The sequence below is a fragment of the Pimephales promelas genome, chromosome 10 (assembly GCF_988280905.1).
Source record: "Pimephales promelas chromosome 10, fPimPro1.hap1.1, whole genome shotgun sequence".
Taxonomy (NCBI): Eukaryota; Metazoa; Chordata; class Actinopteri; order Cypriniformes; family Leuciscidae; genus Pimephales; species Pimephales promelas.
This window is the reverse complement of record NC_142778.1, coordinates 20,001,195-20,073,283: the sequence shown is the minus strand read 5'-3', so window position 1 is coordinate 20,073,283 and position 72,089 is coordinate 20,001,195.

Below are 72,089 nucleotides of genomic sequence, written 5' to 3'. Positions count from 1 at the left end.
TTTTTTTTCGGGTCAAAATTTTGAATTTCGATATCTCAGCTCTGGAAGAGTCTAGAGCCTCCATTGTTGCACTCAGGTCTAAGTCTCATGGTCCTCTATCAGAATCCAGAGTTTTGAGAAGATTGGGGATACTTAATTTTTCGCCCAAAAAAAAAACGCAAGGGGTAATACTGTCGGGTTTTTTTTCGGGTCTAAATTTTGAGTTTCGATATCTCAGCTCTGGAAGGGTCTAGAGCCTCCATTGTTGCACTCAGGTCTATGTCTCATGGCCCTCTTTCAGAATCCAGAGTTTTGAGAAGATTGGGGATACTTAATTTTTCGCCCCCAAAAAAAAAACGTAAGGTGTAACATTGTCGTTTTTTTTTTTCGTTTCGAAATTTTGATTTTCGATATCTCAGCTCTGGAAGGGTCTAGAGCCTCCATTGTTGCACTCAGGTCTAAGTCTCATGGCCCTCTATCAGAATCCAAAGTTTTGAGAAGATTAGGGATACTTAATTTTTCGCCCAAAAAAAAAAAAAACGTAAGGGGTAACACTGTCGTTTTTTTTTCTGGTCGAAATTTTGAATTTCGATATCTCAGCTCTGGAAGGGTCTAGAGCCTCCATTTTTGCACTCAGGTCTAAGTCTCATGGCCCTCTATCAGAATCCAGAGTTTTGAGAAGATTGGGGATACTTAATTTTTCGCCCAAAAAAAAAAACGTAAGGGATAACACTGTCGTTTTTTTTTTTCTGGTCGAAATTTTGAATTTCGATGTCTCAGCTCTGGAAGGGTCTAGAGCCTCCATTTTTGCACTCAGGTCTAAGTCTCATGGCCCTCTATCAGAATCCAGAGTTTTGAGAAGATTGGGGATACTTAATTTTTCGCCCAAAAAAAAAAAACGAAAGGGGTAACACTGTCGTTTTTTTTTTCTGGTCCAAATTTTGAATTTCGATATCTCAGCTCTGGAAGGGTCTAGAGCCTCCATTGTTGCACTCAGGTCTATGTCTCATGGCCCTCTATCAGAATCCAGAGTTTTGAGAAGATTTGAGAAATTTCATTTTTCGCCCAAAAAAAAAAAAAGGTAAGGGGTAACACTGTCGTTTTTTTTTTTCGGGTCGAAATTTTGAGTTTCGATATCTCAGCTCTGGAAGGGTCTAGAGCCTCCATTGTTGCACTCAGGTCTATGTCTCATGGCCCTCTATAAGAATCCAGAGTTTTGAGAAGATTTGGGATACTTAATTTTTCGCCCAAAAAAAAAACCGTAAGGGGTAACACTGTCGTTTTTTTTCGGGTCGAAATTTTGAGTTTCGATATCTCAGCACTGGAAGGGTCTAGAGCCTCCATTGTTGCACTCAGGTCTATGTCTCATGGACCTGTATCAGAATCCAGAGTTTTGAGAAGATTGGGGATACTTAATTTTTCGCCCAAAAAAAAAAAAACGTAAGGGGTAACACTGTCGTTTTTTTTTTCTGGTCGAAATTTTGAATTTCGATATCTCAGCTCTGGAAGGGTCTAGAGCCTCCATTGTTGCACTCAGGTCTATGTCTCATGGCCCTCTATCAGAATCCAGAGTTTTGAGAAGATTGGGGATACTTAATTTTTCGCCCAAAAAAAAACGAAAGGGGTAACACTGTGGTTTTTTTTTTCTGGTCCAAATTTTGAATTTCGATATCTCAGCTCTGGAAGGGTCTAGAGCCTCCATTGTTGCACTCAGGTCTATGTCTCATGGCCCTCTATCAGAATCCAGAGTTTTGAGAAGATTTGAGAAATTTCATTTTTCGCCCAAAAAAAAAAAAGGTAAGGGGTAACACTGTCGTTTTTTTTTATGGTCGAAATTTTGAATTTCGATATCTCAGCTCTGGAAGGGTCTAGGGCCTCCATTGTTGCACTCAGGTCTATGTCTCATGGCCCTCTATAAGAATCCAGAGTTTTGAGAAGATTGGGGATACTTAATTTTTCGCCCAAAAAAAAAAAACGTAAGGGGTAACACTGTCGTTTTTTTTTCGGGTCGAAATTTTGAGTTTCGATATCTCAGCACTGGAAGGGTTTAGAGCCTCCATTGTTGCACTCAGGTCTATGTCTCATGGCCCTCTATCAGAATCCAGAGTTTTGAGAAGATTGGGGATACTTAATTTTTCGCCAAAAAAAAAAAACGTAAGGGGTAACACTGTCGTTTTTTTTTCGGGTCGAAATTTTGAGTTTCGATATCTCAGCACTGGAAGGGTCTAGAGCCTCCATTGTTGCACTCAGGTCTATGTCTCATGGACCTATATCAGAATCCAGAGTTTTGAGAAGATTGGGGATACTTAATTTTTCGCCCAAAAAAAAAAACGTAAGGGGTAACACTGTCGTTTTTTTTTTTCTGGTCGAAATTTTGAATTTCGATATCTCAGCTCTGGAAGGGTCTAGAGCCTCCATTGTTGCACTCAGGTCTATGTCTCATGGCCCTCTATCAGAATCCAGAGTTTTGAGAAGATTGGGGATACTTAATTTTTCGCCCAAAAAAAAAACGTAAGGGATAACACTGTCGTTTTTTTTTCTGGTCGAAATTTTGAATTTCGATATCTCAGCTCTGGAAGGGTCTAGAGCCTCCATTGTTGCACTCAGGTCTAAGTCTCATGGCCCTCTATCAGAATCCAGAGTTTTGAGAAGATTGGGGATACTTAATTTTTTCGCCCAAAAAAAAAAAACGTAAGGGGTAACACTGTCGTTTTTTTTTTTCGGGTCGAAATTTTGATTTTCGATATCTCAGCTCTGGAAGGGTCTAGAGCCTCCATTGTTGCACTCAGGTCTAAGTCTCATGGCCCTCTATCAGAATCCAGAGTTTTGAGAAGATTAGGGATACTTAATTTTTCGCCCAAAAAAAAAAACGTAAGGGGTAACACGGTCGTTTTTTTCACGGGTCGAAATTTTGATTTTCGATATCTCAGCTCTGGAAGGGTCTAGAGCCTCCATTGTTGCACTCAGGTCTATGTCTCATGGCCCTCTATCAGAATCCAGAGTTTTGAGAAGATTGGGGATACTTAATTTTTCGCCCAAAAAAAAACGAAAGGGGTAACACTGTGGTTTTTTTTTTCTGGTCCAAATTTTGAATTTCGATATCTCAGCTCTGGAAGGGTCTAGAGCCTCCATTGTTGCACTCAGGTCTATGTCTCATGGCCCTCTATCAGAATCCAGAGTTTTGAGAAGATTTGAGAAATTTCATTTTTCGCCCAAAAAAAAAAAGGTAAGGGGTAACACTGTCGTTTTTTTTTATGGTCGAAATTTTGAATTTCGATATCTCAGCTCTGGAAGGGTCTAGGGCCTCCATTGTTGCACTCAGGTCTATGTCTCATGGCCCTCTATAAGAATCCAGAGTTTTGAGAAGATTGGGGATACTTAATTTTTCGCCCAAAAAAAAAAAACGTAAGGGGTAACACTGTCGTTTTTTTTTCGGGTCGAAATTTTGAGTTTCGATATCTCAGCACTGGAAGGGTTTAGAGCCTCCATTGTTGCACTCAGGTCTATGTCTCATGGCCCTCTATCAGAATCCAGAGTTTTGAGAAGATTGGGGATACTTAATTTTTCGCCAAAAAAAAAAAACGTAAGGGGTAACACTGTCGTTTTTTTTTCGGGTCGAAATTTTGAGTTTCGATATCTCAGCACTGGAAGGGTCTAGAGCCTCCATTGTTGCACTCAGGTCTATGTCTCATGGACCTATATCAGAATCCAGAGTTTTGAGAAGATTGGGGATACTTAATTTTTCGCCCAAAAAAAAAAACGTAAGGGGTAACACTGTCGTTTTTTTTTTCTGGTCGAAATTTTGAATTTCGATATCTCAGCTCTGGAAGGGTCTAGAGCCTCCATTGTTGCACTCAGGTCTATGTCTCATGGCCCTCTATCAGAATCCAGAGTTTTGAGAAGATTGGGGATACTTAATTTTTCGCCCAAAAAAAAAACGTAAGGGATAACACTGTCGTTTTTTTTTCTGGTCGAAATTTTGAATTTCGATATCTCAGCTCTGGAAGGGTCTAGAGCCTCCATTGTTGCACTCAGGTCTAAGTCTCATGGCCCTCTATCAGAATCCAGAGTTTTGAGAAGATTGGGGATACTTAATTTTTTCGCCCAAAAAAAAAAAACTTAAGGGGTAACACTGTCGTTTTTTTTTTCGGGTCGAAATTTTGATTTTCGATATCTCAGCTCTGGAAGGGTCTAGAGCCTCCATTGTTGCACTCAGGTCTAAGTCTCATGGCCCTCTATCAGAATCCAGAGTTTTGAGAAGATTAGGGATACTTAATTTTTCGCCCAAAAAAAAAAACGTAAGGGGTAACACGGTCGTTTTTTTCACGGGTCGAAATTTTGATTTTCGATATCTCAGCTCTGGAAGGGTCTAGAGCCTCCATTGTTGCACTCAGGTCTATGTCTCATGGCCCTCTATCAGAATCCAGAGTTTTGAGAAGATTGGGGATACTTAATTTTTCGCCCAAAAAAAAAGTAAGGGATAACACTGTCGTTTTTTTTTTCTGGTCGAAATTTTGAATTTCGATATCTCAGCTCTGGAAGGGTCTAGAGCCTCCATTGTTGCACTCAGGTCTATGTCTCATGGCCCTCTATCAGAATCCAGAGTTTTGAGAAGATTTGAGAAATTTCATTTTTTGCCCGAAAAAAAAACAAAACGTAAGGGGTAACACTGTGGTTTTTTTTTCTGGTCGAAATTTTGAATTTCGATATCTCAGCTCTGGAAGGGTCTAGAGCCTCCATTGTTGCACTCAGGTCTATGTCTCATGGCCCTCTATCAGAATCCAGAGTTTTAAGAAGATTGGGGATACTTAATTTTTCGCCCCAAAAAAAAAAAACGTAAGGGGTAACACTGTCGTTTTTTTTCGGGTCGAAATTTTGATTTTTGATATCTCAGCTCTGGAAGGGTCTAGAGCCTCCATTGTTGCACTCAGGTCTAAGTCTCATGGCCCTCTATCAGAATCCAGAGTTTTGAGAAGATTGGGGATATTAAATTTTTCGCCCCAAAAAAAAAAACGTAAGGGGTAACACTGTCGTTTTTTTTACGGGTCGAAATTTTGATTTTCGATATCTCAGCTCTGGAAGGGTCTAGAGCCTCCATTGTTGCACTCAGGTCTAAGTCTCATAGCCCTCTATCAGAATCCAGAGTTTTGAGAAGATTGGGGATACTTAATTTTTCGCCCCCCAAAAAAAACGTAAGGGGTAACACTGTCGTTTTTTTTACGGGTTGAAATTTTGATTTTCGATATCTCAGCTCTGGAAGGGTCTAGAGCCTCCATTGTTGCACTCAGGTCTATGTCTCATGGCCCTCTATCAGAATCCAGAGTTTTGAGAAGATTTGAGAAATTTCATTTTTCGCCCAAAAAAAAAAGGTAAGGGGTAACACTGTCATTTTTTTTTCTGGTCGAAATTTTGAATTTCGATATCTCAGCTCTGGACGGGTCTAGGGCCTCCATTGTTGCAATCAGGTCTATGTCTCATGGCCCTCTATCAGAATCCAGAGTTTTGAGAAGATTGGGGATACTTAATTTTTCGCCCAAAAAAAAACCGCAAGGGGTAATACTGTCGGGTTTTTTTTCGGGTCGAAATTTTGAGTTTCGATATCTCAGCACTGGAAGGGTTTAGAGCCTCCATTGTTGCACTCAGGTCTATGTCTCATGGCCCTCTATCAGAATCCAGAGTTTTGAGAAGATTGGGGATACTTAATTTTTCGCCAAAAAAAAAAAAAACGTAAGGGGTAACACTGTCGTTTTTTTTCGGGTCGAAATTTTGAGTTTCGATATCTCAGCACTGGAAGGGTCTAGAGCCTCCATTGTTGCACTCAGGTCTATGTCTCATGGCCCTCTATCAGAATCCAGAGTTTTGAGAAGATTGGGGATACTTAATTTTTCGCCAAAAAAAAAAAAAAACGTAAGGGATAACACTGTCGTTTTTTTTTCTGGTCGAAATTTTGAATTCCGATATCTCAGCTCTGGAAGGGTCTAGAGCCTCCATTGTTGCACTCAGGTCTATGTCTCATGGCCCTCTATCAGAATCCAGAGTTTTGAGAAGATTTGAGAAATTTCATTTTTCGCCCGAAAAAAACAAAACAAAACGTAAGGGGTAACACTGTGTTTTTTTTTTCTGGTCGAAATTTTGAATTTCGATATCTCAGCTCTGGAAGGGTCTAGAGCCTCCATTGTTGCACTCAGGTCTATGTCTCATGGCCCTCTATCAGAATCCAGAGTTTTGAGAAGATTGGGGATACTTAATTTTTCGCCCCCAAAAAAAAAACGTAAGGGGTAACACTGTCGTTTTTTTTCGGGTCGAAATTTTGATTTTCGATATCTCAGCTCTGGAAGGGTCTAGAGCCTCCATTGTTGCACTCAGGTCTATGTCTCATGGCCCTCTATCAGAATCCAGAGTTTTGAGAAGATTGGGGATACTTACTTTTTCGCCCAAAAAAAAAACGTAAGGGGTAACACTGTCGTTTTTTTTTTCGGGTCGAAATTTTGATTTTCAATATCTCAGCTCTGGAAGGGTCTAGAGCCTCCATTGTTGCACTCAGGTCTAAGTCTCATGGCCCTCTATCAGAATCCAGAGTTTTGAGAAGATTAGGTATACTTAATTTTTCGCCCTAAAAAAAACCCGTAAGGGGTAATACTGTCGTTTTTTTTACAGGTCGAAATTTCGATTTTCGATATCTCAGCTCTGGAAGGGTCTAGAGCCTCCATTGTTGCACTCAGGTCTAAGTCTCATGGCCCTCTATCAGAATCCAGAGTTTTGAGAAGATTGGGGATATTTAATTTTTCGCCCCAAAAACAAAACGTAAGGGGTAACACTGTGTTTTTTTTTTCTGGTCGAAATTTTGAATTTCGATATCTCAGCTCTGGAAGGGTCTAGAGCCTCCATTGTTGCACTCAGGTCTATGTCTCATAGACCTATATCAGAATCCAGAGTTTTGAGAAGATTGGGGATACTTAATTTTTCGCCCCAAAAAAAAAACGTAAGGGGTAACACTGTCGTTTTTTTTTTCTGGTCGAAATTTTGAATTTCGATATCTCAGCTCTGGAAGGGTCTAGAGTCTCCATTGTTGCACTCAGGTCTATGTCTCATGGCCCTCTATCAGAATCCAGAGTTTTGAGAAGATTGGGGATACTTAATTTTTCGCCCAAAAAAAAAAAACGTAAGGGATAACACTGTCGTTTTTTTTTCTGTTCGAAATTTTGAATTTCGATATCTCAGCTCTGGAAGGGTCTAGAGCCTCCATTGTTGCACTCAGGTCTATGTCTCATGGCCCTCTATCAGAATCCAGAGTTTTGAGAAGATTTGAGAAATTTCATTTTTCGCCCGAAAAAAAAAAAAACGTAAGGGGTAACACTGTGTTTTTTTTTTTTCTGGTTGAAATTTTGAATTTCGATATCTCAGCTCTGGAAGGGTCTAGAGCCTCCATTGTTGCACTCAGGTCTAAGTCTCATGGCCCTCTATCAGAATCCAGAGTTTTGAGAAGATTGGGGATACTTAATTTTTCGCCCAAAAAAAAAACGTAAGGGGTAACACTGTCGTTTTTTTTTTCAGGTCCAAATTTTGAATTTCGATATCTCAGCTCTGGAAGGGTCTAGAGCCTCCATTGTTGCACTCAGGTCTATGTCTCATGGCCCTCTATCAGAATCCAGAGTTTTGAGAAGATTTGAGAAATTTCATTTTTCGCCCAAAAAAAAAAAGGTAAGGGGTAACACTGTCGTTTTTTTTTTCGGGTCGAAATTTTGAGTTTCGATATCTCAGCTCTGGAAGGGTCTAGAGCCTCCATTGTTGCACTCAGGTCTATGTCTCATGGCCCTCTATAAGAATCCAGAGTTTTGAAAAGATTGGGGATACTTAATTTTTCGCCCAAAAAAAAAACCGTAAGGGGTAACACTGTCGTTTTTTTTCGGGTCGAAATTTTGAGTTTCGATATCTCAGCACTGGAAGGGTCTAGAGCCTCCATTGTTGCACTCAGGTCTATGTCTCATGGACCTGTATCAGAATCCAGAGTTTTGAGAAGATTGGGGATACTTAATTTTTCGCCCAAAAAAAAAATGTAAGGGGTAACACTGTCGTTTTTTTTCGGGTCGAAATTTTGATTTTCAATATCTCAGCTCTGGAAGGGTCTAGAGCCTACATTGTTGCACTCAGGTCTATGTCTCATGGCCCTCTATCAGAATCCAGAGTTTTGAGAAGATTGGGGATACTTAATTTTTCGCCCAAAAAAAAAACGTAAGGGGTAACACTGTCGTTTTTTTTTTCAGGTCGAAATTTTGATTTTCGATATCTCAGCTCTGGAAGGGTCTAGAGCCTCCATTGTTGCACTCAGGTCTAAGTCTCATGGCCCTCTATCAGAATCCAGAGTTTTGAGAAGATTAGGGATACTTAATTTTTCGCCCCAAAAAAAAAAAAACCTAAGGGGTAATACTGTCGTTTTTTTTACGGGTCGAAATTTTGATTTTCGATATCTCAGCTCTGGAAGGGTCTAGAGCCTCCATTGTTGCACTCAGGTCTAAGTCTCATGGCCCTCTATCAGAATCCAGAGTTTTGAGAAGATTGGAGATACTTAATTTTTCGCCCCAAAAAAAAAACGTAAGGGGTAACACTGTCGTTTTTTTTACGGGTCGAAATTTTGATTTTCGATATCTCAGCTCTGGAAGGGTCTAGAGCCTCCATTGTTGCACTCAGGTCTAAGTCTCATGGCCCTCTATCAGAATCCAGAGTTTTGAGAAGATTGGGGATACTTAATTTTTCGCCCAAAAAAAAAAACGTAAGGGTAACACTGTCGTTTTTTTTTCTGGTCCAAATTTTGAATTTCGATATCTCAGCTCTGGAAGGGTCTAGAGCCTCCATTGTTGCACTCAGGTCTATGTCTCATGGCCCTCTATCAGAATCCAGAGTTTTGAGAAGATTTGAGAAATTTCATTTTTCGCCCAAAAAAAAAGGTAAGGGGTAACACTGTCGTTTTTTTTTCTGGTCGAAATTTTGAATTTCGATATCTCAGCTCTGGAAGGGTCTAGAGCCTCCATTGTTGCACTCAGGTCTAAGTCTCATGGCCCTCTATCAGAATCCAGAGTTTTGAGAAGATTGGGGATACTTAATTTTTCGCCCAAAAAAAAAACGTAAGGGGTAACACTGTCGTTTTTTTTCTGGTCCAAATTTTGAATTTCAATATCTCAGCTCTGGAAGGGTCTAGAGTCTCCATTGTTGCACTCAGGTCTATGTCTCATGGCCCTCTATCAGAATCCAGAGTTTTGAGAAGATTTGAGAAATTTCATTTTTCGCCCAAAAAAAAAAGGTAAGGGGTAACACTGTCGTTTTTTTTTCTGGTCGAAATTTTGAATTTCGATATCTCAGCTCTGGAAGGGTCTAGAGCCTCCATTGTTGCACTCAGGTCTATGTCTCATGGCACTCTATCAGAATCCAGAGTTTTGAGAAGATTTGAGAAATTTCATTTTTCGCCCCAAAAAAAAAAGGTAAGGGGTAACACTGTCGTTTTTTTTTTCTGGTCGAAATTTTGAATTTCGATATCTCAGCTCTGGAAGGGTCTAGAGCCTCCATTGTTGCACTCAGGTCTATGTCTCATGGCCCTCTATCAGAATCCAGAGTTTTGAGAAGATTGGGGATACTTAATTTTTCGCCCAAAAAAAAAAACGTAAGGGGTAACACTGTCGTTTTTTTTACGGGTCGAAATTTTGATTTTCGATATCTCAGCTCTGGAAGGGTCTAGAGCCTCCATTGTTGCACTCAGGTCTATGTCTCATGGCCCTCTATCAGAATCCAGAGTTTTGAGAAGATTGGGGATACTTAATTTTTTGCCCAAAAAAAAAAAAACGTAAGGGGTAACACTGTCGTTTTTTTTACGGGTCGAAATTTTGATTTTCGATATCTCAGCTCTGGAAGGGTCTAGAGCCTCCATTGTTGCACTCAGGTCTGTCTCACGGCCCTCTATCAGAATCCAGAGTTTTGAGAAGATTGGGGATACTTAATTTTTCGCCCCCCAAAAAAAAACGTAAGGGGTAACACTGTCAATTTTTTTTTTCTGGTAGAAATTTTAATTTTCGATATCTCAGCTCTGGAAGGGTCTAGAGCCTCCATTTTTGCACTCAGGTTTAAGTCTCATGGCCCTCTATCAGAATCCAGAGTTTTGAGAAGATTGGAGAAATTTCATTTTTCGCCCGAAAAAAAAAACGAAAGGGGTACCACTGTCGGGTTTTTTTTTCGGGTCGAAATTTTGATTTTCGATATCTCAGCTCTGGAAGGGTCTAGAGCCTCCATTGTTGCACTCAGGTCTAAGTCTCATGGCCCTCTATCAGAATCCAGAGTTTTGAGAAGATTGGGGATACTTAATTTTTCGCCCCCCCAAAAAAACGTAAGGGATAACACTGTCGTTTTTTATTCTGGTCGAAATTTTGAATTTCGATATCTCAGCTCTGGAAGGGTCTAGAGCCTCCATTGTTGCACTCAGGTCTAAGTCTCATGGCCCTCTATCAGAATCCAGAGTTTTGAGAAGATTGGGGATACTTAATTTTTCGCCCCCAAAAAAAACGTAAGGGGTAACACTGTCGTTTTTTTTACGGGTCAAAATTTTGATTTTCGATATCTCAGCTCTGGAAGGGTCTAGAGCCTCCATTGTTGCACTCAGGTCTAAGTCTCATGGCCATCTATCAGAATCCAGAGTTTTGAGAAGATTGGGGATACTTAATTTTTCGCCCAAAAAAAAAAACGAAAGGGGTAACACTGTCGTTTTTTTTTTCTGGTCCAAATTTTGAATTTCGATATCTCAGCTCTGGAAGGGTCTAGAGCCTCCATTGTTGCACTCAGGTCTATGTCTTATGGCCCTCTATCAGAATCCAGAGTTTTGAGAAGATTTGAGAAATTTTATTTTTCGCCCAAAAAAAAAAAAAAGGTAAGGGGTAACACTGTCGTTTTTTTTTTCTGGTCGAAATTTTGAATTTCGATATCTCAGCTCTGGAAGGGTCTAGGGCCTCCATTGTTGCACTCAGGTCTATGTCTCATGGCCCTCTATAAGAATCCAGAGTTTTGAGAAGATTGGGGATACTTAATTTTTCGCCCAAAAAAAAAAAACGTAAGGGGTAACACTGTCGTTTTTTTTTTCGGGTCAAAATTTTGAGTTTCGATATCTCAGCTCTGGAAGGGTCTAGGGCCTCCATTGTTGCACTCAGGTCTATGTCTCATGGCCCTCTATAAGAATCCAGAGTTTTGAGAAGATTGGGGATACTTAATTTTTCGCCCAAAAAAAAAAAACGTAAGGGGTAACACTGTCGTTTTTTTTTTCTGGTCGAAATTTTGAATTTCGATATCTCAGCTCTGGAAGGGTCTAGGGCCTCCATTGTTGCACTCAGGTCTATGTCTCATGGCCCTCTATAAGAATCCAGAGTTTTGAGAAGATTGGGGATACTTAATTTTTCGCCCAAAAAAAAAAACGTAAGGGGTAACACTGTCGTTTTTTTTTTTCGGGTCAAAATTTTGAGTTTCGATATCTCAGCACTGGAAGGGTTTAGAGCCTCCATTGTTGCACTCAGGTCTATGTCTCATGGACCTGTATCAGAATCCAGAGTTTTGAGAAGATTGGGGATACTTAATTTTTCGCCCCCAAAAAAAACGTAAGGGGTAACACTGTCGTTTTTTTTACGGGTCAAAATTTTGATTTTCGATATCTCAGCTCTGGAAGGGTCTAGAGCCTCCATTGTTGCACTCAGGTCTAAGTCTCATGGCCATCTATCAGAATCCAGAGTTTTGAGAAGATTGGGGATACTTAATTTTTCGCCCAAAAAAAAAAACGAAAGGGGTAACACTGTCGTTTTTTTTTTCTGGTCCAAATTTTGAATTTCGATATCTCAGCTCTGGAAGGGTCTAGAGCCTCCATTGTTGCACTCAGGTCTATGTCTTATGGCCCTCTATCAGAATCCAGAGTTTTGAGAAGATTTGAGAAATTTTATTTTTCGCCCAAAAAAAAAAAAAAGGTAAGGGGTAACACTGTCGTTTTTTTTTTCTGGTCGAAATTTTGAATTTCGATATCTCAGCTCTGGAAGGGTCTAGGGCCTCCATTGTTGCACTCAGGTCTATGTCTCATGGCCCTCTATAAGAATCCAGAGTTTTGAGAAGATTGGGGATACTTAATTTTTCGCCCAAAAAAAAAAAACGTAAGGGGTAACACTGTCGTTTTTTTTTTCGGGTCAAAATTTTGAGTTTCGATATCTCAGCTCTGGAAGGGTCTAGGGCCTCCATTGTTGCACTCAGGTCTATGTCTCATGGCCCTCTATAAGAATCCAGAGTTTTGAGAAGATTGGGGATACTTAATTTTTCGCCCAAAAAAAAAAAACGTAAGGGGTAACACTGTCGTTTTTTTTTTCTGGTCGAAATTTTGAATTTCGATATCTCAGCTCTGGAAGGGTCTAGGGCCTCCATTGTTGCACTCAGGTCTATGTCTCATGGCCCTCTATAAGAATCCAGAGTTTTGAGAAGATTGGGGATACTTAATTTTTCGCCCAAAAAAAAAAACGTAAGGGGTAACACTGTCGTTTTTTTTTTTCGGGTCAAAATTTTGAGTTTCGATATCTCAGCACTGGAAGGGTTTAGAGCCTCCATTGTTGCACTCAGGTCTATGTCTCATGGACCTGTATCAGAATCCAGAGTTTTGAGAAGATTGGGGATACTTAATTTTTCGCCCAAAAAAAAAACGTAAGGGGTAACACTGTCGTTTTTTTTTTCTGGTTGAAATTTTGAATTTCGATATCTCAGCTCTGGAAGGGTCTAGAGCCTCCATTGTTGCACTCAGGTCTATGTCTCATGGCCCTCTATCAGAATCCAGAGTTTTGAGAAGATTGGGGATACTTAATTTTTCGCCCAAAAAAAAAAAACGAAAGGGGTAACACTGTCGTTTTTTTTTTTCTGGTCCAAATTTTGAATTTCGATATCTCAGCTCTGGAAGGGTCTAGAGCCTCCATTGTTGCACTCAGGTCTATGTCTCATGGCCCTCTATCAGAATCCAGAGTTTTGAGAAGATTTGAGAAATTTCATTTTTCGCCCAAAAAAAAAAGGTAAGGGGTAACACTGTCGTTTTTTTTTCTGGTCGAAATTTTGAATTTCGATATCTCAGCTCTGGAAGGGTCTAGGGCCTCCATTGTTGCACTCAGGTCTATGTCTCATGGCCCTCTATAAGAATCCAGAGTTTTGAGAAGATTGGGGATACTTAATTTTTCGCCCAAAAAAAAAAAAAAACGTAAGGGGTAACACTGTCGTTTTTTTTTTTCGGGTCGAAATTTTGAGTTTCGATATCTCAGCACTGGAAGGGTTTAGAGCCTCCATTGTTGCACTCAGGTCTATGTCTCATGGCCCTCTATCAGAATCCAGAGTTTTGAGAAGATTGGGGATACTTAATTTTTCGCCCGAAAAAAAAAAACGTAAGGGGTAACACTGTCGTTTTTTTTTCGGGTCGAAATTTTGAGTTTCGATATCTCAGCACTGGAAGGGTCTAGAGCCTCCATTGTTGCACTCAGGTCTATGTCTCATGGACCTATATCAGAATCCAGAGTTTTGAGAAGATTGGGGATACTTAATTTTTCGCCCAAAAAAAAAAACGTAAGGGGTAACACTGTCGTTTTTTTTTCTGGTCGAAATTTTGAATTTCGATATCTCAGCTCTGGAAGGGTCTAGAGCCTCCATTGTTGCACTCAGGTCTATGTCTCATGGCCCTCTATCAGAATCCAGAGTTTTGAGAAGATTTGAGAAATTTCATTTTTCGCCCAAAAAAAAAAAGGTAAGGGGTAACACTGTCGTTTTTTTTTCGGGTCGAAATTTTGAGTTTCGATATCTCAGCACTGGAAGGGTCTAGAGCCTCCATTGTTGCACTCAGGTCTATGTCTCATGGACCTATATCAGAATCCAGAGTTTTGAGAAGATTGGGGATACTTAATTTTTCGCCCCCAAAAAAAAAACGTAAGGGGTAACACTGTCGTTTTTTTTACGGGTCGAAATTTTGATTTTCGATAGCTCAGCTCTGGAAGGGTCTAGAGCCTCCATTGTTGCACTCAGGTCTAAGTCTCATGGCCCTCTATCAGAATCCAGAGTTTTGAGAAGATTAGGGATACTTAATTTTTCGCCCCAAAAAAAAAAACCTAAGGGGTAATACTGTCGTATTTTTTTTTCGGGTCGAAATTTTGATTTTCGATATCTCAGCTCTGGAAGGGTCTAGAGCCTCCATTGTTGCACTCAGGTCTAAGTCTCATGGCCTTCTATCAGAATCCAGAGTTTTGAGAAGATTGTGGATACTTAATTTTTTTGCCCCCAAAAAAAAAACGTAAGGGGTAACACTGTCGTTTTTTTTACGGGTCGAAATTTTGATTTTCGATATCTCAGCTCTGGAAGGGTCTAGAGCCTCCATTGTTGCACTCAGGTCTAAGTCTCATGGCCCTCTATCAGAATCCAGAGTTTTGAGAAGATTGGGGATACTTAATTTTTCGCCCAAAAAAAAAAAACGTAAGGGGTAACACTGTCGTTTTTTTCTCTGGTCCAAATTTTGAATTTCGATATCTCAGCTCTGGAAGGGTCTAGAGCCTCCATTGTTGCACTCAGGTCTATGTCTCATGGCCCTCTATCAGAATCCAGAGTTTTGAGAAGATTTGAGAAATTTCATTTTTCGCCCCCAAAAAAAAGGTAAGGGGTAACACTGTCGTTTTTTTTTCTGGTCGAAATTTTGAATTTCGATATCTCAGCTCTGGAAGGGTCTAGAGCCTCCATTGTTGCACTCAGGTCTATGTCTCATGGCACTCTATCAGAATCCAGAGTTTTGAGAAGATTTGAGAAATTTCATTTTTCGCCCAAAAAAAAAAAGGTAAGGGGTAACACTGTCGTTTTTTTTTCTGGTCGAAATTTTGAATTTCGATATCTCAGCTCTGGAAGGGTCTAGAGTCTCCATTGTTGCACTCAGGTCTATGTCTCATGGCCCTCTATCAGAATCCAGAGTTTTGAGAAGATTGGGGATACTTAATTTTTCGCCCAAAAAAAAAAACGTAAGGGATAACACTGTCGTTTTTTTTTCTGGTCGAAATTTTGAATTTCGATATCTCAGCTCTGGAAGGGTCTAGAGCCTCCATTGTTGCACTCAGGTCTATGTCTCATGGCCCTCTATCAGAATCCAGAGTTTTGAGAAGATTTGAGAAATTTCATTTTTCGCCCGAAAAAAAAAAACGTAAGGGGTAACACTGTGTTTTTTTTTTCGGGTCGAAATTTTGATTTTCGATATCTCAGCTCTGGAAGGGTCTAGAGCCTCCATTGTTGCACTCAGGTCTAAGTCTCATGGCCCTCTATCAGAATCCAGAGTTTTGAGAAGATTGTGGATACTTAATTTTTTTGCCCCCAAAAAAAAAACGTAAGGGGTAACACTGTCGTTTTTTTTACGGGTCGAAATTTTGATTTTCGATATCTCAGCTCTGGAAGGGTCTAGAGCCTCCATTGTTGCACTCAGGTCTAAGTCTCATGGCCCTCTATCAGAATCCAGAGTTTTGAGAAGATTGGGGATACTTAATTTTTCGCCCAAAAAAAAAAACGTAAGGGGTAACACTGTCGTTTTTTTCTCTGGTCCAAATTTTGAATTTCGATATCTCAGCTCTGGAAGGGTCTAGAGCCTCCATTGTTGCACTCAGGTCTATGTCTCATGGCCCTCTATCAGAATCCAGAGTTTTGAGAAGATTTGAGAAATTTCATTTTTCGCCCCCCAAAAAAAGGTAAGGGGTAACACTGTCGTTTTTTTTTCTGGTCGAAATTTTGAATTTCGATATCTCAGCTCTGGAAGGGTCTAGAGCCTCCATTGTTGCACTCAGGTCTATGTCTCATGGCACTCTATCAGAATCCAGAGTTTTGAGAAGATTTGAGAAATTTCATTTTTCGCCCAAAAAAAAAAGGTAAGGGGTAACACTGTCGTTTTTTTTTCTGGTCGAAATTTTGAATTTCGATATCTCAGCTCTGGAAGGGTCTAGAGTCTCCATTGTTGCACTCAGGTCTATGTCTCATGGCCCTCTATCAGAATCCAGAGTTTTGAGAAGATTGGGGATACTTAATTTTTCGCCCCCAAAAAAAAGGTAAGGGGTAACACTGTCGTTTTTTTCTCTGGTCCAAATTTTGAATTTCGATATCTCAGCTCTGGAAGGGTCTAGAGCCTCCATTGTTGCACTCAGGTCTATGTCTCATGGCCCTCTATCAGAATCCAGAGTTTTGAGAAGATTTGAGAAATTTCATTTTTCGCCCCCCAAAAAAAGGTAAGGGGTAACACTGTCGTTTTTTTTTCTGGTCGAAATTTTGAATTTCGATATCTCAGCTCTGGAAGGGTCTAGAGCCTCCATTGTTGCACTCAGGTCTATGTCTCATGGCACTCTATCAGAATCCAGAGTTTTGAGAAGATTTGAGAAATTTCATTTTTCGCCCAAAAAAAAAAAGGTAAGGGGTAACACTGTCGTTTTTTTTTCTGGTCGAAATTTTGAATTTCGATATCTCAGCTCTGGAAGGGTCTAGAGTCTCCATTGTTGCACTCAGGTCTATGTCTCATGGCCCTCTATCAGAATCCAGAGTTTTGAGAAGATTGGGGATACTTAATTTTTCGCCCCAAAAAAAAAAACGTAAGGGATAACACTGTCGTTTTTTTTTCTGGTCGAAATTTTGAATTTCGATATCTCAGCTCTGGAAGGGTCTAGAGCCTCCATTGTTGCACTCAGGTCTATGTCTCATGGCCCTCTATCAGAATCCAGAGTTTTGAGAAGATTTGAGAAATTTCATTTTTCGCCCGAAAAAAAAAAACGTAAGGGGTAACACTGTGTTTTTTTTTTCTGGTCGAAATTTTGAATTTCGATATCTCAGCTCTGGAAGGGTCTAGAGCCTCCATTGTTGCACTCAGGTCTAAGTCTCATGGCCCTCTATCAGAATCCAGAGTTTTGAGAAGATTGGGGATACTTAATTTTTCGCCCAAAAAAAAAAAACGTAAGGGGTAACACTGTAGTTTTTTTTCGGGTCGAAATTTTGATTTTCGATATCTCAGCTCTGGAAGGGTCTAGAGCCTCCATTGTTGCACTCAGGTCTATGTCTCATGGCCCTCTATCAGAATCCAGAGTTTTGAGAAGATTGGGGATACTTAATTTTTCGCCCAAAAAAAAAAACGTAAGGGGTAACACTGTCGGTTTTTTTTTCAGGTCGAAATTTTGATTTTCGATATCTCAGCTCTGGAAGGGTCTAGAGCCTCCATTGTTGCACTCAGGTCTAAGTCTCATGGCCCTCTATCAGAATCCAGAGTTTTGAGAAGATTAGGGATACTTAATTTTTCGCCCCAAAAAAAAAAACCTAAGGGGTAATACTGTCGTATTTTTTTTTCGGGTCGAAATTTTGATTTTCGATATCTCAGCTCTGGAAGGGTCTAGAGCCTCCATTGTTGCACTCAGGTCTAAGTCTCATGGCCCTCTATCAGAATCCAGAGTTTTGAGAAGATTGTGGATACTTAATTTTTTTGCCCCAAAAAAAATACGTAAGGGGTAACACTGTCGTTTTTTTTACGGGTCGAAATTTTGATTTTCGATATCTCAGCTCTGGAAGGGTCTAGAGCCTCCATTGTTGCACTCAGGTCTAAGTCTCATGGCCCTCTATCAGAATCCAGAGTTTTGAGAAGATTGGGGATACTTATTTTTTCGCCCAAAAAAAAAAACGTAAGGGGTAACACTGTCGTTTTTTTCTCTGGTCCAAATTTTGAATTTCGATATCTCAGCTCTGGAAGGGTCTAGAGCCTCCATTGTTGCACTCAGGTCTATGTCTCATGGCCCTCTATCAGAATCCAGAGTTTTGAGAAGATTTGAGAAATTTCATTTTTCGCCCCCAAAAAAAAGGTAAGGGGTAAGTAACACTGTCGTTTTTTTTTCTGGTCGAAATTTTGAATTTCGATATCTCAACTCTGGAAGGGTCTAGAGCCTCCATTGTTGCACTCAGGTCTATGTCTCATGGCACTCTATCAGAATCCAGAGTTTTGAGAAGATTTGAGAAATTTCATTTTTCGCCCAAAAAAAAAAGGTAAGGGGTAACACTGTCGTTTTTTTTTTCTGGTCGAAATTTTGAATTTCGATATCTCAGCTCTGGAAGGGTCTAGAGCCTCCATTGTTGCACTCAGGTCTAAGTCTCATGGCCCTCTATCAGAATCCAGAGTTTTGAGAAGATTTGAGAAATTTCATTTTTCGCCCCCAAAAAAAAGGTAAGGGGTAACACTGTCGTTTTTTTTTCTGGTCGAAATTTTGAATTTCGATATCTCAGCTCTGGAAGGGTCTAGAGCCTCCATTGTTGCACTCAGGTCTATGTCTCATGGCACTCTATCAGAATCCAGAGTTTTGAGAAGATTTGAGAAATTTCATTTTTCGCCCAAAAAAAAAAAGGTAAGGGGTAACACTGTCGTTTTTTTTTTCTGGTCGAAATTTTGAATTTCGATATCTCAGCTCTGGAAGGGTCTAGAGTCTCCATTGTTGCACTCAGGTCTATGTCTCATGGCCCTCTATCAGAATCCAGAGTTTTGAGAAGATTGGGGATACTTAATTTTTCGCCCACAAAAAAAAACGTAAGGGATAACACTGTCGTTTTTTTTTCTGGTCGAAATTTTGAATTTCGATACCTCAGCTCTGGAAGGGTCTAGAGCCTCCATTGTTGCACTCAGGTCTATGTCTCATGGCCCTCTATCAGAATCCAGAGTTTTGAGAAGAGTTGAGAAATTTCATTTTTCGCCCGAAAAAAAAAAAACGTAAGGGGTAACACTGTGTTTTTTTTTTTCTGGTCGAAATTTTGAATTTCGATATCTCAGCTCTGGAAGGGTCTAGAGCCTCCATTGTTGCACTCAGGTCTAAGTCTCATGGCCCTCTATCAGAATCCAGAGTTTTGAGAAGATTGGGAATACTTAATTTTTCGCCCAAAAAAAAAAAAAACGTAAGGGGTAACACTGTAGTTTTTTTTCGGGTCGAAATTTTGATTTTCGATATCTCAGCTCTGGAAGGGTCTAGAGCCTCCATTGTTGCACTCAGGTCTATGTCTCATGGCCCTCTATCAGAATCCAGAGTTTTGAGAAGATTGGGGATACTTAATTTTTCGCCCAAAAAAAAACGTAAGGGGTAACACTGTCGTTTTTTTTTTCAGGTCGAAATTTTGATTTTCGATATCTCAGCTCTGGAAGGGTCTAGAGCCTCCATTGTTGCACTCAGGTCTAAGTCTCATGGCCCTCTATCAGAATCCAGAGTTTTGAGAAGATTAGGGATACTTAATTTTTCGCCCCAAAAAAAAAAACCTAAGGGGTAATACTGTCGTATTTTTTTTTCGGGTCGAAATTTTGATTTTCGATTTCTCAGCTCTGGAAGGGTCTAGAGCCTCCATTGTTGCACTCAGGTCTAAGTCTCATGGCCCTCTATCAGAATCCAGAGTTTTGAGAAGATTGTGGATACTTAATTTTTTTGCCCCAAAAAAAAATACGTAAGGGGTAACACTGTCGTTTTTTTTACGGGTCGAAATTTTGATTTTCGATATCTCAGCTCTGGAAGGGTCTAGAGCCTCCATTGTTGCACTCAGGTCTAAGTCTCATGGCCCTCTATCAGAATCCAGAGTTTTGAGAAGATTGGGGATACTTAATTTTTCGCCCAAAAAAAAAAAACGTAAGGGGTAACACTGTCGTTTTTTTCTCTGGTCCAAATTTTGAATTTCGATATCTCAGCTCTGGAAGGGTCTAGAGCCTCCATTGTTGCACTCAGGTCTATGTCTCATGGCCCTCTATCAGAATCCAGAGTTTTGAGAAGATTTGAGAAATTTCATTTTTCGCCCAAAAAAAAAAAGGTAAGGGGTAACACTGTCGTTTTTTTTTCTGGTCGAAATTTTGAATTTCGATATCTCAACTCTGGAAGGGTCTAGAGCCTCCATTGTTGCACTCAGGTCTATGTCTCATGGCACTCTATCAGAATCCAGAGTTTTGAGAAGATTTTTTGAAATTTCATTTTTCGCCCAAAAAAAAGGTAAGGGGTAACACTGTCGTTTTTTTTTTTCTGGTCGAAATTTTGAATTTCGATATCTCAGCTCTGGAAGGGTCTAGAGCCTCCATTGTTGCACTCAGGTCTAAGTCTCATGGCCCTCTATCAGAATCCAGAGTTTTGAGAAGATTGGGGATACTTAATTTTTCGCCCAAAAAAAAAAACGTAAGGGGTAACACTGTCGTTTTTTTTCTGGTCCAAATTTTGAATTTCGATATCTCAGCTCTGGAAAGGTCTAGAGCCTCCATTGTTGCACTCAGGTCTATGTCTCATGGCCCTCTATCAGAATCCAGAGTTTTGAGAAGATTTGAGAAATTTCATTTTTCGCCCAAAAAAAAAAAGGTAAGGGGTAACACTGTCGTTTTTTTTTTCTGGTCGAAATTTTGAATTTCGATATCTCAGCTCTGGAAGGGTCTAGAGCCTCCATTGTTGCACTCAGGTCTATGTCTCATGGCACTCTATCAGAATCCAGAGTTTTGAGAAGATTTGAGAAATTTCATTTTTCGCCCCCCAAAAAAAAAAGGTAAGGGGTAACACTGTCGTTTTTTTTTTCTGGTCGAAATTTTGAATTTCGATATCTCAGCTCTGGAAGGGTCTAGAGCCTCCATTGTTGCACTCAGGTCTACACTAATAAATAATAACTACTACTGTTTGCAGGTTCATAATTAACGTGAATAATGCATAATGTATAAAATATTGTAATGTTGGTAACCCACTGATTATGACTCAAGTATTACCAAATAGTTCATAAGGAACTACTTATTATTTGGAACAGTATTCTAAAGTTAAAAGCATGATAACTACCTTGTAATAAATGATTAAAGTCATTGTAAGCTTTTGACATATAATCAGGGCTTCATCTGACTGTGAGTGTCAACGCCTTATGTATAACTCTGTCTTTTTGGTCCCTCCAGAATGCAAACCAACAACGTTGTGAGAGTGAAGTTCAAAGACACCAAGAAATATATTTTTTCTCCAACACCTTTTACATTTCAAGAATATGCAAAGGGAATCATCTCCCTATTCCCATACTTGGCTGACCCCAGGAGCAAGCTTGGTTATGTACATTTTTTAGCTTGAATGGAATGATTAATAAACTTTTGTAACTTTTTTTATTGACCATACAACTTGGTTATTTTACTCATCTGTCTTTGAAGTATTATTTTGTTCCAGATCATTAAGTCATAATGTAAATAAGGTCGAGAGTGACATAGTATCTCTTCAAAATATAATTGCTGTTCTCAGGGATGGGCAACAATTGATCGCGATTAATCGCATCCAAAATAAAAGTTTGTGTTTACATAATATATGTGTGTGTAGTGTGTATAATTAATTTATATATATATATATAAATACCCACACATGTATGTGTATATTTAAGAAAAATGTGTTATTAATATATCAAATATTTATATTTATATATAATATTAATTATGTGTAAATATATATATAAAGTATATACATGCAAATATTTCTTAAATATATACATGCATGTGTGTGTATTTACAAATTAATTATACACACATATATATTATGTAAACACAAACTTTTATTTTGGATGCGATTAATCGCGATTAATCGTTGCCCATCCCTATGTTGGGCAAATTTAAAAGTCTGGGATACTCTCACTCAGGGATTATCCCACTCTGGGATACTGTATATGTATGTTTTCTATGTTTTTTCATGTCATCTAGTTCTGGTATAAATGTGCTGTGCTTTTGAAAGAAAACTGTATTTTAATACTTTCAGGTTGGCCAACTACAGTCAGGGAGCCCTTCAAAGCCGCGTGGCCTCACACAGACTAGTGAGCTCCAAGACCTTATCCAAATGCTGAAGGTAACTATATTGTGCTATAACTTAAATTATTTAATTGGAAATTTTGCATTTATGACAGCATAGGTTTATTCAGATCTATAGAGTTTAAATTGTGGTCACAACTTTACCCATTAGACATGCTTGATTCATATGCAACACAGACTTGCAATGGGTAAACTGTCAGAATGAAAATCACATGTTTCTCTAACATTTCTACCCTGATCTTCTCTCAAAGAGTTGCAGATTTACAGTTTGAAATGGCTTTCATATTGGTCTCTGAATAACAAAACTATGGTTGAATAGTTGAGATGTAGTATATAAAGTTTAACTCTTTGACCTCATTTCAATATCTGTCACTTTTTTCTCCTTAATTCATCCAGACATCTGTAGTCATCAAGACTTGGACATGAATGTGCTGTTAAAGGGATAGTTCACTTTGAAATTAATTTTTGATATGTTTTGGCTTACCTCAAGGGCATCCAAGATGTAGGTGTCTTTGTTTCCACAGTATTTTCAATTTTGACATTTTTCAGTCAAACCGTTGTTGTCAATCAGTCATACACTGGAGGCTAAGGGGGGTCCACCAAAAAGCATGCACAGAGAAGTCAAAATTAAACATGATTTAATGACTCGTAAATGCAAGTACACATTGATGGCCTAAGACACGAAACGAGAGGTTTATGTGAGAAAACGAACAGTATTGATATAGTTTTTACCTCTTGTAATCATAGCCATGACAAAATGATCTGACGGCACGGGCGCTTCAGTCTGCGCATGCGCCGGAAGTGATCGCTTGCTCGCCTACGTCACTAAATACAGAGATTTCGGAAGTTTTACCTTTCACTAAACATATTTATATGTACGGGAAACCGCAATGGAAAACGATTTCGGTATATCTAAATATGTTTAGTAAAAGGTAAAACTTCCGAAATCTCCGTGTAAATATTGAGTGACGTCACACGCAAGCGATCACTTCCAGTGTAACATTGAACTGATTCAGTTCGGTTCAGTTGGACATTGCACAACTGATTCAGATCACTTGGGCGTCACTGTGATTACACGAGGTAAAAACTATATAAACACTGTTCGTTTTCTCACAAAAACCGCTCGTTTCGTGTCTTAGGCCATCAATGTGTACTTACATTTACGAGTCATTAAATCATGTTTAATTTTGACTTCTCTGTGCATGCTTTTTGGTGGACCCCCTTACCCTCCAGTGTATGACTGATAGACAACAACGGTTTGACTGAAAATTGTCAAAATTGAAAATACTGTGGAAACAAAGACACCAACATCTTGGATGCCCTTGAGGTAAGCCAAAACATATCAAAAATTATTTATTATTTATTATTATTATAAAAATCAAATAATTTCAAAGTGAACTATCCCTTTAATACTTATTCTGTGTGTAGTATTGGAGTGGTTAAAGTATTTATACTGACACATCATCCAAGTGAACTTAAGTCTACGTAAAACTAGTTCAATTGAGTATGTACATCCCCCTCTACCTAAAAAACTAAAACAAATGTGTTTATTTTGTTTTCCTTGTCTTCAGGTTGGGACAGCGACATGTCTTCCATTCTGATGCTGGTTCACCTTTTGCCACCCTCAAGTCAAGGCCAGGAAAGATCTCAGCAAGCAAAGCGTGATTCTTGTGAAATTCATCAAGGTGAAGTTACTGATGAAGCAGATAAAATGACACTAGTTCATATGTTGTGTTACTGTGTGACCTTGAACTTGCTTATTTCTCAGACAGGTTCTTATAGATCACCTACCATCCAAATTGTTATTCTTTTGCTATTCTTTTCTGCTTAGTACAGTAACAATCTGTTGGAAGTATGTAATAACGAAACTTTGGGGGAAGACACAATTTTATCACAATTTTTGATTATTTTATTATTATTGGTAATTTTTTTTTTTTTGATCACAAGTGAATTGAGTGTAAGTGCAACATTGTTTAAACAGGTGTTTGAAAAATAAAATTGAGACATGAGTATAAAGTTTTTTCTGACATGGTGCAATTCAGGAGAATAATTTATTCTTTATAGTTTACTCATAATTGATAATAAACAACTCAAGAGGGAAAGTAAATTGTGGCAGAGTAAATTTAAAGTTCCCCTGAACAGAGTTAAAAAGTAGCAGAGTCATTTTCTTGTAGCTCTAAACTGAGTAAAATAGCATAAGAGTTGATTTCAAAAAACACCAAATAGAATTAAATATCGTAGGAAAGAGTAAAATTGCACCACTAAATTGAGTATAATTAACTCTGGAAAGACTGCTCTATCAAAAGAGTAACTTTTACTCTTTTTAGAGAGGGACCAAATAAATTTACTGTGTACTTAACTTAGACTGTCTGAAGAGGAACCGCTTTGTGAATCTCTTTCCATTGTCTGCTCCACTATTCACCTCTGGCTGTCCAAAGAGGATTCGCTGTGTGGACTTTCTACGCAGCCAGACGAAGCAGAGAGTCGGATTGGCCTGTGTTTTTAGTTTAGCATTTAGCCTATCTTAATTCAATAAAATATGTTTTATACCGAATACCTTGTCTGGTCTCGTGGTGTCTCTGGATAAATCCTCGAGTTGGTTCACTTTGTAAGGGTGGTGTGTGACACAGGGGCCACCTCAACTTGTGACACGCACACAGTGCATTTTTCTATTCTATTTTTGACCAAATAAAAGTTTACAAGTCCCAGTCATGCCGACCCCTGTCTTCCATCACATCTAAACTGAACCTTCACTAAAGTTACCAAAAAACTTCTTGGCGCACACTGAAATTTTACACTTTCTTACTACAAATTGTCTCACTCCAGCTAAAGTCCCAAAGTTGGCATAACTGATGAATGTTATTTTTTCTGGTTGGTTGGTCAGTAAAGTGTGTGATCCAATGCAGAAGCACAAACTGAGGAAGGATCCTGTCACAAATAAGAAAGCAATGTTCCACATAAAACAAGGCCTGTGTTTTCTATATGACAAGGTATGCGAGGATGTAAGTGCAGACACAGACACACACTTCAGATATATGTACAGACAAGAAGGATTTGTGTTTCAGGCTAGATGGCAGATTCTCTCCACTGACTCAGATAAAGAGGAAGAAAGAGAGTGAGGGAGAAAAATGTCACGCAGGAAAACAAATCCTTGAAGCAGGAAACAACTGTTATGTGCTAATAGTAGATAAGACATATGCTATCAACAAACCTGCAATGTCATCTTGCTATTTTCACAATCTCCTAAAGCGGATACATCTGACAAAACCAGCCAAGAACATGTTTAGGTCTTTCACCCCAAAATCAAAATAATGAATAAAAATAATAATAATAAAAATGTTGCTTAAAGAAATGAAAGCCTATTTTTAGAAACTTTTTTTTTTTTTTGCATTTTGACGTTATTTTTGTTAAAACAATTAAGCACAGGTATAGGTATCATTTTAGCTAAATTCAGTTGCAAATCATTTGCAGATAAAATATGACTAGAACATGATCTCCTATTTTAACATGAAAATAAATCAACAAAGGACATTAAGTTGAAAACTTAAATTCCAGATTGTATAACCCTCCAAAATCTGATTGGATAAGCCACATTCAAAGCTGTTATGTTTAAAAATAAATGAATTGGAAACTTACGATTGCGATTGAATTATAGTGTTATCAACTTAAAAATGAGTGTCATTACTGACTTAAAATATTTGTGATTTAATTCTGTGGTAAAATCATCGATACATTTAATCAATAAAATACATGAGGAAGTCCTATTTTGTGAATGTATACATTGAGCAGCAGATTTGATCCCATTGCCCATGGACACAAAATGAGAGTGGGCATAACATCTGACAATCTGCAATACAAAAACAACCAGCAATATTTGGGGCAGCAGGGAAATTCTGAGACGCATAATTTTGGGAGAGAACAGTTTGGTGCAAGTACCTGGACACGGCTGACCTGAACACGACAGACAAAGCAGCTTCACTGTCCAGAAAGGCCAGACTAGTACTTTTAGAACAGACTCTTTCTGTGTGCACAGTTGCTAGAGAAAGCAAATGCAATTTTTGTACTTTTCTACACTGTAATCTGCTGAAGGGGCAGAATCAGCGATTCCAAATGCTCAAGCAAAGCAATCAAGTAGGCAACTGTTATAAGGCTCAAACTGGCCTCACTGGGGGCGGCGCCACAGGATGTTTGGCATAATTGGACTCCACTGGGAGCCATCCTACAAACGCTCTCCACAACATCACTGCATCAGTCACTGGAGCTGCTTGATTGGCCGATCAACATGTAAATCTTACTCTGGATGGAAGCCAGATGACTTTATGGAGTCGAATTCTGTTTGACCCTGGAACACAGACATGATCGAACGACCACATATGTGCATTACGTTATGAACGTGTATCACGCACAGGTCTAGATAGTCACAACTGACGAATTAGTTCTGTTGCTACTTGTTACATTGAAAAAGGGTTTCTTTATTGGCATTGATGGTTCCATGTTTTAGCTCTGTCAAGAGCTTGAGCATTGGAGGAGAAGGGCAGGAGTGGTTGAATGAGAGAGCCCTGTGCGCGTCATGATGTTTCCGCCAGCCGCTAATAAGCTGTGTTTCCATGTTGTTTGTTTCAGGGATTTGTGGGTCTATGGTTGTTAATGTATGCCAATAGTTTCTGTTGCCGTCTGACACGGGAGTTGTGTGCTAATAATAAATTGTTAAACTGCTATATCTTGCCTTGCGTGTCTTTATGTTGCTTACCCCCTCCTTTAACAAGCATTTCAATAGTGGGGTTCGTAACAACGGATAAAGCTTAATTATGCATCATCCGTCTGGATTGAGCCGAGTAGGGGACATCTCTGGGGTCTTCAAGTGGGCACATTCCGTCCTCAGTGTTTCGTCGACTAGCCCACAACACCTCAAGAGGGCTCGAGGGTGACTCTGGTGTATGGCATACTACCTACCGGAAAAGATAATATCTGCCCAAACACTAACCCTCATTCACGCAATATACACAGGAACGTAATAACCGTAATTACTATGAAAAAATAAAAATAAACAAACAGACTCTTTGAGTTTTTCAAGAATTCTAAAAAAAAACCTACCGTGGTGGGCTGTACTAACCTGGCCCTAGCCAGATGAATTTCGCTCCGCCTAGCTCCACTCATCCATCTGGAACCGATCCATTGAAATGGTGTTTCAGAAGGCTGGGCCTTATCAAAAATCCTTGCATATGATTTGATAAGCCACTTGTCTGTCATCTTTATCGACGTGCTATTTCAACCACTCACACCGAAGCCAACCCGTGACGCTGATGAGAGCGACGCAGGAAAAAACAAAACAGAACAGCCGACATCTTGGATATAGCAGCAGTGCAATCAGCGCAATGTCGGTAAATAATCAATGCCGTCTGAAATAGCAGCATCAATGTTAACGCTTGCTTCCTCGATGCGAGCCGCCATTGTTGTCTGAATCAAAACGGTCGCTTCTCCACTACGTCACATCTATGAAACTCCCGCCCTGCGTCCTGATTGGCTAAGCCATAAAGTTGGTTGGAGAAATCACTCTCAATGGAAGAGGTTCCAGATGGATGTGAGTGAAGCTAGGCGGAGCTAAGCGGAACGACATTCATCTGGCTAGGCCCAGGTTAGGGCTGTACACAGCCAGCTAGAATCTTTCCGTCTCAACCACAGCCAGTTGCTGCTCCTCTCTGCTGCTTTAGATAAGTTCTTTACTGTGCAACACAACTCTTGGTCACTGAATCCGACGTCTAGGACGAACCAGGTTGTAGAGTGTGCCACAAATCCTCGACAAGTCTGGCCAGATTAGCTTGCCACAGTTTCTTCCTCTCATATGCCTCACCTACAGCATCCTCCCATGGCACTGTTAACTTGTATCAGTTGAATAATGCATGCTGATCCAGACCACAAAACAATATATGGTCAGAGGTTAGTGGTTGAAAAATAAGCCATTGATCAAGATCAGCCAGCATTTTCCACTCCCTAGCAGCTTCCAGTTGTCCTGGGCGAGAATTGGTTTTAACACCTTTTCCTGGTAGTTGCTTGCCTAATTGTCTTCTGTGTACAAAGTTTTGCTAGAACAGGTGGCAAAATATGACATTGTTTGAGATGCATAAAACCTCCATCATATTCATGACGTGTCATGTCATGATTATGAAGGTGTCATGTAAGTCTTATGCACACCCCTTCAAGTAAAGTGTTACCATAACTCATAGCAGATCTATACAGGTGGAGCTGGGGAGGGTGGGGTATTTCTGAAAGTGCACTGAATAAGTTTATTAAGGTTGAGCAGAGAGCTCATTTGCTTCTGATACAGAATAGTGTGATTGTAAGCAGATTAAGTTAAGTACATATACGCCTGCAACATCTAGGATTTCATGACAGAACTACGTATTTTTGAAGCAATTTTAAGGAAAGTACGTGCATTTGTGGTCAAATGTTGTTTCTGCGTCATTTGATAGTGACACAAGCGAAGATACCTTTTCCAATTTTTAACATGAACATTAGTTAACACAACATTATTAATAACAATATAAAGTCATTTAACAGTTTATTTAAAAGAACAATGTCAGAAAAAAAAATCAGAAATGTCACAATTGATTCCAGCCCACTTAAGAATAATATCAGATCAATTTGTACCACTTTATGGGAACAAAAGACTGTATGAATAAACTAAAGTTTCTTTTTTGTTTCCTTAACCTGTGGTCAACTGTACAAGAGAACCTACCTCAAAACATCCTCCCCTTTCTCAATTCAGCTCATGCTAATTCAGTCGAGCAGCACCGAGGCAGATAATTAAACAGTTTTAATTGTGTTTGCCGACGGATCTTCTTGGAAGAGCTGTGCAATTGACAAACTGACTTGAAGACCTTTCAATGTCGTGTACTTGTGAAAATTTCCTGTCTGACACAATGACACTGTGCACATGCAGAGAATCAATAAAACAGAAATTAATGGCAGTAGCAGTAACACTAATAAAAATGTATTATTTTTATTTATTTATTTTAAATAAGCATGCCACAGTGACACTTTTTTTTTAAATTAAATATTTATCTTTACTTTTTATTTTAAGAAATATTTTGAAATCTAGATTTACATTTTTGGCTATTTCTTTAATGTATTTTGAAACGTATCAAAACATATGAAGAGTTCAGATGCAAAAGCCTCTAAGTGCCATTTGAAATTTTCTTCTAAAATGATAATTTTTATCAAGCTTGTATATTTAAGTTCAGTAATTTTACTTAAATGGCAATGAAGATTGCCTATTAATTGTCATTTAAGTGAAATTACTGAACTTAAATATACAAGCTTGATAAAAATGGTCCTTTTAGAAGAAAATTTCAAATGGCATTTAGAGGCTTTTGCATCTGAACTCTTCATATTATTTTACAACACAAATATAACATAAAAGGTAAAACAGGATTTCCTTAACTAGAAGGGACGTTTGGGAGTTATTAATTGCAGGTGCGGGTTTACTGTAGATTAATTTATGGAAGAATTGAATTCCGCTTAGATAGCTTTTGATGGATCTGGCTTGGAGACCTATAGTAGCCTACCATGAAGATGAGATATGAATGAAGTAACTGTCAAAAGAGAAAATTCGGGAAACGACAGGTTGAGAGAGGTGGAATGATTTGAACGATTTTCATAGAAAATGGCTTGGAGGATGGATTCGATGGACGTGTCCAGGAGAGATTTTAACGGATGGTTTATGGGAAGATCAGCTGAAAATAAGGAGGTACTGGAGTTGGAGTGGGGTCTGCATCTGGTGCCAGCGTCCTGAATTTCTGAAAAGAGAAACGGGAGAGAGAGTCAGCAATTTGGTTTTGAACCCATGGAATGTGTTTTGCAGTTATTTAAGAACTGGTCACATGCTGGAGATCCATATGAGGCGTCTAAGGAGAGGCATGAGCACAGGTGAGCAAGAACGACCTTTGTTGATACAGTGCACGGTTGCTTCGCAATGGATTTGGATGCTTTTGGTTGACCATTCTTTCCCCCATAGGTAAGCTGCGATGACGATCGGGTAGAGCTCAAAAAGGGCAGAGGAGGCTGAAGACTGGGGTGTGTCTAGGAGCTGAGGAGGCCAGGGAGACGCGAACCAGCGTCCTTGGTAATAACCGCCGAAGCCGATCGAGGGAGCTGCGTCTGTGAACAGTTTGATAGAGGAGGAGAGAGATAAAGCTGTTGTAGAAAAAAGTTTAGCCATTCCACTGATAGAGGAAATTTTTCAGTTTTTTGACTCGCCGGAAAGGATGATCCGATCTTCTAGCCCATGAACGGATGAAGAGAGGGCTATGAGATGCGCGAGAAAGGGTCGGCCCTGTGGAATAATGCACATCACATAATTTAGGTGGCCAAGCAGCGAGAGAAGTTTGCGTTTTGAACAAGCTGTGCTGTCTGTAAAATTGGATGCGATTAAAATGATGCGATCGAATTCCAGATTGATGCCTAAGAACTCGATGGATGTAGTTGGACCAGATATTTTCTCCTGGGCTAACGGAATAACGGAATCGGCGAAAACTTTTTTCACTATGAGGAGGTGAGCCTCGGGGATGGTGTCGGGGGTGAGATTATTAGGAAATCGTCGAGCATATGGAGAATATGAGGATTTGCATAATTATTGGAAAGGATCCAACATATGGCTTCGGAGAGAGTGTCGAAGATTTTTGGGCTGCTTTTGCAGCCGAAAGTTAGACGCACGGTGAAATAGTACTTTTTCTGCCAGTTTACGCCGAATAAGTGCCATGAATCGGGCTGGATTGGCATTACTTTAAAAGCAGAGGAGATATCTACTTTTGCATGCCATGCTCCTCGTCCAGCTATTCTAATCATGGTTATGGCTTGATCGATATCATGATGGTTGAGAGAGTATTCTTCGAGAGGGATGAGACTATTGATGCTCGGATATGGAGAATTATGCGAAATTTGTGGAAAGAGGGGGCCTCGAAAGGACCGACCATGAACCCGGATTCAATTTCTTTTTTAATTAGCTCATTTACTATTCCAGGCTCTGCTAAGGTGGACTGAAGGTTAGCGCAAATAACATTTTTCGTGGAATGACTTTCTACACCGGGTTTAAAGCCTTGCTTGAGACCTGTCAGTAAATACTTTGTGAAGTTGGCATCTGGGTGGTGTGATAATTCTTCGGCTAGACGAAAAACATTCACGGGAGTCGAGAGATAAATTTTTGTGTTTTAATTGACAGATTTTTTGACTGGGCATATCACACGGGCATGTGCGCCGCTGCAGAAATCACAGATGTGGAGAAAATGACAGCGTTGTCTTGGGCATCTCCCTTCGTTGAAGTTCCTGCAAACTTGTCTGTCAGGTGCCGAGTATGGTGCTCTGATTGAAGAATCTTCTCTTGCGTGACGCGGAACGTAACTTGAGGATTTTATAGCATTGACAAGCATATGATTTCTGTATAGCGGCTGAAGGCAAGACAGAATTCAGCTAGTGACAATGTATGAGATTTAACCTGCGAGTTATTTTTTTAGAATGACTGAAATGTCGCCGCAATCTACTTGGTGATTGTTTTCGGCCGGGGGAAACAAGGACAGGAGAGAACCCAAATCAACGTCTGCGCCTGCGAGGATTTGAGCTCGGATGTTGTTCGTCACAGGAGGAGGTTCCATAGCCACTGCATTCGGGGGGGCTGGTTGAGGAGTGGCTGAGAAGAGAGAAAAAGGAGAACGCACTTGAAGAGGGTTAAAGGGATGGAAAGTCGGGGCTGTGGCCATTTGCGGAGGCATCCTCACGCAGAGATCGTCCCCCGGGTTAGGTGGAGGAGGAGGAATAGGGAGAGCATAGTGTGGAAAGGGAAGGAAATGCGCCAGTGATTGACCGGCTAACGGAGGCATTCTCCCGTTAGAGTGAGCACCTGGCGCTTGAAAAGGAGGAAAACTGAAAGAAGCAGAAGGGAAGAAAAACGTTTGGGGATCCTGTAGGAAAGTGGAACTGCCGGGATCTAGAGTGTGAGATACCACAGAGGCAGGGGCTGAGGAGGGGAGTTGGCCTGGAGGAGGTTGGCGACTTTCCATGACAGATTCCGGGGCGCAGCCCAGGCTAGCGGAAGGTCTGTGACGCCGTGGCGTGGGGGCGGGGCCCGGAAATTGGAGCTGAAACGGAAGGGTGAGAAGATTGTAAAGTAACATATAAATTAAATAATTCTGCTTTTTTCATCCTGCGGGAGAAATTAGCATCAGAATTAATTCTTAATTAATTCTGATGCTGTCCCTTAACTGTCCACTTCCCTATGGGAGGGATGTTTGGGTTAGCAGGTAGATGGGAAGGCGCAGAGGAAGAGGATGATGAAGTTGATGAATTCCTCGCTGGTGAGGTGAGTCTTCGGCATCTTGGAGTATGTGGAGAGGATCTGGAGAGCCGATGTACCCTGGATAAGGATGGAAGCTTGATGTCATTGGCTGCCGGAGAAGGAGGAGTCGCTGGATCTGCGTTTTGCAGTGAAGATGATTCCGTGATGAAATATTCATGGTCGGAGGGGAAGAGCTCTAACTCGGACATGACTGCACAAAGGTGGAGTCTAATGCTGAGAAATTAGTCATGCGACAGGAGGAAAGGGGAGGCTTTATTTATACTGGCTTTTCTTGCGCTGATTGGATGATTACCTGAACATGCTTCTCCCGAACTTTGTTACATAAAACTTCATTTAAACCAAAACCAATTACTTTGAAGTAAAGAAATACTGTAAATAAATTAGTTAATAAGTTAAAGCAGTAACACAAGCTATTCTAGGAAATTATCATAAAAAACATCAGGGCATTCAATTTAAGTATTTTATCTTGCATTCATAAAAGCTATAGACTTTTAGGGATTAACATGGGAAACACTCATACATTTACAATACCAGCAGCTGGCATTTACACGAGGTGAATTTTATATTGCTCTGTCAAAACTTAAGGGACTTTATCAACAACTCTGTTAAGATTAATTAAAGTACTCTTTAGGAGAAATAAAAGTGACACAAATGTGATACAACATCCAGAGCTAAACCACTAGCTATTAATAATTTGGTCAGTGATGACTGTAGAACTGGGTGAAGAAAATAAAAAAAAGAATGGAAGAAAAAAAAATCTATGAAAAATCTATGAAGTTAAAAAATGTAAATGGATTTCCAAGGAATGAATAGACTAATGCAACTTCGGTGAAACGGGAAGTATGTGTCATTGGTGAAATGGGTTTGTGCACAATGGACCTGTTCTGAAATTCATGTCAGTTAGCAAAGAAAAGCAGTTAGCAAAGAAAAGCATGCATTTAGACTGATTCTGCAAATCATCCCATGTACATCTCACAGCAACAATAGCAGGACAGATTAAGATAACACAGACATCACACTCATCTCCAGAAAAAAAAAATGAAATATGCACTCTCTCTCTCTCTCTCTCTCTCTCTCTCTCTCTCTCTCTCTCTCTCTCTCTCTCTCTCTCTCTCACACACACACACACACACACACACACACCCTGTAAATTCCCTTTTCTCTCTCAAGTCCATGGCAAATAGAGAGGGTTGAAAATCACTTAGCTTGTCAACAACATGTCAAGGTCATATTTCACTCCAAAGTTTTGTACAGAAAGTGAAAGACCAATACATTTTTTTAAAGATATTTTTCCATTGCACTCGAGTTTCTAAAGTGTTCTCATAATTGTAATGGGAAATATTTGTTTTAAGTAAAAAATTCTATTTATATCTAAAGTATTTGTCTATACAAAAGTTCAAAAACAATGTGCATAATTGTCAAGAATATAGTTACAATTCAAACCTGTTGTTCCTAGAAACAGGCTTATTTTTTAATGCAGATTCACTTGTGATTTCACATTCACAATGTAAAGCATAAAAAAGATAGAAAAAAATAGATAGATAGATAGATAGATAGATAGATAGATAGATAGATAGATAGATAGATAGATAGATAGATAGATAGATAGATAGATAGATAGATATATAATGCTCATACAAACAACACTGATCGTTTACTGAATCTAAGAATAATCAATTATTTTAATCAACATTAATATGGTATTAATGTCACTACTACGAGCTCAATAACAGAAAACTACCCAAATGTTGGGATGAAAGCTTGTTGATCATTATGCATTCAACTCAAGACTGCGGACCACCTTGATAAACAGCTGTGTGAATTATTCTATTATATAGCTATATTCTATTATAGCATCCATTTTCTTGATTTCTTAATGGTAGTAGCAAAGGAAATAAGTATAAGTACACATATACATTTTTAAAAATCACAGATAATGATCACTTATAATTCATTTTAATCTGACTGCTACATTTTGTCCTTCTCTTACTAGCAGGATAATTAAAGCCTCTTGTGACAATAACACGTCATTATAACTCCCAGGTGATCTTAAATAAAGCCAGTGTGTGATTCATGTCTAAGAGCTCATATGTGTGAGTCTGTAAATGCCACACTGCCCACCCAGCGTGTCACATGGAGCAGCAGTGACGTGATAGGCAGGTGTGACATTTACCCTTATAATTTCTTCCACCCCTCTCCCATCCGTCTATGTCCGTGTCACACACCTCCTACTGCATCTGTAAGCTCTGAACTCTGTGTTCATGCTTCCATTGCACAATGTAGTTTATACAAAAATCACACTATTGACTAAAACTAATAATCCACAAGGCAACTAATTATCTGCTGTGGCTTTTTAAAGGTTCCTAGAATTGTGAGTTTAATTAATAATAATTTTATTTATAACTGTTTTCTATTTTAATACATTTGTATTTATTCATATGACGGCATTTATATATATATATATATATATATATATATATATATATATATAGTCATATATACATACTTGTATATATCTGACAGTTATATATTAAAAAGTGCTATTTAATTAAAAAAATATGGTAATATTACACAGAATATTTAGTTAATAAGGATTGATTTCTTTCATGGAATCTACATGAATAAATCATGTAAAATCCCCTGAATTATTTAGTCTATGATACAATGAATTTAATATTTTTTTAGTGAAATATGCTTTTTTTTATTTTAAGTTGATGCTCAAAAGTGTGTGAATTAGAGTGAATGGAAATAACCTGTTTATATTTTACTCTGAGTTATATTGCATTATTAAGACTGAATGCTGCTACCACAGCACATATAATCAAACTTGTTACTGCACTAGCATTATAACAAAGTTTTTGCTCAACAAACAAAGCAACCTGCTTCAGAGTATCAATACATAGTTATTCACAAGCTTACTAGCCTTACTCTTCTGCACAAACGATCAAAACTACAACATAGAAACTCTTTCAAATATAAAACAACTGAACATTAAAAATGAACAGAGGTTTTACTTTACTCAAATAGATAAAATAAAACTTAATTTCAATATTTCCTCTCCATTGCCAGGCATGAGCAAAGCATGCTGGGAACTAACAATGGTGTCTCTAAATAAAACCGCATAATTGAGCGAATTCAATTAAAATAATTTGGTTGGCCTTTTTCCTTAATTTTATCATCTTAATCAGTTCAAGCCTCAAAATTGTGTTTGTTTCCTTAAAATTAGGAAATTGGTTTTATTAGTGAAATGTTCTCAGTATTTTCTATACAACACTGAACCACGATTTTCTTATACACACACACACTGTTTTTAATTCTCAGCTTTATTTATAATGAAAATTACAAGACCCATGATTCATTTTTTACACTGTTGTAATCAAAATTATTCAACCCCCATTGCAAATCAGCTTTATTGCCAAAATTTACAGACTTTGTTGTTTGCAATGAAAAAAATAAACAAAAGTAATTGAAATAGCTCAACACAACAAATGTTTCACGTGATTTCTCCAATTTCAACTGAAAATGCAACTTTTAATGACTTCTATATATAGCATGCTGGGGGTCAGTTTAAAGTGGGCAAACATCCCTCATGGTTTCAGCAGAAATGTAAAAGGCTTTTAAATGAGGGGGGTGGATTGTTGATGCCATTAGCATGCTTTCTTGCTTGCAGTCCAGAGCCTATTGTTAATATGTGTGGCATCATAAATTCCACCAGGTGCCAGGTACTTGAATATTTCAGCCCAAAAACGAACTGTCTTGCCAAGGAGACAAAAGCCAAGACAGTGGCATTCATCCATACATATTTGTCAACAGAAAAGTACAAAATCAATGTCAAAGTGAACTAACTGAATAGAACTGCAATGGATAGAGTTAGAAAATGAGCTGTAAAGTATCAAGAAACAATCAGTGACTGTGTTGACATCATGCACAACAAATGATGATGTTAGTTTGAATGCAACTCAATCAACCAACTCAAATAAACCATCCAACTATTCATCCAACCAACCAAACAATCAAGGCATGCTTATTACTGTCTCGGGTTGTGAAGGCAAAGAAAGACGAGTCTAAAATTCCAAAACGACAACTTACAATAAACGGTAACACTTTAAAATAATGGTCCGTAGTTAACAAGTAGCTATGCAGGAAGTAATAGGTAGTACTGCATTAACACCGAAGTTAATACTATTAACTAATATGGAAGCAATATTAACTAAGCATTAAGTAATAGGTAATTAGTACAAAGGTAGTTCCTTGGTAGGTATTTGATTGTTACTAAAGAAATATATCCTCATTGAGAACTACTTGTGAACTAAGAAATAATAACCAATTAATTACTAATCACAAAAGTAACATATCTAAAAAGTGAACAATTGTGGGGGTTTTACTCTTAACGTGGTCATAACATTTCAGAAGCACGTGCCTCAAATGGGTTCTTTGTGGAAACCAGTTTATGAAGTTTATATATCCTCCCAAATACATTAGCTAGGTTGAGATTGTGACCACTACTCTTGCCAGGATGGACGCATGTTCTCTGTTTGTTTAAAACTTAAACATAAAATAATCCTAATAAAGACAGTTAAATAATTAGGAAGTGATGCTGACACTCTCATGATTGGATTAGTTCACTATTATGAGCTCTATTGAATGTCAGTCACATACAGTATATCTCAGACTCCAAAGACCTATAACTTTATGTTACAGTAGCTGCCTGAGGAGGACTTCTCTTTAGGACATGAATATAAACATTGATGTTCACTTGTCAAAAACAATTTGTATCTTTAATGAAGAAATTGGCTGCATTTATGTTATGATAAGCAGAAAAACCACATCTTCCAGATTACAGTGTTTGTTAGAATATTAGTGCCTCACAGAACCTGTACAGTATGTGTCAAATATAAAATTAAATTACTTGTATGATTTGTGAAAAACCTGTTAACTCCTCACTAACTACTTAAGCGTTACCTTGTTATCCCGCAGGAACTACTAGTGATGTGGCCCATTATTTTAAAGTGAAAAACATGTTAACTCCTAACTAACTACAAGCGTTACCTCGTGTAAACATTGCGGGATAACAAGGTAACGCTTGTAGTTAGTTAGGAGTTAACATGTCATCCCGCAGGAACTACTAGTGATGTGGCCCATTATTTTAAAGTGAAAAACATGTTAACTCCTAACTAACTACAAGCGTTACCTTGTCATCCCGCAATGTTTACACAAGGTAACGCTTGTAGTTAGTTAGGAGTTAACATGTTTTTCACTTTAAAATAATGGGCCGCATCACTAGTAGTTCCTGTGGGATAACAAGGTAACGCTTAAGTAGTTATTGAGGCGTTAACATGTTTTTCACAAATGATACAAGTAATTTAATTTTATATTTGACACACACTATACAGGTTCTGTGAGGTACTAATATTCTAACAAACACTGTAATCTGGAAGATGTGGTTTTGCGCTTATCGTAACATAAATGCAGCCAATTTCTTCATTAAAGATGCTAATTGTTTTTGACAAGTGAACATCAATGTTTATATTCATGTCCTAAAGAGAAGTCCTCCTCAGGCAGCTACTGTAACATAAAGTTATAGGTCTTTGGAGTCTGAGATATATGTGACTGACATTCAATAGAGCTCATAATAGTGAACTAATCCAATCATGAGAGTGTCAGCATCACTTCCTAATTATTTAAGATTTATTTTTAAAAACTGTCATTATTAGGATTATTTTATGTTTAAGTTTTAAATAAACAGAGAACATGTCCATCCTGGCAAGAGTAGTGGTCACAATCTCAACCTAGCTAATGTATTTGGGGGGATATATAAACTTCATAAACTTGTTTCCACAAAGAACCCATTTGAGGCACGTGCTTCTGAAATGTTATGACCACGTTAAGAGTAAAACCCCCACAATTGTTCACTTTTTAGACATGTTACTTTTGTGATTAGTAATTAATTGGTTATTATTTCTTAGTTCACAAGTAGTTCTCAATGAGGATATATTTATTTAGTAACAATCAAATACCTATTACTTAATGCTTAGTTAATATTGCTTCCATATTAGTTAATAGTATTAACTTCGGTGTTAATGCAGTACTACCTATTACTTCCTGCATAGCTACTTGTTAACTACGGACCATTATTTTAAAGTGTTACCCAATAAACAACACACAGGGTTCAGATAGGCAGAAAGTACACACTCATGTGATACACAAAAGAACGGACACTGAATTGAAGACAAGCAGGAACAAAATACACATACTAATTAACAGAAACAAGTGGCACTTCTTCTTCTCTTGAAAAATGGCGGATTGCAAAACCACCACCTAAGCCCCTTTCCCACAGCGCGTTGATCCCGGAAATTTGCCGGGAAATTGCCAGAGCGCCTTCTGTGTGAACGCAAACACGACCCGGGATTGATACCGGCATCGATCCCAGCTTGGGGACCTAGTAACATTGCCGGGATCAGTCCTGGAACGCTCGCTGTGTGAACAAAAGCCAGGGCCAATGCCGTAAGGGGTGTTTCATAGTGATGACGCTCGTGCCATCGGGCGACTCTGTTGCTCTTAGAAGAAAGTTTGAGTTTGTCATCAACATAGAAAGGACGAACAAATGTCTGCAAACTGGAACGAAGCACAGAGCAGGATCTCCTCTCTATTCGTGCTGAAACGGAGATCGTTCACCCGCTTTGTGGAACGGTATGCGCGTGTACGTTTTCGACGCGCAAGTTACATATCTCATCCTGACGTCATGTGTCTTTCCGGGATATTTACGGGTTGTGTGTGAACACTCACAGATCCCGGCAAATCACTGGCAGTGTGAATGAACTGAAATCAAACAATCCAGGTGGCACAGATGATCACAGTGACTAAATGTAGCACGCCCGTCGTCCGACTGGCGTTGCTGCAGATAAATATTTCTGTTTAATAAAACAAGGAGACAGACAAAGTTGTCCTGTTATCTGCAGTCTGAGTCGCTCTGTAATGGCTTTATTAAAATAATTCAAATATTATGTCTATATTTTGTACAAATATATATGTCACAATGTCTTGTCACCTTACATGTGACTCAATCAAACAATACACCAATAAACAGGTTGCATCACTCTTGTAGTGTTTTTCTTTTTATACACAAGTAGTATTTTTCTCTAATAACTCAATACTCTTTCCCTTAAAACATACATCACCATGTTTTACAATCTCCTTATGCACTGAATACCCATCAAAAACATGGCAGCGGTGTGCATAGACACAGCGGCTCTAGGCTTTCTCTCTGTGATTTTTTTAACGTATTTCTGTTAGTTTGTATGTTTGTTACTTTTAAATCCGTGATAAGTCGCGGGCACCAGTCTTACAGCCGACATGACATCTTGATAGTCGGATTACAGTGGAAGCAAGCTGTTACCAGTGACTTTGTGCACCTTCACAATATACCGGAGGAGATCGCTAGATCACCAGGCTCTCTGTGGATTGTTGTCAACACAAACAGGCGACGGAGGCGGAGAAGATATCGCAAGAAAAAGCGAGAATGTCGGTCTGGAGTACTCGCGAGGCTAAAAAAGCAACCACACAAATTGTTACTCATAAATGCCAGATCCATTGTGAACAAGGTAGATGAACTGAATTTGTGGATTTCTTCGGACAAACTCATCAGGGACTGTTGTATTCTGGTGATAACGGAGACCTGGCTGCACTCATTAATCCCGGACGCTACTATGGAACTAACAAGTCGCACACTATTTCGCTGGGATAGAAATGCATAAATAGTAAAGAAACCTGCTTGGATCTACGTATTATGTTCAGGAAAAACGTAATAGCACTGCAACAGTATTACGTTAAGGACAAACGTAATAGCACTGCTTATATGTTGGCATGTAACGTAATTACGATTTGCAAAATAGTTTCCTCAGAACGTATTTCGTGTGATACACAGTTGACTGTTATCTGCAGTCTGAGTCGCTCTGTAATGGCGGCTTCTTCTCCGCGACTCAGTTACTGATCCACCTACTGTCCACTGTGAGTATCACTCATCACAAATTCAACATAATAACAGTAATTGAAACAATATCATAAACACAATAAAATAAAATAAATACAGAAAAATATAATTATTCCTGTGACAATACATACAGGGTGTCACATAAACACAGGTGATGATGATGACAAACAGGTGTGTAGACAAGAGGGATGATGGGAAGTGTAGTGAAGAGGACGGAGACAAGACAGACTGTGACAATTACCATTATACGATTCAGAAATATTCCAACAGCTGAAGTAAACTTCAAAATAAAGGCCTAAATAAATAACTAATAAAAAAGTCACCTTCATGTCATTCCAAATCTCTATGCTCTCAATTTTTATTATTATTTTTGTTACATAAAGGTACAATATGCAGGACTTTTGCAGTAAAATATCCAAAAACCATTATTACTTACAGAATATTTACGTGAGAAAAATCGCGGGACGTGTGAGCAGGGGTGAGGAGTCACCAGTCAACGGCATCATATCCGCGTTAGTCCCGGTTTTCGGCAAGTTTGTGCTTGCACTGTGATATTAACCATGGCGACAGACCGGGTTATTGCAGTTATGCCTAGCAAGATCAGTGTTTCCGCTACATTCATTCTCCCGTGGCGGGCCGCCACACTTAAAATCCTCCCGCCACGGCTGCAGCTTTTCAGTGACGTCCGACATTCTGCATATTGTGTTATTTTGTTAAGCCCCACTAAAGGCATAAAAAACTTTGTAAAGCACAATCAAGTTTTCACACTATATTCCAAGACTTCTAAAGTCATTCAATAGCATAATGTGTTGTAAAATTAATATTTTAGTCTCTAAGTTAAAGTTAACGGAAAGTCATCTCGCCTCAGTCATTCTCCATGCATTCAGCATTCACACAGCGCGTCGCGTTCGGTTGCGACAGTAACACGACGACACTCTCTTCAAGATCAATGTTCCCGATATTATACTTTATTTTGTAGATAAAGCATAAAGGTCTATGATTTGCATAAAATGTAGAAGTGAAAAGCTGCCTGTGAGTGCCCTGGATTAGAATAGATGATACTCGCATAATGTGCATGCACTGACCGCGTGCCAGAATATACAGTTCTCTTTCGAGCTTGAACGAACAATAGCACACACAATTACGGCAAAATGTCGTTTTGTCTAGTATCTTCATAACATAAGAAAAGTCAATGGATGAAAAAGCTGTGCTATGAGGCGCGTGTGAGATCCGCGTCTCGGCAACAGGTTCTCTTAAAGGGCCAGCAGCGAATAAAGCGTTCTGTCAGTAAAGTTAAAAGAACAAAGGGAAATTAGAAAATTACTCACTGATCTTGACTAAAGAACTTTTGTAGCTTTAATAAGGATTATTCTATATATAATTTATGATTCATGCAGCACAGACTGTTTGATAACTTTATTCATTTTCTGTACCTGTTAAGACAGGAAGGGCACAGGTAACTATGTTTTTTAACCAACAACATTCAACACACTCAAATGCCATTTGTTGCGATAGTGTGGCTGTTAGAGCAAGTGAAGCAGTGCTGCCTTACCTCAAGTTTAATTTGTCTAATCAACTGACCTTTGTGAGTATTAATTCAGCACTTGCGTGCCCGGTACTGTAGAATGAAATGTCCTTATTACTTTACATCTGTGGGACTCACGTTGCATGTGGCACTGGTAACTTGTACGTCTAGCAATCGCGCCCTGCTTCCACAGTCATGTTAAAAACATGTTAAAAATATCACTGTATTCACTCATCCATAAAATATCCATCAGCTTGACGAAAAGATCCATACTTACGCTTAATGTGGAATATAGGTCATCATTATACATCTTTGTTATTGTAAGAGGTTAGCGACCCAAGGTGGCGAAAAATACCTGCATATTGTACCTTTAACACAAAACGAAACGTTCAAAGCCGCGCATTCCCATACACCAAAAATGTATAGTGACCACATCTGTGATGCTCAGAATATGGACCGTAATGCATGTCAGCATTGGTCAATGTCTGTCTCTCTAAATCAGAAACTTAGTACATTTGTTCAAGCAATATGGACACAAAGACTGTGTGGGTGGCCTGCTGATCTGTTTCAGCTATTGTGGATTGTTTCATAATTTTATTTGGCGCTCTGTTGACAGAATTCTGGCAGCTTTGAATGCGATGAACAAAGAAGCAGTGCAGCAATTTGAGTGAGATACATAAAACACAAAGCGAGACAGATCCAGAGAGAAACATTTGGAAAATGAGAATTCTGCTCATATGACTTTTAGGGACTTGGCTGCACCCGGAGGAAATGGTGAGGGGCTTGAAAAATCCAGAGCGTCACTCTCAATTCCACTCAATTCCTTCCGAATGCGCACTGCTTCTGTAATTTCGCATGATTTATTTACTTGTTGCCAGAGGGTGAGGCAGAATGCTCAAAGATTAATCCACAAATCCTACATCTTAAAACAGATACCAGCTTCATCGCACAGAAAGTCAATTTTTAAATTAATTATATATATATATATATATATATATATATATAGTTGATGTTTTTAAGGGATTTCACAAAGAATGTGCATCTCTAGTCACAGGAGCTAAATTTACTAGCGTAGACTAGGATTTCCTTCAAATATATACTTTGAACAACCTTTGACCATCTTTATTCTGAACTCAATTTAACACCCCAAAATGAACAAAGACCCTTGAGAAAACAAGCATATGTGAGAGTCCCATTGTTTGATCCAACCTCTAGCTGGGAATCAAAAGATGCACAAACCTGCATTATGTCTCTGAAAAATCTTATTTTTGGGCATTATATATGTTTGTTTGACACGTTTTCACTCTTGTTCACAACCGAAACGTCTTAAATTGCTGAACCCCAATTACACCCTTCCAACAGAGAAGGACACTAAACATGGACCAATCTGACAATAAAAATAAATACATAAAATAATAATAATTATTATAATTACAACTAAAATCCAACATACGTCTCATATTTATTTTTGAAATTCCGAAAACACAATTTCTAAGGCAGTGAATCCTATGTGAATTATGCTTGTCAACAATTTTCAATTATAGCTTAAAATGTTACAATCCCGTTATGTTTGGGTCCTCTGTATTATTTAGATTTTTGCAAATTTCACTACAAATAAAACTGTTGTATAAGGACTTAAAAATGTTTAAATAAAATTGTTTAAACTACAAATGTTTGCTCTTAATAGATTACATTATACAGAAACCACAATAAATTTTATATTACAAATTAAATCACGATCATTCTGTTAAAACAACAACAACAAAAAAAAAAACTAGGCCAATATGATATTACTATGATAATTATATGATTTATAATTTATAATTAACAAACCATGATCTAATCAAAAACATTGAAAAAAAAAAAAGTACTTTACACCCATTACACAAAAGAACCATGTACCTTCTCTTGGGATGAGAGTTATTACAGGTCACCATTGCTGTATACTAATTGATTGCAACGTATAGTGGAATGCTGAGAAAATCAACAACAGTCAAATCAATTAGCAAAAAGTGGCAAGTGGTTTCCTTCGCCTCTCACATGAAAGCTAGCTAATCCATTTGGATGATGAATCTATTGTTTACACTGCTCAAAGACATCTTTGCTGGATTTAAAAAAAAGTATGAAAAACCCAAATCTAATTAACCTTTTAAAGTGTTTCCAAATCAGAACCCATTCACCATATTCTGCTTTATTTTCTCCCTCTCATTCTCTCATCCTCCTTCCATGTCCCTTTTTGTCTCTTTCCCCGGGCTCCAATGCATACGCATATTGCCTTTAGACTGCCTATTCTCTCTTATGCACCATTTGAAATGAGTTCTTCAAAGTTGCAGCCTAATCTATTCTTTATTAGCTTCCTTAAAGTAATTACTCCTCCAGGGCCGAGCCACCACACTAAAAAGGAAATGAAGGAGAAGCCAGAGCACCGGGATCTTTTCCGGTGTGTTCTCTGACGCTATCACTCTGCTCTTTGACACGGCTGATTTGAAAGCGCCATTATTAAGGCAGTCCTGAGCACACTTTTTCTTTCATGTTTAGGTGTCGACTTAGTTTAAGAAGATGCTGCCCTTGTCAGACTTCATTGAGCAACTTCAAACCACAAACCACAAGTTTTTATTTTCTTCTGTTGTAACCAGATTTTAAAGCTATTAAAGTTATGTTATTTGAAAGCACACTTTTCGTTGAATTCCTCTAGACCTCCTATCCTTGAGATTTCTGACTCCTCAGAGCTATGATTACTGCATTATATCAACCAAGCCTGTTATTGTTTCTTCTCTGAAATGATTGTGATTTTTACATTTTCTGGAAATGCGAGCGGTGCTTAATTGAAAACCACAGTGCTCTAAACATTTGTTAAGCATGAGTAAACAGTTAATTCATCATTTATAAAGCCTTAATAGACATTAATAAGCAGTTTATAAATGCAGCTATAAATGCTTTTTTTCTTGATTTATAAGCATATCTATAATGCGTTTAATAATTGTATTTTCATATTTTGTTAATGATCAATTAATAATTTCTATAGTATAGCATTATTTACGAACCAGTTATTTAAGAGTTGTCAGTCATTGGGATCACTTAGAAAGTGTAAATAAATGTAGTAAATACAGGTACTTATAAAGCATTTAGTAGTGGTCAGTTAATTTTGTGAGCTCATCTAAAGTGAGGACCATTCATGTCTTGTAAAGCATTTATAAATCAGATTTAAAGGCGCATCAATCTTCTAAACAGTAAAATGTAACAAACATGACACAGAACATAGAAATATTTAACAGCCTTTAAATCTCCTTTATAAATGCTTTACAAGGCATGAATAGTCCTCACTTTAGATGAGCTCACAAACATAGTTAACTGACCTCTACTAAATGCTTTATAACTACTTGTATTTACTACATTTATTTACACTTTCTAAGTGATCTTATGAATGACTGACAACTCTTAAAAAACTGGTTTGTAAATAATGCTATGCTTCATTTAGAAATTATTAATTGATCATTAACAAAGTATGAAAATACAATTATTAAACGTATTTTCAATTACGTAATTAAACCTGAAGACTACAGCAATGCAACAGCAATAACGAACCCTGATTAAAAAAAAGATACACCCGATTCTCCTTGTCTTTGCTTCTGAGTTTCCTACACTTTAGAAGAAAAAAATTCACAACAATGTCCATTCAAAAGATAGAATAGATGTTCTGCCAGTTTTTGGAGGCATGAAATGGACTTGCACTTAAGTGACACAGTTCAGTATATTCGGCATTCGTCACATGCTCCTGTCATTTCCTGCAGCCAATCAGCATTGTCATGATGTCATTTCCTGCGGCTCTAGACGGATGAATCACTTGACATTTACAGCTCAAATTATAGGCTCAAAACAACCTAGATGCAGAACCGAGGGCCAATGGTACAAAAAAGTTATGTGGTAAATGTTCACTTTTTTTTTCATTTCAAACAGTCATACAGCTCAAACATAATTTCACACATATATTATATAAACACAAACTTTTGTTGATTAAATTAATCAATTTGACAGCACTATTGCAATTTTGCGGATACAGAGCCACAATCACATGGCTACTCATGTGATATTGTGTTTAACCCTCCTGTTACCCTCAAATCTGATAACACTTTTTACCCTCTGGGGTCAATTTGACCCCAGTAATTTAAACCTCCACAATATGTGTATTTTTTTTTACAAAGTTTTGTCTTAGTTAATTTATGTCTTTGTTGACTACTTAAGTAACGTTTTAAGTTGACATCCACCCACCACACCCCTCCCCACCCCACCTAACCCCACCTAACCCCACCTAACCCCTTACACATCCAGAATACCCATTGTACGACTATGGACAAATTTACAAATCAACATAAAATCTTACTGATTTGACCTAAAATTGGAAAAGTATAAATACATCTGGTGTTTTATTTTGTTTTATAATATTTCTAAGTATAGATTTTTGTAATCTATAAAATTTGGAAAGAAAAACTATTTATTTTATCAAGGATAGTAACACGAGTTATGTTTGGGGTCAATCTCACAAAAATTATGTTTTCTCCTCCCCCATGGCACGGGAAACATCAAAGTTCTCACAAAAATGATGTTTTCCCCTCCCCAATGCACAGGAAAGAATTATTAGTTATCTTGAGAATTATGTCACATGTCATGTGAACTACTAGTAATTCTCGCAATACTACAGATATGGTTCTGTTTGGTTAGAGCCCTAAAACAGAGGGACGTTTTTTGAAAATGATATTGAATATGTAAAATTACAATGAACATTATAAATTCAAATTATAACATGTTATAATGACCTCAATATAACAACCAAAACAAATGTGTGTGAAATTTCAATATTTCTTCTGTTTTATTATACAACTAAAAGAGCCTGGGGTCAAATTGACCCCAAGGAACACCGATGCTACAAAATTTGTACAGGACTTTGAAAAAATATTAGCAGGTAAATTTTATGTTTTCAGAGTTGTCCCCATTAAATTAGGACAAGTCATTAAATTTGAAGCAAAAAATAAAAATAAAATTATGTTTTTACAGACGTTAAACATTGAATGGGGTCAAATTGACCCCAAGGATAATAGGAGGGTTAACAGTTTGATATAGCATGTATTTAAATAAGGAACAACAACTGTAAAATCCCTCATTTGTGTGGAGCTACTTCCTTCCGCCACGGATACAAAAATTAAGTTAAGAGTTTGACAGTTAAGCCCAAATCTCCGTTTCATATTCCACAACTTCACTTTAGAACTAGTGACAAAGTAACACCGAGTTGCTTCATTGGAGCTGAAGACTAAAATTTACTATTTAATTAATTTTTTTGGTATTATTTTTCATTAGTAATTTTGATCATTTCCATAACAGGAGAGAAGCTGGGAACAAGATAAACATACACTCACCGGCCACTTTATTAGGTACACCTGTCCAACTGCTCGTTAACACTTAATTTCTAAGCAGCCAATCACATGGCAGCAACTCAGTGCATTTAGGCATGTAGACATGGTCAAGACAATCTCCTGCAGTTCAAACCGAGCATCAGTATGGGGAAGAAAGGTGATTTGAGTGACTTTGAACGTGGCATGATTGTTGGTGCCAGAAGGGCTGGTCTGAGTATTTCAGAAACTGCTAATCTACTGGGATTTTCACGCACAACCATCTCTAGGGTTTACAGAGAATGGTCCGAAAAAGAAAAAACATCCAGTGAGCGGCAGTTCTGTGGGCGGAAATGCCTTGTTGATGCCAGAGGTCAGAGGAGAATGGCATCAACTGGTTCGAGCTGATGGAAGGGCAACAGTGACTCAAATAACCACCCGTTACAACCAAGGTGGGCAGAAGAGCATCTCTGAACGCACAGTACGTCGAACTTTGAGGCAGATGGGCTACAGCAGCAGAAGACCACACCGGGTGCCACTCCTTTCAGCTAACAACAGGAAACTGAGGCTACAATTTGCACAAGCTCATCGAAATTGGACAATAGAAGATTGGAAAAACGTTGCCTGGTCTGATGAGTCTCGATTTCTGCTGCGACATTCGGATGGTAGGGTCAGAATTTGGCGTCTACAACATGAAAGCATGGATCCATCCTGCCTTGTATCAACGGTTCAGGCTGGTGGTGGTGGTGTCATGGTGTGGGGAATATTTTCTTGGCACTCTTTGGGCCCCTTGGTACCAATTGAGCATCGTTGCAACGCCACAGCCTACCTGAGTATTGTTGCTGACCATGTCCATCCCTTTATGACCACAATGTACCCAACTTCTGATGGCTACTTTCAGCAGGATAATGCGCCATGTTATAAAGCTGGAATCATCTCAGACTGGTTTCTTGAACATGACAATAAGTTCGCTGTACTCAAATGGCCTCCACAGTCACCAGATCTCAATCCAATAGAGCATCTTTGGGATGTGGTGGAACGGGAGATTCGCATCATGGATGTGCAGCCGACAAATCTGCGGCAACTGTGTGATGCCATCATGTCAATATGGACCAAACTCCCTGAGGAATGCTTCCAGCACCTTGTTGAATCAATGCCACGAAGAATTGAGGCAGTTCTGAAGGCAAAAGGGGGTCCAACCCGTTACTAGCATGGGGTACCTAATAAAGTGGCCGGTGAGTGTAGATGTATGTTGTAACATGTTCTACTGTAACATGCAATGTAATGTTCTACTAAATGATGATATAGCAAATGTGTACAGTTGGCATATTCTTTACAAGGAAAGGAATGTTTTTCAACTGATTCAAATCTACCTCAAATATACACAGAAGGATAGTTTTTTTGGATTGTGTGATTGTGTAAGCATGAGGTATACGTTCCATTTTAAACATAAGTAACATGTTTTTTTCAACGCATTCTCATCCCAAAGCGCCATATACAACGCTTTTGCAAAAGCGTAAATATCCAACGCATATGGCACCCTTTAACGTCTAATGAGACGCTTCGGTTATGGTTAAGTTTAGGTATGGTGTAGGGTAAGGGTTAGACCACTAGGGGGCGCCTTCTGCCCAAATATATCTGCGTCTCATTTCACGTTAAAGGGTGCCATGTGCGTTGGATATTTACGCTTTTGCAAAAGCGTCCTATATGGCGCTTTGGGATGAGAACGGGCTCGTTTTTTTCTACCTTACAAGGCGTTTATAATCCCTCAGTGGTGTCCATAAGCTCAATACTTACAGTGTAACAGTAGAGAAAGACAAAGGCATGATGGGGTGAGGGGACAGAGAAATCTGGAATGAAGACCACTTCTCATGTAACCTTGCTTTTTTCCATGCCTGTTTCTCTCATATGTCTGACACATGTAAATCTTTGCAAAGTAACTGTTGTAGTTTTCATGATTGAACCATAACGGGGAAACTCGCTCTCCCCCTCCCTCTTATTTCCGTCAATGCAGCCAACGTGACATACGACAAAGCGGGAGCCGGTAAGAGGACTTTTCACGAGTGAAGGTATTATTGCGCCATGTTGAAGTGCTCTAAAGCACTTTTTTATGGTATTCCGCCATACAATATAGTCATCAATTTTAAACGCTTAGAAAAACACAACGTTTTATTTTGTGTCACCAGCCTAGGTCGAGTTACACTAATCGAGTAACTGTGTTTAAATAGGGAAAACGAGGAAGTGTTTGGTCGCTTCTCTTTTTGGCCCATATTTAATGCACTGGGCTAAGCTAAATGCTAACATAGTTTTGCGGCAATACAGAGCGATGTAGTGCACGCACTGAGATGAGAGAGGTATGCATCAGCCCGTCTTAAAAGTGTTTTCAACACTGATAATATATATATTTTTTTTTTTCATGAGCAGCAAATCATCATATTATAATGTTTTCTAAAAAGATCATGTGACACTGAAGACTGGATAATGATGCTGAAAATTCAGCTTTGCATCACAGGAATAAATTACATTTTTATTTATATCAAAATAGAAAACAGTTATTTTTAGGTGTAATGACATTTCACAATATTACAGTTTTTATAACTGTATTTCTAATCAAGTAAATTCAGCTGTGGTGAGCAAAGGAGACTTTCAAGAAAAAAAAATATTCTTGACTCCAAACTTTTGAAAAGTAATAATAGGCTAATAATAATCATACGTTTTATTTATACATCACCTTTCCAATTCTCAAGGACACTTTACAATGAAAAAGCAACAATAATGGCAATGGACAATGATAACAAACAAAATAACAGTAGGTAGATGGACATACATTGAGTAATTACTTTTTACGGTTTAAATGTTGTACATATTTGAAATTTTAGCACATACAAGCAAGTAAACATTATGTTAAAAATACCTGCAAATACTAATGAGATTTTGCTGATTTAGTGGTACAGGTGATCATTTCATCCAGAGAGTTTATTAGTGGTGCTTGCCAAAGTGCAGGTGAAACTCGAAAAATTAGAATATCGTGCAAAAGTTCATTTATTTCAGTAATTCAACTTAAAAGGTGAAACTTATATATAGACTCATTAAATGCAAAGCGAGATATTTCAAGCCTTTACTTCTTATAATTTTGATGATTGTGGCTTCAAGCTATGAAAAACAGCTATAATATATTAGTTTCACCGTTTAAGGAGCATTACTGAAATAAAGGAACTCTTGCATGATATTCTAATAAAATCTCTGGATGAAAAAAAAAGAAAAAGACAGACTAAGTAATAAAGATTTAACATAATTAACTCTCTATTTCAAATGGAATGATAATTTTGTATTTACTTTATTCTGTCTTCAACTGTAAGGTGCTTATTGAAATACAAGAGCCATCTCTAAAACAGATCAAGGACACAAGTGCAGATCTACTGTCCCAAGCAGTCATTTCAGGACTCTTGTTATTGTTTATTATTTGTGAGGGATCCCTGAGAGTCTGGTGCCTTTAGTTGGATTCTATTGTTTTACTTTCACAGTTCAAAATAAGAGACATGCACGGTGACAATACCATTTGTTTACGAACCTTTTATCGCGACTCTCTCTCACACACACACACACACACACACACAACTCTTGAACCTACATAAACTGTGCTCCCCTTCAAACGACGTTTGACCCAAACCTGTTAATCGCTGCAGAAAATGATCTGGTAAGAAGCTTAATAACAGAAACAACTGAACTAAAACAAGTTCTATTCATAGACAGTGATAAAAATGAAGATATGGTAGTTCAGCAAAAGGTCTACTTGAAAGTGAAATGAGAAGGAAAGATTTTAAATGCTGAGAATGGTGTAGAACATTTATATATAGGAATAGGAATATTCAAGATTATCAAATTACGAAAAAACATGAGGTTGAGTTCCATCGGAGTTTTATTTTTGGGGGAACTATACCTTTTTTTCCTCTAAAAAAATATATCTACTGCCATTTTTTTTTTTTTTTTTTACAGACAAAGTGCTTAAACAAATATACAGTGAGTAAAATAAGTATTTGAACACCTTGCTATTTTGCAAGTTTTCCCACTTGGAAATCATTGAACATTCTGAAATTGTCATCGTAGGTGCATGTCCACTGTGAGAGACATAATCTAAAAAAAAAAAAAAAAAACCCAATGTAATCACAATGTATGATATTTGACTATTAATTTGTATGATACAGCTGCAAATACATATTTGAACACCCCATCAACAGCCTTTGTTTGCAATTACAGAGGTCAAACATTTCCTGTAGTTTTTCACTAGGTTAACACACACTTAAGGATTTTGGTCCACTCCTCCAGACAGATCTTCTCTAGATCAGTCAGGTTACTGGGCTGTCGCTGAGAAACATAACGGTTACCTAACGTAACCTCGGTTCTCTCTAGAATAGGGAACGAGTATTGCGTAAGTTAGCTTATGCTACAGGAGAGATTCATCTTTTCTGAGATATTGAAGCCAAAAAATGATCCTTTATTTTGTATCCATTGTCAATGCAGTGTCACAGCTGCCAGACCTAGAACAGGCTATCTATCGAGCTCATAGGCTGCTCTGCAGCAACTGTAACAGCCTATCAGTAAACCTGTCGTGGTGTCACGCCCAATGAGAGGCGCCCGCGCCCTCATGGCATCACAGCCCGCCAGAATGGGCGTGGCTTGGTGTATATAAGCAAGGTTCAGAGGCTGATTCCCTGGTTTTCATCGACTGAAGTGAAACTCGCTCGTGGCGCGAGCACGGCCGATAACGCAATACTCGTTCCCTCTTCTATAGAGAACCGAGGTTACGTTAGGTAACCGATACGTTCTCTTACGAGAGGTTCTCTCTTATTGCGTAAGCTAGCTTACACTACGGGAACCCTTTGTCAATGCCGTGCACACCAAGCATCCACTACATGAGCCCAGGGGGAACCTGGAGAGCCCTGATAAGTGGGGATAATAGGTGGCCAGCAGAAGTGTGGGCCAGCACATGTAGATAAGCACTTAGAGGCAACAGCAGAGCGGCGGCGCCGGTCTGTGTAAGCAATAGCAACCCAATAGTGCAGCTCAACCAGGAGAGCTGTTTGTGGTGTTTCACACTTATACCGCCCGAAGTTTTGCCTGCAGGGCGGGAACTCTCAGATTATTAAATCTGACAAAGGTGGACGGGGAACCCAGCCCGCCGCCACACATATGTCATGAATGGAAATCCCACTGGACCACGCCTACAATGAGGCCCTGCCTTTAGTGGAGTGAGCTTTGATACCCAATGGGCATTGCAGGCCTTTCGACGTGCAAGCAGCCACAATAGCTTCCACTATGTGCGTGGGAGGGTGCGGTCGCTTTCTGCACGTAAGAAAGCTGCATAAAATTATCTGCGAGAGCCAGGATCAAACATGGGTCTCTGGTGCGAAAAGCTTTGCGTTTCACCACCGAGCCACAGGAGTAAAAGACACAAGCTTTACTAGCGTGAGCAGATAAGAAGGCGTCACAGTTTGTGTCTGCGCTTGTTGCAGGTGTGCATGTTATATAACAGGCGCATTGCTGCAGTATTGACATAACTAGCTGCTCGAACTAAGAGGGGCTGAGAAATGTTTGAGGAATAGGGATTGGTCTGGCCTCGGTGGGACTAACACACTATTTCCCCATTTTGCCATTGAAGCATGCACATGGGGGGCAGGGTAGTTTTCTTGTAACGTAAAAAAAATCTAGCCGTGGTTGGCACAACTTTCAGCGGCGCGCCCCCATTCAGCACAACGGCAATGAGGCTCATGAGCGGCAGTTGCGCGTCGGTGAGAGGGGGCATGGAGGGCGAGGCTCTGGAACATCCAAATGGTCATTGGCAAACTTAAGACGGGCCTTGACATGTGCTGGTTTAAGCAGCCATGCATGATTTCAAACCATGACGTCTTAATGTATTACCAACAGTAACCTTGGAAATGGTGGTCCCAGCTCTTTTCAGGTTATTGACCAGCTCCTCCTGTGTAGTTCTGGTCTGATTTCTCACCTTTCTTAGGATCAGAGGCCCCACGAGGTGAGATCTTGCATGGAGCCCCAGTCCAAGGGAGATTGACAGTCATGTTTAGCTTCTTTCATTTTCTAATGATTGCTTCAACAGCGGACCTTTTTTCACCAATTTCCCCGTAGCCCTTTCCAGCCTTACAATTTTGTCTCTAGTGTCTTTAGACAGCTCTTTGGTCTTGGCCATGTTAGTAGTTGGATTCTTACTGATTGTATGGGATGGACAAGTGTCTTTATGCAGCTAACGACCTCAAACAGGTGCATCTAATTTAGGATAATAAATGGAGTGGAGGTGGACATTTTAAAGGCAGACTAACAGGTCTTTGAGGGTCATAATTCTAGATGATAGATTGGTGTTCAATTACTTCCCAGATAGCAAACTGACATTGAATCAACGTGGAAATATGACATAGAAACAACGTTGATATGACATTGTTTTGCTCATCGAATTAACGTTGAACCAACGTCAGACGCGTCATTCTTTCAAAACTAACGGAAAATCAACTTGAAATCAACGCGTTGTTTCAACGTTATGAAAGCAAACCAATTTTCGATTTTCATTTAGCTTTGAAGAATGCCGCGTCTGACGTTGGTTCAACGTTAATTCGATGAGCAAATCAATGTTGTTTCAATGTCATGAGAGACGTCGTTTCCACGTTGATTCAATGTCAGTTTGCTGTCTGGGTTAATTGCAGCTGTATTATACAAATAAATAGTTAAATCCTATATTGTGATTTCTGGATTTTATTTTTTTTTTAGATTACGTCTCTCATAGTTTCAGACTCAATTCTGACCCCTCAATGATTTCTAAGTGGGAGAACTTGCAAAATAGCAGTGTTCAAATACTTATTTTCCTCATTGTACAAGCTTTACATTTCGGCAAAAATAACTTAAAAATAAAAGTAAAAATATTCCTTCAAGAAGCTTCTGGTTAACACAAGCAGAACCTGGATATCTTTGCAACATCACAATCGATAAGAGCATTCATCAGTCTGCGTGAGGCGATGTGAGTACACAGTTCCTTTCAATGCAATTTCATCAAGTATAAACCTGACAGAGAGCAGAAGTATTGACTACTTCACATGGGATAAATCTTAGCAGCAACGGCACACAGCTTTTAACCAAACAAAACAAATGATTGATGGACACTGTTGGTAATGAGGTTAATGAAGAAAGTTACAGCTGATGCTTTGCCAACTTCCCTGCTATCTCCACCTGTACTTCGAATTCATGGATATTCTGACTTTTGTGCTGCTTATGGGTGTTCACACGAACGAAATCTGAGCAAGGAAGAATGCTTTTTTTAAAATATTTTTCTTTTGTCTGGCCATTGGAACGAACCAAAAAAAAAATAAATAAATAAAAAAACTAACAAAAAATGCATTGATGATGATTTGGGATTTTATTTTCATTAGAACTTTGCCATTGATGCTTATGCATTAAAGAGGAGGGGCTCCCATGTTCCATGATGGCGGCTCTATTGATGCATCCAATGAACTGTCGTAGCCAAGGTGACATCATGAGAATATCTATGAGGAAGCTTAAAGTAAATAGGGAATATAGCATTATAAGTAACTGATTTCAAATGTTCTTCAGCTCATTCAACCTGGTACATTGCTATGACTATGCTATTGACAGCTTGCTGTTGAAAATCTGACAACTTAAAAAGCATGGCCGGTAAAAAAAAAAAAAGTCATGCTAATAACCACCTTCAGGTGGATTATCAATGCAGTAAATAGAAGTAATTTTACTAAAATTTCCAAAATTTCAAATAAATTGCAAAGCACATTTGCATTTTTTTTTTTTGCTGGAAAATTGCACTTTCAGTGAATTTAAGGTCTGCACTCAGAGTTGCCATGTCATGTGTGAAAATGATTAGTCATGCTCCCTCATAAATAATAAATAATAATAATTCGTTACATTTATATAGCGCTTTTCTGGACACTCAAAGCGCTTCACATAGAGGGGGGGGGGGGGGGAATCTCCTAAACCACCACCAGTGTGCAGCATCCACCTGGATGATGCGACGGCAGCCATATTGCGCCAGAACGCTCACCACACACCAGCTTACTGGTGGAGAGGAGACAGTGATGGAGCCAATTGGTGTATATGGGGATGATTAGGAGGCCATGATGGACAGAGCCCACTGGGCAAATTTGGCCAGGATGCCGGGGTTACACCCCAACTCTTTCGAAAGACATCCTGGGATTTTTTATGACCACAGAGAGTCAGGACCTCGGTTTAACGTCTCATCTGAAGGACGGAAATAGTGACTCTTTCACAATTTGAGCCTGGTGAATCTTGACATTGTCATCCTGGAATATGTGTCAGGGTTCTGTCACTTCTGTCTGGTTTTATCTTAGTGACTGACAGAGCTCCGACATTCCCGGTTTGTCATGTGCTTGTGTTCTAGTTCTGTTTATTGTGAGCACATTGCTTGCCATGTGTTTCCCTTGTGACATGTGCTCTCCTGTCTATTGTCTAGCCCCTCCCATTTTGTTATCTTATTATTGGTTAATTTGTCCCATATGTCCTGCTTGTTACCCTCCTTTGTTTGTTCCCCTATTTAGCCTCCCTGTGTTTGTAGTCCTGTGCTGGTTCATTGTCAATGTTTCCTGGTTTGGCCTAAATCCTTTCTTGTCTTTATTTTGTATTATTTAATAAACATCACCTCAACCTGCTTTTGTATCCTCATCTTGTTCAACCATACCGTGACAATATGTCCATGATGTGTCTTCTGATAAGTTTTTTTTGTGTATGTTTTTTTTTTCCATGCAATGAAAAGCTGCACATTCCATCAATTAGGGTTGGAAGAACTGTTGCCAAACCTTAGACTCATTTAGACTTATTGCATTTGCCTATTTAAATCCCTTTTCCCTTTCTTTTTCGGGTGGCAAGTATAATACAGTTTGTATGGTTTTTCTGATTATCACTTCTTCTACAGGGTTAAGAAGCACAAAATATATTGCACACAACTATTCCATAGAGTTGCATATAATTATGTCCTATTGATAATCTTCAAGACTGAATTAAATGCATGTATAATCCATGTTGTTTTGCAGGCTGTTTTTGAATTGGCATACTAGCAAACTACTCTTAAAAATCATAATGACCTTCTTGCAAAGCATTTCTGGGATTATCTTATTCGCAAAGGACAGTTGAAGTGCTGCCTTAGATTTAAAGTGAAATGAGGCATCTAATAAATAAAAAAATAACTGCTGTTCCCAAAGGCCTTCACATTGGGAGCACACTTATGATGCCTCGGCAAGGAGCTCACAAGGTGTTGGAATAGAGCTGATGAATCACAAGTCAGTCAAACTGTCAGGGGAGTTTAAGGTCAGGGAGAGAAAGTCCTGAAGAACAGTGTTGATATTACATTACACGGGTCAAGGAGGAGGCCAAAAGATGAACAGTATGCTCCAGCTCTACTCTCCAGTCTAATTAACTGCTGAACACTTGTCATATCTTGATCCAGAACTTGGTAGAAATCCAGTTCTTCACACATTGACCAACTACAGTATGATATAATTGTCCATATCAGAATGGAGATATGAGCAATATTTGCAGACATCCCAACATGCAAGAATTAATTTCAAGGAGGTATATCTCGGTGACTGGATTGTTGACGGGGGTTTATTTTTTTTAAGTTTAGCCATTTTACTTCCACATTTGTTGTGAGATGGATCATAAGTAGGAATTCTAGCACAAATAAAGGGAATATAATTTTAATAACTGGTCATGATTATGTCCAGGAATCGCATACACAGATTAAAATTATCTGTAAAGGCAGTATGTTGCCAATGTATCAGTATGGACACTTAAATACAACGGGTTATAATCTATCCATACAGATAGGCAAAAATAGATCAGTTGTATATATCATTAATCAATCACAAAGAATTTTAATTAAATATTAATATGCCAATTGTCTAGGATAGATCGATTCTAAGGATAACCCTCATGGAATTAATTTATTATCGAATAATCTGTTCCGTCCGGCAAACTGATCTTTCATCAATCCTCAAGAGAAATTATCCTTATAGACACGCAAGAAAGGCCATCTTAATTTTCCTAACTTTCCTGTTTTATAAAAATACCAATTAAAGTATCAACAAATTTTAAAGAGACCCCAGACCGGAACCATAGGGGGTTGAGGAGGGTTTAGCCTCTAAGGAAGCAGATGATTATATCATTCCTCCCCAATGACTGGCCATGCAAGGGTTTTGTAAACACTGCTATGGCTGCAACACACACTTTGATCGTGGAGGGGGACCTGCCCTCGTCCAGAAGCTCCTGTAGGAAGGATATAATCTACGTAACGCACAGCGCACCAAACCTGGTTCCTCCAAAGTGGTGCTACAAGGAGCACATAGCATTTGTACTCCCAGATTTGCTTGATCACCTGTGGCAGCAGTGCGAGCAGTGCAAAGAGATCGATTTCTGCTCTGCCAAAGCTGTCCCACAGTAGTTTGACTATCTGAGGGTGCAGTGACCATTCCCCTGGGGGAACGTTGTCTCTGGACTGCATGTCCGGACCCACGTTCTGGCAGCTCGGCACGTGCACTGCTGTTAGCGAGCACAGGTTGTGCCAAGACCACATGAAGAGGCATTCTGCCAGAGCATGAAGGCTCCGGGATCTGAGACCACCCTGGCAGTTTATTTATGGGCTGCCCACAGGTCCATGCTCGAAGCAGGACCCGCGTTTTCTGCCAGTGCTGGAGAGCGTGCACATGAAGTAGACCCAGCTGAATCACTGCAGAGGCCGAGGCCTCTGAAAGTTCCTTGAGAAGGAGAATACTGCCGGCCTTAAACGACACCCGCTGAGTGTAGTATCCACAGCACACGCTGTGACGTCAGCCGCGCTGTCATTGACACAAAGTCTAAGTCTGTTCCCAGAAAAGAAATTCAGGCTGGGAGACAGCGAGCTCCTGGTCCAGTTGACTTGGAGACCCAAGTTTTGCAAATGGTTTAGCAATAAATCCTTATATCAGTTATAGAATAAGCCAGTCATCCAGAAAGTTAAGTATGCACATCCCCCGAAGTCTCAGGGGGGAGAGCGTAGTGTCCATACATCTCATGAAAGTACGGGGTGCTAAAGACAGACCAACGTCAGGACGGTGTACTGATAGCTTTGACCCTTGAAGGCGAATCGCACTGTGAGGGGTATTATTTGAATCTGAAAGTATGCATCCTTCAGATCCTCTGAAATAATCCAGTCCCTCGGGCAAATTTGCGCGAGGATTTGTCTGGTTGTGAGCATTTTGAATGATCTTTTCAAAAGGTCCTTTTTCAAGTGCCTGAGATCTAGAATAGGTCTGAGACCGCCATCCTTTTTGGGGACCAGGAAATACCTGCTGTAGAAACCTGATTGGCTCTGTATCAGAGGGACGGTTTCTATAGCCCCTTTGCTTAGCAGTTTTGCTATTTCGGCACGAAGCAGATGTACTACTTCATGTTTCACTGTAGCTTCGACCCTGGCCTAAAAGAGTGTGGGTCTGTGAATGAACTGCAGCGAATAGCATTTCATTATAGTGCTCAATACCAATTGTGACACCCGGGATCATTTCCCATGCTTTCAAGCACAAAGCTAGAGAGAGAATGGCATTCGGGCTCTGGCCGCTGTGTGTGTGCAACACACAGCGTCCAGCGTCTTCCAGAGGGCGCACGCTTAGAGAAGCGTGCTCGCTCTCTGCACACAGAACACACTTTGTGTTTATTAGCAAAGACACTGAGTGAGCATGTGTAGCAGGGCCAATAGTGTTTAATAGTAGTGGCGAGCACTGCGCAGTGCAGTGAATGAGTGTGTTTCACTGAGCGGGCCGTACTCGTGTAGGGGTGGGCACTGTGAAGTGGGCACAGTTCCCACATTTAACACCTTCGGCATGAGCTGGACAAACAGACATAATGCTCTTTTTGAGATTGATCTGGGTGGCCATGAAAACGGCTTTTAGGTACATGTGGTTACGCCGTAGCGGGACTCAGCCATCTTTGTCTTCTCTGGACCGTCAGGAAATCTTGGAGCAGGAATGTGATTTTGCAAGTAAAAAAATGCAGGACATTCAAGACCCAGCGTAAAGCAATTTTTACTTTTTAAAAACCTGAATCAGCCATTTACTGCATGAACTACCAAGAACTGCGATGAGTGAAATGCATGGAAATAACAGCTATAATTTATTTCTAGTAATACAAAACAGGACGTGTTAAGTTATATTTGGGGGAAATGTAAGGACGATAACTGTTCTGTAGTTCTGTAAAGAAAACAACTGTGTTTCCAATACCGATCAATCTTATTCAGTAAATAAAATTCCACTCAAATTTCTACAATAGGAATAGACAAAATAAAATGTTTTTGTGTTTTGGTAAACCGCACATCGTATTCTGGCTATTTATTTTAGGGCTTTTTCGACAGCACAGGCTTCTCTGACAGCGTCAAAGAGACAGTCGACCACAACCTGGCCGAAAATGGCGCCTTCCAGCTCCAGACAACTCCTCGTGGAATTCTGTCAGGAAGGGAGAGGGCCTTTTGTGAGGCGTCGAGCGTCGCCCGGGCAGGAAACTTGCCATTAAGCCTGCTGGGCACGGGTTCCTCGGACGGAGACCAATCAAAGCCGAGGTTCTCCACTGCCTTTATAATGAGGCGGAGCAGTTCGGCATCGAAGCTAGCCCGCACGTCGCTTGACTCTTGCTGGGAAGGGGCAGGGTCCAGATCGGGGCCTGACCATCCTTGACTCTCTGAAGCGACAAGGAAACAGGCATCCTCAGACATGTTGTCCCCTTCAGACTCGAGATGCATGGCGGCGTCCCAGGCAGGAATCGTCCTGCTGATAGGGCTTTTTCGATGGAACAGGCTTCTCCGGAGACTAGTGATGTGACGTGAACACTTTGCTGAAGAGATGAAAAAAATCAAAGAACACCCTATCTGGACTCTGTTTATATAGACATAAGCCACGCCCTTTCTGGTGGGACGTGATGCTAGGTGCGAGAGCGGTCACGCCCTCATTGGTGCTTACGTCACGTACAGTCCCACGATAGGTTGCAGCAGTTGCCGCAGAGCAACCAATAGGTGTATTCAGTGTCACATGATCCTTCAGAAATTATTCTAACATGCTGATTTGCTCCTCAGGAAACAAAAGCTCAACACATGTGCTCAAAATTGAAAAAATAGTTCTGGATATTTTTAAATATTTTTATGACTTTTTTTATTTTTTATTCTGGATTTATCATCATCACTTCAGTCGTCAGTGTCACGTGAATCAAAAGAATCAACAGAAACAAAAGCTCAACACATTGTGTGCTCAAAATGGAAAAGACAATTCTGGATATTTTGCAATATGAAGACCTCTGATGCAAAAGCCTGTAAAAGCCACCTCTGTCAAAAATGAGATAACATTGAACTAACATTGAGTGAATGCTCTCCAGCCCTCTTTATATATATATATATATATATATATATACACACACACACACACACACACAGGGGCGCAACTACCCAGTGTCAGAGTGGTATGCATACAGCACATACCCACTTTTTTGTGCCACTGTATATATATGTGTGTGTGTGTGTGTGTGTGTGTATGTATGCGTGTGTATGTGTGTGTGTGTGTATATATATATATATATATATATATATATATATATATATATATATACACATGTATAGAAATAATTTAATATGCTGATTTGCTGCTCAGGAAACAAAAGAATGAAAGAAAAAAAAAGGTAATGTGCTTGTTTAAGATACAAAATATAAAATTGCCCCGTGTAATTCACAGCAATAGCACGGATAATGGTGGCTCTGGAGATGCATTTACACAGAAACAAACCTCAACTAAACCTTTAACACCATTCTATTTCTGTCCTGCAGGCACTGCTCTTTCCTAAAGGAAATGCATCTGAATTAAGCTGAAATTCTGATCACAACACATTTTTGCCTCTCTAGCTTCCAGACTTGCCGATGAGGGATGAACTGTCTAAAAACACAGCGGTGAAATGTCACATCTCAGTGCGGGGACATACCAAAGTGAATAAATTCATACTTACAACACCAGAAACAATAGCTATCCAATACTGCCATCCCAACCATACACCAACGCTGACAGCTTCAGAAGTGTAAATGAAATGAACACAACTAGCATCGAAAAACCCAGCCCCAACAACTCACTTGTTGGCAAACAGACAAAGCACACTTGAAAATTATAAGGAAATGGAATTCTGGCAAGCGGGATTCATTGAATTTAGACATTATAATTATTGCTCCAGCATGCTGTGGCAAGAGTCTGTGTTATTCACCATGGGAATGTCAAGGTGAAGGAATCACACAACAAACAGCATTCTCATTATATTCTTAGAATGTACCTTTTTATTTACTAATGTAGTAGAATGACTACCACCTGCAGGTGAAAAAAAAAAACAAACATTCACAGTCTCTTCTTTGCTTTCAATGTTTTTGTGAATGCTTTGAACTGAAGGTGAAGCATTTTTGGAATAGCTAAAATATTGTTTTAGGTATTTTTATATAATACTATAAAAGTAACCCTTGCAGTAAATAAATATAAAACAACACTGACTACACCACCTAGGTTACTTCTCCACCCAGGAAATAAAAATAAAAAAGCAAATCCACCCCTTTTCGGCTAAGTCACAGGTCAAATAATTCACATGCGGATATACCTGGCAAATACAGTTTTCAAACCAAAGAAAGAAAAGAAAAAGTAAAAATTATATAAACATTCAAACCGACACAATATTCAACATCACAATTAATATTTTCTGCTTTTTTTTCTACCAAACTACTTGCGTATATATAACACGAATGCCCAATAATTCAACAACCTTCATTCAGACCGGTTATGCCTGGCTCACACTACATGAGTTTTAAAATCCTAACCTAACTGTATATTTTGAAATCTACATCTGTATTTGAATGAATTCGCAGTTTTTACATTTCTGTTTAATGAACAGTTTAATGACTCACTCAAAGACAGTCCCTAATTGTCGGCACCTAGTGGCGTAACAATGTAACTGGACAGACCGACAGCCTGTCTATAATATACAGAGACGAGCAATGCCGAGTGGTAAAATATCAGCAGAAAGCTTTTTGTAAAGTGAGATTCGAGGATCGAAACTAACTGTTCCCTTTCGTAGTCAATCCGAGTTACGTCGGATGACGGCATAGAAAGCCAATCGTCTTTGAGTATTTAAAAACGAGCCAATGGCATGAAAATGCCTTGGGGCTGCGGAATTTGCATAGCGTATCTCCGCCTCACCTCGTGGGTATAAAAGGAGGAAGCAGACGCAACCGCAGTATGTTTTTGCTTCGGACCCAAGAGATTCTTCAGTCCACAAGTCACTTTTCACTGAGTACAACTCTTTGAGACGAGCGTCCTCTCCAGCGTTGGTGTGACAGCGCTACCCAGCGAGATTCTGCATTGCCTGCGATCTGTGCAGTGGTCTGCCAGACTTTGTGCTTCTCCCTGGTCGCCTCAGCGCTGAAAGAGTGAATTTCCTCCTCTCATTTCTGAACGAGCTGCACGTGGCACGTCTTTTTAAAGATTGTTCGCCCGTGTTCTTCTGGTTGGGGTCGATTCCTATCTTCCTCTAATGGGCACGAGCGCTGTTTTGTGCGTCTGGGCATTGAGCACGCAGAAGCAGCGTTCGTGGATGACTCATGTTCTTTTTGTGGGAACATGACCATTGCAACACTAAGATTAAGACTCAATGATCTTACTGGGAGTGTCCCCACGTACCGGGTGATCCTTCGGCTCGAAGACCGGGTGATCTGATGGTCACGGTGTGGAATAAAGCCCCAACGCTTGTTCCTCGGGCCAAACCCTCCGCAGCAGTGTTGCAACCCGCGAGCACTGTTTCGTTCGATGCTCCGGAGGATGATTCGATGTCGATCGCGGCATCACAAGGTGAGCTAGACTCCTCAGGAAGTGAGGATGCGGCTGCGTTGCCTCCCTCGGGAGCGCCAGCGTTGCCCGTATCTGATCTCTAGATGACGACCATGCTGTCCAGGGCTGGCCTAAGCATTGGGCTAGAGTGGAACCCTCCGCCCTGTCCGATTGCTCGCGGATGGATGATTGGTTTTGGGTAAGGTTTTGGTTTTGGGTTTTTGGGCGACCCCAATCCCATTCTTTCCCGAACTGCATGGGGAACTGACGAAGACCTGGAAGGCTCCTTTGACCTCCCGTGAGCGCTCGTCAGTCTCCCCCGCCTTTCCTTAGCGAGCGGCCACCTTAGTCGCCCGGAGAGCGAGGTCAGTGGCAGCACGCAGTTCATTAAAAGCCCCTGGGTCAGTCCCACCCTCGTGCATATCCCTGAGCACCTTTGCTTGACGTCTGTGTTTTGTATTACCCCGCTGGATTGGTTCCTGGGAGCTTGGTTAGAGCTCCTCGGCCTATCCCGCTGGGTCACCAGAACGATCAGACTCGGCTACGCGATTCAGTTCGCACGGTCTCCTTCCCGCTTCCGGGCAGTTCGCTTTACGATGGTCGGTGGCAATGCCCCGGTAATGAGAGCGGAGATTGAGACCCTGCTGGCGAAGGGTGCAATTGAGACTGTCCCTCCAGCCGAGATGAGGTCAGGGTTTTACAGTCCCTACGTCATTGTCCCCAAAAAGACCGGTGGGTTACGACCGATCCTGGACGTTTGAATTCGCGTTTTGAACCGCACTCTTCACCTACTGTCATTCATAATGCTCACGGAGAAGCGCATTTTCGAGTGCGTTCGGCCTCAGGATTGGTTTGCAGCGATAGACCTGAAGGACGCGTACTTTCATGTCTCCATCTTGCCTCGACACAGACCGTTTCTGCGGTTTGCCTTCGAGGGACAGGCATATCAGTACACGGTCCTCCCATTCGGGTTAGCTCTGTCTCCTCGCGTCTTTACGAAGATTGTCGAGGCGGCCCTTGTTCCCCTTCGCGAACACGGGGTTCGCATCCTGAATTATCTCAACGATTGGCTGATTCTGGCACACTCTCGAGAGCAGGATTGCGAACACAGAGACCTTGTGCTCCGGGACCTAACACTGTCTGGGCCTACGGGAGAAGAGCAAACTTTGCCCCGTGCAGAGGATCTCTTTTCTCGGTATGGAGATAGACTTGGTCGCCATGTCCGCGCAGCTCACTGCTGACTTGTCTTTGACAGTTCGAGGGCAAGAGTGCGGTCCCACTGAAACTCTTTCAGAAGCTCCTGGGGCATATGGCATCCGCAGCCGCAGCATGGCCGCTCGGACTGCTTCATATGAAACCGCTTCAGCTGTTCGCTCAGAGTCCCAGTGACTCCGACCTGCTGTCGGACCTTCTTCCCGTGGTCGAACCTCAGCTTTTTACGGGCCGGTGTCCCTCTTCTGTGAGTTTCCAGGCATGTGGTTGTCTCCACGGATGACTCTACCATGGGTTGGGGATCCATGTGCAATGGACATGCAGCCGCGGGTTCCTGGACAGGTCCCCAGCGCCTTATGTATATCAATTGCCTCGAGCTGCTGGCAGTACGCCTGGCCCTGCACCGCTTTTGAGCATTGCTCTGGGGTCAACATATACTTGTCCGATCAGATAATACCGCAACAGTAGCGTATATCAACCATCCGGGTGGTCTACGCTCACGTCGGATGTCGCAGCTCGCACGCCACCTCCTATTATGGAGTCAGAAGCACCTGAGGTCCCTTCGTGCTATTTACATTCCAGGAGATCGGAACCTGGCAGCCGACGAGCTGTCACGGCTCCGTCCAGTCTCTGGCGAATGGCGACTCCATCCCCAGTCGGTCCAGCTGATATGGGACCAGTTCGGGGAGGCACAGATAGATCTGTTCGCTTCCCAGGACTCATCCCATTGCGCCCTGTATTACTCTCTGTCCGAGGGCACGCTCGGCACAGACGCCTTGGCGCACAGCTGGCCGCGGGGTCTACACAAGTATGCGTTTCCCCCAGTAAGCCTTCTCGCACGGACTCTGTGCAAGATCAAGGAGGACGAGGAGCGGGTCTTGTTGGTAGCCCCTTATTGGCCCACCAAGACTTGGTTCTCCGAACTGATGCTCCTTGCGACAGCACCTTCTTGGCCAATTCCTCTGAGGAAGGACCCCCTTTCTCAGAGTCGGGGCACCCTGTGGTACTCTTGTCTTGAGCTCTGGAGACTATACGTGTAGCTCCTGGATGGGACAAGGCAGGTTTGAGTTCCCTGCCACCTGTGGTGGCAGCTACCATCACTTCCACTAGAGTGTCGTCCACTAGACACGTCTATGCGTTGAAGTGGAACCTCTTTGTCAACTGGTGCTCTTCTCGCCGAGAAGACCCCCGGAGATGCCCGATCAGCGTCGTGCTTTCCTTCCTGCAAGAAGGGTTGGTGCGTAGGCTGTCTCCTTCCACCCTTAAGGTTTATGTCGCGGCAATGAAGCAGTTGAAGGTAAGTCATTGGGAAAGCATGACGAGGGGCCTCATTTATAAAACTTTGCGTAGGATTTGCGTCAGAAGTGGCGTACGGATGAAACATAGGACGTGCGTACGCACAGAAATATTCGGATTTATAAAACCGTGCGCACGCACATCCTACGCATTTTTCCCTTAATAAATCACAATCAATTCTAAATGTAGCGCAGCTTTTGCGGCTTCATGTCACGCCCATAGTTGCCCATAAATAGTCCGTAAAACGCCCACAAGTTAATATTCATCGATTGCGAAATCATGTTAAACACAGAGAGGAATAAAAAAAAAATGTAACTTCACTCAATGTGAAGTAGAAGTTATCGTTGGCGAGGTGGAAAAGAGGAGAAAAATGTTGTTTGGAGGGCACAGTGTGGGCATTACTAATGCCAAAAAAGGCACTTGAGTGGCAAAAGGTTGCAGACGGCGTAAATGCTGTAGCCTCACCTTGGACTGTGGCCGAAATAAAAAAGAAATGGTCGGATATCAAAGTCTAGTCATTAATTCAATTAGAGAGATGGCCAAGGAGTTGGGCAAAATCAAGACTGTCCTAATTGAAATAAACTGCACAATGAGGGAATTATTATTAATATATTTTTTCCGCACCTTTTGTTGTGAAGATGATGCGTTCACTCCGAAACCTTCCATTTAATCGTCACATCTTCTAAGAGCGCAAGATCAGCCACTATGCGTAGGCTACGCATTGTAATGGGGCATTTTATTTACATCCATTTAATTCTGCATCTGACAAGCGCTACGGATGTCGGTTATAATCTAAATGGGAAATAGTTCAGCGCAAATGTAATTTCTTGCAGCTTTCTGAATGGTTGAGACACGTCATAAGTTATTTTATCAAAAATAAAACAAACTAAAGGCATATGCAGGAATACCGTGATTCTATAGCTGATGAAGATATTTTTACGATGAAAACAACTTTCCCCAGTGGACAAATAATAGGCCTACATCTATCCATTTATCGATCTATCTATATATATCCCTAATTATCTATCTGGCGGACTATCTAATTGCTATATCTGCTCCGTTAGACGGACATATTGGCAAGAATATCAGTTTTGTACATTATTTCGTTCTGTTTACCATCTTTTTTATGAGGATGAATTGTATATGGCAATATTATTGAAGAACATTTTTTTCTTTTTGGAAATATGTGTTAATTTGCATTTCTGTTACAGATCGATCAAACGGGTGTTCGTGTAGGCTGTTAATTGTAAGACTTGTGAAGTCTTCGTTTTATTTATGAGAGGCAGCATTGGCATTTATTTTACACAGCCGTCTACAGTTTCACACACTTTCACGCGTTTTTTCCAACTGCCGACGGTGTCGCCATTTCTCATTTCACCCGTTTTTGTGCGTACGCCTGGGTCAGAGCTTGCGTGAAGGACCGCACATTTTACCGTCAAGTTTGCTTTTTATAAATACCAACTATTGCGTAGAGAGCGGCGTACGCCTTCTTTTGTGCGTACGCAACGTTTATAAATGAGGCCCCTGGTCATCAGGCTCCTGAGAGCGAGGAGACTGAATCCTCCTCGTCCTCCCCTCGTGCCCTCTTGGGACCTCTCAGTGGTTTTAAGTGCCCTGCAGAGGCCTCCTTTTGAGCCTCTGCAAACAGTGGAGATTAAGTTCCTGTCCATGAAGACAGCGCTCCGCATTGGCCTCCATCAAGAGGGTGGGGGACCTGCACACATTCTCCTTTGACGAAGCGTGCCTGGAGTTCGGGCCGGCGTACTCTCACGTGATCCTGAGACCCCGGCCTGGATATATGCCCAAGGTTCATACCACTCCCTTCCGGGACCAGGTGGTGAACCTGCAAGCGCTGCCCCTGGAGGAGGCAGACCCAGCCTTGGCACTGCTCTGTCCGGTACGTGCACTCCGTGCTTACGTAGACAGAACACGGTGTTTCAGGACCTCACACCAGCTCTTTGTCTGTTATGTTGGGAGCCAGAAGGGAAGGGCTCTCTCAAAGCAGAAGCTGTCCCACTGGATAGTGGACACCATTGCTTTGTACCGGCAGCAAGGTCGACCGTGCCCCCTTGGTGTGATGGCCCACTCCACTCGGCGTGTGGCTTCCTCTTGGGATCTAGCGCATGGCGCCTCGCTAACAGACATCTGCAGAGCTTCAGGCTGGGTGACACCGAATACATTCGCGAGATTCTTCGAGTGGAGCCTGTGTCCTCTCGTGTACTCGCTTCCGACAGTACTGGACCCTCAGTTCCGCCAGTACTGGACCCGCTCAGGTGTCTTCGCTTGCTCGCCATTCCACTCCTCAGACTGGATAAGTGCAATACTTCCTCAGCTGAGCCTTCCGTTGAAGCCCTGAGTCCTCCAGCACTGTTGATGCTGGCGCCAGTGTCTCTTGCTCTGGACGTCGGCTAGGTGCCTCCGTGTGTATGGTTACCCCTGGTAACTGTCACATGTGTATTCTCCACTGTAAGCCTCTCTGAGCATGTGTCTTCCCTCGGCAAGCCACCATGCCACTCCTGGAGTTAAGTTTCTAGCCACCCTCAGTTTGGTGACTCCAGTGTTCCCCCATATGAAGTCCCCTTGGTCCATATGTGTATTCTTAAGTCCTCTCTACGGGTAGGCGTACTGCGGCAGATTCCTCCCGGGATATGCTCCCCAGTGTACCTTGGTATTCCTGTGTTGAAGTAGGACTCCTTGTCCGTAGCCAAGTTGACAGGAGTTCAGAATTTCGCAGGGCACTGGAAGACAGCTGTGAAGGTGGCGTGATGGCACGGACCCCCATTCTCCGTCATCCGACGTAACTCGGAGTGACTACGAAAGGGAACGTCTCGGTTATGGATGTTACCCTCGTTCCCTGAGTAGGGAACGGAGACGTTACGTCTCCCTGCCACTTCTGCTGTACCGCTGGGTAGACGCCTGAGTTCAGTCTCGGCTCCTCAGCGAAGACATACTGCGGTTGCGTCTGCTTCCTCCTTTTATATGAATTTTATATGAATGTAATTTCGGATGCAGCCCATGACAAATGCTATCTCTGCTTACATGCCTAACATCGGTTCCCTGAGAGGGGAAAGAGACCTTGCTTACAGCTTTAGCTTTTAACTTGTATTTTTTAACTTTAGAAATAGTGAAGCCTGATTACACTATTAGAAACACATTCATTTAAATTCAATTAACACATTCAGAGAAAGTTTATTAAAGATAGTGTTCCCCACATATTTCAAGGTTTAAGGACCTAACTCTGAGCATACTTTGCAACACAGACACACATTATTGATTTAAAAGCAAATGTAAAATAAGTCAATGCAACTTCTAATAGATTAAGGTACCAGATAATTGTTCCAAACATTCCAAACAAGCCCTGAAATTGCACCATTACAAACAACAACATTCTTCCTCCTTCAAGGTTGAATTTTGTGGATCTACCTAAAACATGAGCTGCATTCAAGTGGAACAAAAACCAAAGATAGAACAATATTTTCACACTGTCATTCAGAGCAGACAAAACTGATTTTTTTTTGTGTGTGTGTGTGTGTGTCAACCCCTCCCCCTTTTTAAATAGACATGAAAATGCATATTTTGAACTTTAAATAGCTGTAATTCAAGAATGCAAAAATATACTTATTCATAATTTATATCAAATTTTAGGTTGATATCCATAGACTGTAAAAAATATGGACAAAGCGTCTGTGACATCATAGACTTTCTGAAGAACAGTTCTGAGGCTGTTTATGGGGGTATGTGTGGCGCCATACTGGGAAATACAAATGTTCAGAAAGGATACAGAGGTGGTATGATGTGTTGTGTCAGATCATGGCCAAGACGTCAAATTCCACTCAGTTAATTTTAAGTTAACCGCCCTTATTTGTCATACATTTTGTATCTAAATACGATCTAAACTAATGAGTCACCCCCTCACAAAAAAATCACCCCCTCACAGTTGTCAGGCACTAGGAACCAAAAAATGGAATCGAAAAATACAATAAAAGTCCATGGGACCAAACTGTAAACATATTAATTTATGCTGTGAAAACGGACATAACAGGACGTCTATGGATATTTGCTCCCTTTTGGGACCGGCCTCTAGCGGATGTATGTATTGCAGATGTATTGCAGTTTTTCGCACTTCTGGGTAGGCTTCATTTTTCAGATTAGAATGTTGCCGCTTGTTGATATCTCAAAAAATAAGCTTTCAGTAAGATTTTGTTTGGGTGCAGTACCAAACTTTTTCACTAGGTCACAACCAGACTCCATTACTGCCCATATAAGGGCTCCTCCATTTCCATATGTGTTTTAAATTATCTATTATAAATGACTATTTCATACACTTTATGAACTTTTTTTTAGAGATCCTATTCAGAAGTAGTATTGGAAGTTTGGCAGATTTTTATATGAATTCAACCTCTAAGAAACACATACAAAGAACACGCATGTGCGTGACAGCTCACTGCCACATCACAAATGCTGAATAGTGGAAAAATGTTTTTTTATTTATATTTAAAACATTTTCAAACTTTTTTTCTAAAATAATTGAATGGATGCAACCTTTTGAACTCTTGGCATGAAAACAAATTAAGATTTCCACCATTTTTTCATGTTCATTGCTATTTCAAAATAAAGGTCTGAATACGCCTTAGGAGTATGAAAATATTCTTGTTGCAAATTGATAATTTACGGCTCCTCTGTAATTTATTTTGAAAATCAGTCACCAAAAATCAGTTTGTGAACGAATCGTTCTTTTTAATGAACCGGTCGAACCAGAACACTAAATCGAACTAAATCGTTCGAAACAGTTAGAGTTTTATGTCAGCGCTGATCCAAAAGTTAATAAAGTTTCTCACTTTCAGACATGCCTGACAGTAGCTACCTACAAATCGAAATAAACCTTGAATATCCCAGAGTACACCGCGTTCCAAATTATTATGCAAATTGGAATTAATTGTGAAAAACTTTTAAAATTTTGTTTTTAAATCAATCTTATGGATGGTATTGTGTCTCCGGGCTCTTTGGATCACTGAAATCAATCTCAGAAACCTGTGACAATTAGTTTGCCAGGTGAGCCCAATTAAAGGAAAACTACTAAAGAAGGATGTTCCACATTATTAAGCAGGCTACAAGTTTCAAGCAATATGGGCAAGAAAAAGGATCTCTCTGATGCAGAAAAGCGTCAAATAGTGCAATGCCTTGGAGAAGGTATGAAAACATTAGATATTTCACGAAAACTTAAGCGTGATCATCGTACTGTGAAGAGGTTTGTGGCTGATTCAGAGCACAGACGGGTTCGTGCAGATAAAGGCATAATGAGGAAGGTTACTGCTAGACAAATTCATCGGATTAAGAGAGCAGCTTCTAAAATTACATTACAAAGCAGCAAACAGGTATTTGAAGATGCTGGTACCCCTGGAGTCCCGCGAACCTCAAGGTGTAGGATCCTCCAGAGGTTTGCAGTTGTGCACAAACCTACTATTCGGCCACCCCTAACCAATGCTCATAAGCAGAAACGGTTGCAGTGGGCCCAGAAATACTTGAAGACTAATTTTCAAACAGTCTTGTTTACTGATGAGTGCCGTGCAACCCTGGATGGCCCAGATGGTTGGAGTAGTGGATGGTTGGTAGATGGCCACCAAGTCCCAATAAGGCTGCGACGCCAGCAAGGAGGTGGCGGGGTCATGTTTTGGGCCGGAATCATGGGGAGAGAACTGGTAGGCCCCTTTAGGGTCCCTGAAGGTGTGAAAATGACCTCTGCAAAGTACATAGAGTTTCTTACTGACCACTTTCTTCCATGGTACAAAAAGAAGAACCGTGCCTTCCGTAGCAAAATCATCTTCATGCATGACAATGCACCATCTCATGCTGCAAAGAATACCTCTGTGTCATTGGCTGCTATGGGCATAAAAGGTGAGAAACTCATGGTGTGGCCCCCATCCTCCCCTGACCTCAACCCTATTGAGAACCTTTGGAGCATCCTCAAGCAAAAGATCTATGAGGGTGGGAGACAGTTCCCATCAAAACAGCAGCTCTGGAAGGCTATTCTGACATCCTGCAAAGAAATTCAAGCAGAAACTTTCCACAAACTCACAAGTTCAATGGATGCAAGAATTGTGAAAGTGATATCAAAGAAGGGATCATATGTTAACATGGTAACTTGTGGTATGGTAACTTGCCCTGTTAAGATGTGTTTGATTTAAATAGCTTTTGATTTCATTAAATATGATCTCCTAATGCTGCCAATTCAACAAATGACCATTTTCAGTTCTTTACAACCTATAAAATGTTTTCAAACTCTGCTGTGCATAATATAATGGAACAGTGCATTTTCAGTTTTTTATTTGTGAAAAAAACACTGTTTTCGTTGGGTGGTTTGTTCAATAAAATTCTGCTTAAACCATAAAAGTTGGTCATTTGAAAATTATACTGACTGTCATTTGCATCGACTATTTAGGAAAATCAGTGTAAAATATAATTTGCATAATAATTTGGAACGTGGTGTATATTTTACTCCAGTACAGTGGCGGTTCTACATTGAATTACACCCAGGGCGAAACCCTCTTCGAGCGATCATGGTTATACACAGAATCTTGTTCAAAAAGCCTAATA